At 54.7% G+C, this 57,771-nt stretch overlaps 2 protein-coding genes across 3 annotated transcripts; both read right to left on the bottom strand.

Moving 5' to 3' along the window:
• Window positions 1-20,199: 20,199 nt before the first annotated feature.
• On the bottom strand, window positions 20,200-23,454 carry XXYLT1 (xyloside xylosyltransferase 1). The gene is made up of 4 exons (XM_079978190.1): window positions 22,981-23,454; window positions 22,264-22,411; window positions 21,543-21,675; window positions 20,200-21,068 (listed from the first exon to the last, which is right to left on the bottom strand). Exons 1-4 carry the CDS (start codon window positions 23,440-23,442, stop codon window positions 20,672-20,674), a joined length of 1,140 nt encoding a protein of 379 aa, XP_079834316.1. The 5' UTR covers window positions 23,443-23,454; the 3' UTR covers window positions 20,200-20,671.
• Window positions 23,455-25,580: 2,126 nt separating this feature from the next.
• Window positions 25,581-54,825, bottom strand: ACAP2 (ArfGAP with coiled-coil, ankyrin repeat and PH domains 2). Of its 2 annotated transcripts, XM_079977808.1 has the most exons (25): window positions 54,674-54,825; window positions 49,491-49,548; window positions 48,511-48,630; window positions 47,983-48,036; window positions 45,925-45,983; window positions 45,110-45,293; window positions 44,019-44,063; window positions 43,673-43,768; window positions 43,170-43,244; window positions 41,825-41,937; window positions 40,496-40,516; window positions 38,065-38,116; window positions 36,551-36,651; window positions 35,429-35,534; window positions 34,802-35,007; window positions 34,619-34,688; window positions 33,783-33,877; window positions 32,597-32,796; window positions 31,811-31,915; window positions 30,878-30,958; window positions 30,066-30,259; window positions 29,840-29,949; window positions 29,114-29,224; window positions 28,666-28,727; window positions 25,581-25,782 (listed from the first exon to the last, which is right to left on the bottom strand). In XM_079977808.1, exons 1-25 carry the CDS (start codon window positions 54,724-54,726, stop codon window positions 25,679-25,681), a joined length of 2,475 nt encoding a protein of 824 aa, XP_079833934.1. In that variant the 5' UTR covers window positions 54,727-54,825; the 3' UTR covers window positions 25,581-25,678. The 2 variants fall into 2 exon arrangements, with proteins under 2 accessions (XP_079833934.1, XP_079833935.1); XM_079977809.1 differs by lacking the exon at window positions 31,811-31,915.
• Between the last annotated feature and the right edge of the window lie 2,946 nt (window positions 54,826-57,771).

A 57,771-nucleotide genomic window follows, 5' to 3' on the forward strand; every position in this document is an offset into this window, starting at 1 on the left:
ACCCAGCAAGCTCGCCCACTCTCCCTGTCTGTTCTGCAGCAGTGGGGCTGGGGGGGCCTGGCATGCTGCTACCCCGTTCCTCCAACTTGGGCTGTGGATACACCCAGGACCTCCTTGCCCCTCTGGACTGCAGAGCCCTGTGGGCCAGGAGCCTGGATTTCCAGCACCCAGTCCTGCCCCATAGGACTATAGCCCTTGCGACCCCAGGAAAGGGCCACAGACCTTGCCATGGTCCAGGAGGAGGGGGCTTTGCTCCTTGCCTTCTCAACCCTTGGCCAGAGCCTCACCAGGATCAAAAACTGGGTGCTGGATACCTGAGAACAGGAATGGCCCAAAGCCCACCAAGGACAAGCTGTGTGGGGAGGGGGAGGTTGTTTCCCCAGGGCTGAATGCACCCCTTTCCCTCGCCCCACCTGATCCTGGCTCTGGGACCTCTCCAAAGGAACTCCAAGTTTAATCTCTTCCTCCCTATGACAGTTTCACAATAAAGAGAACGCAGAGAGTCCTGATCTGAAAGCACAACAAAGGATGTCTGGTTCTGGCCAAGGACTTTGCTGACTCAGAGTGGGAGATAGATGGTCAACAAGGAAGTGGCAGGTGGCTGCTCTGCCGTTGATTTGGGACGTATTGTTCTCTCAAACACTCTGCCTCCTGGACCCGGGTGTGAGTCGCCCAGGTGGATGCTGTCCAGGCACCCGGTCATCAGGTGAGCGCATGAGATCCCCTCTCAAGCCAAGGCCAGCCGCTTCTAGGCAAGGCAAGTAGCATCAGCTCCTGGGCTGTGCAAGAAGAGCTCCTCCAGGGAACAGGGGCTGTTAAGGCAGAGGTGGAAGAGCCCAGCAAGGGAAGGAAGGAAGGAGGCGGAAGACACAAAATAGTTTGAGCTGGAGAAAAAGTGTGACCCCTTGGGCTTGTTGCAGTGGGAGGGGGTGGAATGAAGGAAATGACCCCTCCCCTATTTAGCACAGACAGCAAGGGGAATGATGTGTGGGTGGCCAGTATAAGTCCCACACTAAGCACTGCTGTTGCATCAGGGATGCTTCATGTTCCAAGTTGGCCCCCTGGGGAGGCTGCTGCCTTCGGGTCTCTGCCTTGGGCCGTCCCGCCTTCTCCTTGTAACTCCTTCCGCCCCCCCGCCCCCCCGCTGGGCTCTGGGCCTTGCTGAATGGCGCCCAGGAGGCCACCAGGCCTGTTTGTCATGATCCTTTGTGGTCTGGAAGCCCTGGGGATGCCTGAACCCCCCAATGGCAACCACCAGGGAGCCTCATCACAGCAGATGTTGGGATGATGAATAAAGCAAGCAGAAAGCCAGTCTGCCTGGCCATTCCAGAGAGGCTGGAACAAAAAACACCCCCAGGAAACTCTGCATTCCTTTGCTCCTCTTGACACGAGCCCTTTCAGGGATGCCAACCTGGAAATGCAGGCAGCTGGCAAGCCTGTCAGTCACAGAGGACACTGCCTTGCGCTGGCCGTGCAAGAGGTCCCAGGTTCAGTCCCTGGTGAGCCTCCCTGGCAAAGGCAGCTGCATACAATCCCAACACGAAACTGTGCAACTGGGTGCACTGAAAGAGAACTCCAGGGGTTTTAAAGCAAAGGGTGGCTGGCTCTCTGCCAGGGATGCTTTAGCTGCGATTCCTGCATTGCAGGGGCTTGGATGATGGCCCTGGGACCTTTTCCAGTGCTACAGTTCTGTGATTCTATGGCAATGAAAGGAGGAAGCACACCCATCTCTCTTCACAGCAGGGGTCTCTGCTAAGGCCCACTGCCTTCGCCCACACCACCGGGAATTGGCCCAGCCTGCGTCAGAGAAGCTGCCTGCCATTCCATCCTCCTGACTCCCAGAGTGGCAGGCGCCAGGCAGATGTGGCAGGATCTGTCACAGACATCAGCCCTGAACACAGAGCTTCTCTGGCTGGGAGATGTGGTGCAGAACAGCCGGGCGGCAGCAGGTGGATGACAGCTAATCCACATCCTGCAGGCCCTGCTGGCTCCTTGTTTGGGTGCACCCCTTGGATCCTCCCATACTTGGAGTAAGAACACAAGCAGAGCCTGCAGGATCAGGCCCATGGCCCATCCCAAGGGAAACCCACAAGTGGGATTGAGCACAAAGCACTCATCCTGTGGTTTCCAGCCACAGACATTCAGAACAGGCAGAGCCATCCTGGCTCTCTGCTCCTCTATGGATTTAGCCAATCTTCTTTTAAAGCCATCCGAGTTGGTGGTCATCACTGCCTCCAGTGGGAGGGAGTTCCACAGTTCCATGGAGTTCTCTGCACTGTGGAATGGATTCCCTGGCACAGGACTGAGAAGGGCAACAGCCAGACTCCTCGCCCATGGAGGTCCTTTCACGGAAGACTTCTGCATCCTTTCTGAGCTCCCTGAGAAGCCACCGGCTGCTGTAAACATGACCCAGGAGCATAGGAGTTGGGGGGGGGGGAGATCTCCAGCGGAAAGGACTTGTAAACAGAGGCCAGCCTGCCTGGTAAGACCTTTCAAATGTCTGCTTGTCAGGTTTATTTGTACAATGAAATATCGCTTCATTGTAATGCCAATGGAAGGATCCCAGAGGAGGAAGATCAAAGGCATTTGTATCTAAACAGCTTTTGCTCTTCCTGTTGGGCAAACAGACTGAGGGGGGGGGGCTTTTCCTGGAGCATCTCCCACCTGCACCTGCCATTCCTGGGGGGCCTTGGTTCTGATCCCTGTCGAGGTCTTTTGTCTCCCAAGTGGTCCTGGTGGATCACGGCTTCCTCCCCTGTTGTGCTACTGCAAGGAGGGCGCTGTGATGCTACACCCCATCAGTCCAGGGCGATGCTGTCTCCCTCCTTCCCCAACCTCTCAAAAGGCTTCCACGCCCCTTGGATAGACAGGAACGAGCTCCTTGCACCCGCTGAGCAGGGCAGGCCAAAAAGCCTCGGCCACAACCTCGGCTTCCCTCAGCGGAACCATCAGCTGCAAAGGAAGCTGTCTTATCCTGAGCCAGACCAGTGTTGCCCACACTGGCTGGCAGCAGTGGCTCTCCAGGATTTCTGGAAGGGGGTCCCTTCGTCCTGAAAAACAGGCTCTCTGCCCCACTCAGCTGCTTTGGCCTTCACAGAGAGGAACTGAACGCCTTAAAGTCCATTTCCTGCATCTCTGCCAATACCTGAACCCCCACCCTGGGCACCTGTCCCTGCTCAGCCTTTCAGGGTCTTTGCAGCCTGAGCCTTTGGGTCGCCCTGAGGCCGTATCACCCAGGAAGGGAGCCTGAGAGCAAAACAGCCACCAGTGACCCAAACATATTTTGAAGAGCAAAAAAGAGGACAGATTTGCTGACTTCCACTGTTAGCTACAGATCGCTATAACGACTCATTTTAAATACCCCTATTTTATATATATATATATATATATATATATATATATATATATATTAATAATATTTATTAAAAATTTTCCAGAATAAAAAGGAAAGATAGCAAGAAAGAAAGAAAAAACAAATATGATTTACACTTGGTTTCAGTGGCATCTTTCCCGGACTTCCCCCCCCTCCCCCTCTTGTATTCCATTTCCCTTAAATTGATTCCACAGATTCTTACCCCAAATTTTAAAACCTTATTTGTAATTTTAAATAACCCATTTATTCCAAATTAATTTATCTTATTTATCTTAATGAACCATTTCTCCTTATATTTTATATAATTCCCTAAGATCGACCCCATTTCCCTTCCACGAATTCCCCTATTTTCAAACAACAAACATGAAAAAAGAAAAGAAAGAAATAATATATAATTTTACAGCCTTTGGATTCCAAATCTCCCCCCCCCCCATTCCCCGGTTCCAATCCCCAAAGTTCATCCATTGTCTACTGCCAGCCTGGTGTATCCACGTCTATATCTCAACTCCACTTTGCCGTCTTTTGATAGCTTTTAATTTCAGAAAGTCCAATCTCGAAAAAACTCTCAGAAAAAGTCATTGTTCTTCCATCCAGACCTCTATGTTTAAGAGTCTAACTTAAATTCTATTTCTTGGTCCTTTTAAAGTCTGGATGTTCCAAATACTCCGGCTTCAAATTTGGTCCAGCTCTTATTCCTCAGGTTGCTTTTTCCTGTTCTGCTGCAGAAACCTTCTAATTCAGAAACTTCTTGTTCTCCACAGAGGCTTTTGTTATTCAGGAACATAACTTGCGTCAAGTCCCTTCCTTTCTTCAATAGATAAATCCATTGTCTCCTTTAGTATAGAAACCTCTGTAGACAAAATAATGCTTCGTTTTTGCAGCTTTCCCAAGAGATAACAGATCCTGCTCAAATTCATAGTATTTTTCACTTGCTGCTACTGTTGCAATGTCCCAGCCTCCCTCTAGAGGGAATATGGTAACTTAATTTCTTTCAAAATCAGACCCAAAAGTCAAATAACTTGTTGCCTTTATTTCCAATAATTTATGTCCAAATTGTAACAAATCTAACCAGCAAAGCCATCGTAACAAAGTTCTCTTTTATTTTCCTGCTTTGACAGCTACTTATATATAGGCTATAGCTGTGATATATTGCTAGTAGCAATGTTCTTAACTTTCAACAACAAAATAATAATAATAATAATACCTATTGCTCCCTCACTTGCCACATGAAAGCATTTGGGCTCATGTTCACATCTTTGTGAACATCAATGTGCACAGAACAATTTATTAAACTGTTTAACCTGTACATATGGACTCTCCTTAAGGGCAGAGGGATGTTAACTCTTGCCCTCCCAGACTCCTTCTCCAAGATCTTGTAGCTGAGCCAGCATCCTTTTAGTTTAGCCACAGAGAAGGCGTTTATACAGGATGCAGCTAGTTTAAGATGCTGCTCTGTTGTGATTCTCTGCTGCAGACTAGCTTAGCCGGGTGCCATAGATCTGAGTCTAATGCACTAGAAAAAAAATATTGAGTTATTGTAAACAAAAACAAACAAACAAAACTCAGGCATTTTGTCAAATTTTAAAAATCCTGAAAAAGGTGTGTCCTCAAAAAAAGAGGAAATATGGCAACCCTATGTAATAAATGAAAATCTGCCCTTATTCCCTTATGGGGGACACAAGAGCCCTTTTAGAGTCCTTTGTAGGTTCTCCATTGGTTGGAAGAAAAAAACAGAGGCCAGCCAGAGATTATTGAGAAGCAAAGCAGCTAGGAAGCCTGATCTTTATTGAACTGTTGCAACAGGGTGCCCCTTCACACACAGGAGAAGGAGGAAGATCCAGAAGCAAGGTGTGCCCGCCCTTATATAGATATTTTAAATTGCCCACCTTGGAGTCAAAGACCACCCCCAGATACATCATACCTACATCACGGAAAGGGCGGGCTAAAGCAGAAATCTGAGTAGGTTGATTACCTCCTGTCTGACAAGTTACCTGTTAATGCTTACTGGATTGATACCCCGGGGAGCCTGGCCAGTCTTTTGTAATGATAAATAGTTCCTGAACCAGATCACAGGCTCATCCTATTCATACGCAGACATACCCTTAAGACAGCATTTGTGAAAGAAAAGACAATGGGGAGGCTTTTCCATTGACCTTGCAGAAAAAACACCTGGTCAGTTTGGGAGTCAAAATGGCTCCATGGCTTCTCTCCTGTGGAGCTTCAGACATGTGGCCTATATATCTATGTGCGTGTTTGCCTGGTACATTTATGAACCTTTATTATATACATAAGACCTTTATTTATTTCAAACCCTACAAAACGGGCACCTCTCAGCTTGCATCCACTTCACTGGACCGGGAAAACTCCTCCCACCAGATATCTGTGTTGCAGCCACTGTGGTCAGTTTCCCCCCAGGACAAGGAGCAGCAGCTATGGAAGGGGGAAACTGGGGTGGAAGCTGGCATGTGAGGAAGGCTGCCAGCCACTGCTCTTAATACTTTTCAAAACACAGAGTCCCACGCCTCCCTGGAGAGCTGCTGCCAGTCAGTGCAGGCAAGAGTGCAGGCAGTGGAGAGACGGTCTGACTCAGGTGCCCAGTTGCCCCCTGGCTCCCTCTGCTTCAGAGACCAGGCCCTCCTTCTTTGGCTCCGGGGCATTTTGGGCGCCTGGAAATGAGAGCTGCCTTTTGCTTGCTGCTGCTGACACATTTATCTCTGGACTTCCCAGTCTCCAGACTCTGCTGGAGTTCTCACGCCATTAATCCTCGCCTTTTGCCCAACTTCCTCTTGTGCAATCGCAAAGCAAAGGAGGCCTCTGGAACACAAAGACACACAGACAGGCTCCGTGGCTGTAGATAAACGGAGCCACTCCAAACAATCACTAAAAGTCTCACAACTGGGCTTGTGCGTGCAAAGGCACATCAGAGCCCAGCAGCAGACTCTCCCCCTGGCCCCCCCCCCCCGGACCTCTGAGGGTGGAGGGGTTGCCAGGAGGTCCCCCTGCCCGTCTTGCTCCCAAGGGGGCCTGTAGGGAAGGAGGCAGCCGTGGGGTATTTGGGGCCTGAGTCATTCTGGGGCAGGGGCTGTGCATGGACCTCAGTTTCTGATGCTCTTACGCAACTGCATTTGGCTTCATTGTCCATTACCTTCTTAAAGCTGTGTGGCAGTTAGTATTTGTCACTTATTATCAATTAAGAGTCTGTAATGCTGCAGAAAAACAAAGTCCCTCTGGATTCTTCCTGGTCCAGAGAGAAGCCTTCTTCTGAAAGCTTCCTGGTGGGGCTGATAATGAGTCGCCTCTCCCCCCCCCCCAGCAAAAAACCTGGCTTCAAAAATTAGCAGGATACCTGCTGGTTCTTGTCCTCTAAAAATTGAATTTCGATCTGGGTTTCTCCAGCCCAGGCAGGGGGCCAAACACAACGAGGTCAGGAAGCACCAATGAATTAATTTCTCTGCGTGGCAGAGGTGCGACTGGGCATGGGGGGCAGGAGGGGCAGTTTGCACCCATGCCCAGGACAGCGGAGGGTGGGTGTGCTTGGAGCACTGCCTGTCTGGCTGCTGTGAACTCATCCGAGCACTTCAGGAGATTTTAAGTCCTGGAAAGGGGACCCTCGCTGAGCAGCATGTCAATATTATTGGTAGCAGCTCCCCGTTCCCAATTACACTTTATATTTGGAAATGAGCTGAGAGGACGGTTCAGCACGACTCAATCTCCCCAGTCCTTGCCCCGTCAGAAACTAGGTTCACGGGTTGGGAGAGTTGCGAGGCACCTCTTTGGCTTGGCTGCCCCATAAAGCAAGCGGGATCCTGGAGCGAGGGGACCGTGTCCGGCTCTTCCAACATGGCGGCCATGAAGAAGGTGGTGCAGCAGCTGCGCCTGGAGGCCAGAGTGAGATGGACAAAGGTTTCACAAGCTGCAGCTGACTTGAAGCACTTTTGCCTGCAGAACACACATCACCATCCGCTGCGAAGAGGAGTTTCTGATGGCCTTTATGCTGGTAGGAAACCAACTCCTCACCAGCCAGCTGCTCTCCCTGTGTCTCTGGGAAAAGGCAAGTCCAGAGGGGGCTGGCCAGGGAGCCCTGCCAGGGCCCTACTGGACTATCGCTGTCATGCCAAGAATGCCCACTGCCTCCCAGCCGACTGGGAACTCCCTCCCTGGCCCTCAGACAAGCTCTGCACAGGCCTGAGCAGGGCAGGCTGGGCTCCACAGATTTCTTGCTAGACCAGCATCCTGCGCCCCCATTGCCAATGCAAGAGGGCAGCCTCCCCAGCCTTCATCCCATCAGCCAGCCGACAGGAAAGGCCTGGTCGAAAGCAGCCGGAGGAAGCAGCAAAGCCGCAGCCAGCCCCAACGGCCTGGCAGTGAGGCATTGCAAAATAAAAGTGTCACATGAAGGCTGAGAAAGCGCTTGGGGAGGCGGCAGAGGGAGAGTCAGAGTCAGAACATATTCTCCATGATGGCTTTGACTTCATTGCATCAGCAGCTCCGTCTCTCTCCTGCCCATTCTTCTCTCTGGCTGCACCTCTGACACCCACAGATCCATCTTGCACAGCAGAGCGTGCGTGCGTGTGTGTCGCCAGTGAGCACAACCAGGGAACTCTGCACACACTGCTGCCTCCTGGCGCACATCACTAAAGCAAGGGGGGGATGTGAAATGTCTGGGGGGGGGGGCAGGATGAAGCATGGGCAGGCCAGCCATTCAGCCCCTGCTGGGAGCATAAGGGGAGGGGCTGCTGCACACCATCATGCCTTAGCCAGGAAACTCCCTATGGCTGGCCAGCCTTCCCTTCTGAAGGGGCCCAGGAGCTACGGATACGGCACCTTGGCAGCCAGAGGAACAAGCCCCCCCCCCGCACCTGAGCACACTCCTCCTGCAGCCCCCCTCTCTCCCGTTGCTGCCCCCCCCCATGTCTGATGCAGTTGCTGCTAGTGGGGGGGGGCTCAGCATCCTGGGGAAGTGGCTGAGGAGGGGGAGGCCCTTCCTGCTTGGGACAGTCAGAGAGCGTCAGGGCACCAAGGTGCAGACCTTTGCTCTGTTCCCGTCACTCTCTGGCAAAGGAACCTTTTGGTATGTAGCTCCAGCAGGACTAAGACCTCGTCGCTCTCTGGACTTTCTCTCTGTTTGCAGGAAGCCCCACAGTTCATAGAACCGCAGAGCTGGAAGAGACCCCAAGGGTCACCCCCCCTGCGCGCAAGGACCAGACCCTCTAGGTGCAGGATCTGGCCCAGCCTGGTGCTAAAGGAAAACCACCAGGACAGACTCCTCTGTGGGCAGCCAGATGCTGAGGGAGGCCAAAGGAAGGCCAGGTGGCCCCTTTCCCCATCTGAGGAAGCGCCTGTTCTGCCTGACATGGGCTGGCGACAGAGGCTGCTCCCTGCCTGCTCCTGCCTCCTTCAGCCTGCCCTGCCCTGCTCTGGCTCCGGCTCTCCCTCTGGGGCCAGGCTATATTTAGCCCACTGCTTGGGCGGCTGCGCTGGTGCTGAGGAAGAGCGGGGAGGCCTCCTTGTCACGCGCCTGGCCTGGCTCTATGCACACAGGGCGCATGGCTGGTGGTGCTTCCCCTTCACCCACGCTGCCCACAAGGGCTCTCCTGGCTCACTCCAGGCTTGCAAGAGCTTTCCCCCACCCCCAATTCCATCTCTCTGCTCAGCTAGGAGGCCTTTCCAGTGTTAAAACCGGGGGGGGGGGAGTTAAACGACTCCCCAAAAAACCCAGGTCCCCACCACAGCCTCAAACTAAGACGATGACCATTGACACAGGCACCATAGATACGCAACAGCAAAGAGGCTCAGAAAAGCTGTCTATAAGTCTGTAGCAATAAGCAGGTACCAGTATCAAACTGTTTCCTCAGACTATCCAATATGGAGAACCGTAGAAACTTCACAAATAATCTCCAGAATTCAACGGTTTGACGGATTTCCTTGATTCCTTGGGAAGAGGGGAAGCCAGGTCTCCCCTGACTCCATAATCTCTTAAGCGTAAGGTCACATTCTCCTTCCCCTCCACAAGGCGGGAACTTAGCCACACAATAGGAGGCAGGAGGCAGTCAAGGGCAGTGCAAACCCATCGGGATGGTGGATTAAATCCTGATGCTTTCAGAGGAGAAGTGCAGGGGATGTGTACCGTAAATACTGCCATTGTTCTTTGGGGAAGAGGGTAGTTAAAAGGCCCCGGGAACTGGGGTGATTGACAGGGGTGTGTGACAGTTTCATGTTTCTTCATGCCAAACTCTCCTCTTCTGTGACATATCTGTGATGTATTGATGATGCTGTTGGAAATGTACTATGGGGAAAGGGGAGGAAGTCTTAAAAATTCAGGCCACCCCATTCTTGGGGTTCCTGCTCTTCTTGTGTTTGAACCTTGGTCAGGTCTACTGACTGCTGTTTTGCTTCTCTAACTTGGCTGACTGGAGGGACCCACGGGGAGTAGTGCCCCAAGGAGCTGGGCAGTGGAGTAAATTGACACCCCAGGATTCCCCCCATCAGCTGTCTCACCCCCCGCCAGAAGGAGGCAGGGGGTCTGGGCTCTGCATGGGCCAGAGAGCATGTCGTCCCCCCAGTCTGAGGAAGGGGGCTGTGGACTCAGACTCCTGGTGCCAAGACAGCCATTTCTGCACTTTCCACAGAAGCAGAAGCAGCCCTGGAAGAGCAGAGCCTCTTCTCTCCAAAGAGGAAACCCGGCTGGCTCCGTCCTTTCCTGCTGCAGCAGAAACACCCCCTTTCCCTGCAAGGAAAAACTCGTCCTCACTGCCCCCCTCACTGCCTGGCACACACTTCACCCTCTCTGACTGAACCTTGATGGAACCGCAGAGAAGGAAGGCTTTTGTGCTGTGATTCTCCACTGAAGACCCTGAGAAGCAGCCCAAGTCTCTGGCATGTTGCTCCATCTGGAGGAGAGAGAGGAGACCGCCAGTGGGGCACCCCACAGCGGGGTTTTGTTCTTGGCCAACTAACAGAAGCCCCCCGTGGTCTCAGGGCCCCTGGACACACCTTTGCTGGCCTGATGCACAGTTTTTCTCACGCCAGCCCATGAGAAAAGGGAAGTTGGGCCAATCAGACAAATATTAATGGCCTCATTAAAAGGTCATGGAGGAGAACAAGCACAGCAGGGGGCTGGTGTAAATGTGTCACTGTCCAAAGACAAATGGGCAGGTTTAGGACCAGAAGTCCCACCTGCCCCCTCCCTCTGCCCCTCTGCTGCTCCAGGCCTCTTCTCCCTGCCTGGCTGCCATTTTCTGCGGGCGTCATAGGCGAGCTCTTGCAGGGTTGGAAGGGACTGAGGGTCGTAAGGACCTAGAAAGAGCCCTCTGGATCTGGCCAGAGGGGACCCATCCAGCCCAGCATCCTCTCCTCACAGTGGCCAACTGGGTGCCTGTGGGGAACCTGAAAGCAGAGCGTGGTGAGCACAGAGCAGCCCTCTCCCCTCCTGCGGTTTCTGGCAAGCTCAGATTTGCTTTCCCTGCAAATACTGTAATCTCTGAGGATCCCTTCCTTGGTCACCTGCTCTGATTCAAGCCATGCATGTGAGGTGTTGCCAGCCGCTCTCTGTTGGATAAAAACTGATAAAAACCATGTGAAAATGTCACCTTCCTGCCTCTCTGCTGTGCTGCTGAATTCTGATTATTTGCTAGCGAGGAAGGAAGAGCCCAGGCACCTCGCCCTTTCCTCCTCCGCTGCGCCTCACTTTCCTCTTCCTTAGAAAAGGACAGTATTTCTCTCTCTCTCTCTTGTTTTGAAGCATGTTGTTGCTTACCTTTGAATGTTTGTAATATGAAAAAGAAGCATGGAATGTGGACTGAAAGAGACGTCAAATGTGGAAAGATGTCGGTCAAACAGATTTTTGAATTGCCTGCTGTGGGTTTTTGTTCTCTGCCAGAAGACATTTCTTTCCCTCGGAATCGACATTCTCACAGGTGTGGGAACCTGTAGCATTCCAGGTGCTGCTGAACTACAATTCCCAGCCTCCCTCCTGGTCATCCTTCCTGGGGGCTGGGGGGAGATTTAATTGGGCGAGACCTGAGAGCCAAAGGGTCCTGCCTCTGCAGGAGAAGGTTGTCTCCCACCTCCGCCATAGCAGCTCCATAGAAATGAATGGACCTGGCTAACCAGGCTTATTAGTTTCAGTGGGCCTACTCACAAGTAGAACTTAGTTGGCTACAACCTTGAAATTGCAGCAGAACCAACGAAGACTCTTTTTTTTATTATTTCTTTTTATTAAGTTTCATTTCACACATACACAAAAAGGAACAACATTGAACAAATAAACTCCATCAAGGAGCAAAAAAACTAAAAATAAAAGTCAAAAAAGCGAAAAAGAAAAAAAAGAAACTACTACACATGACAAAAACCAATTCGGACACACAGATTGACTTCCTTCCCTGCTGGTTTCGGGTTTCTTAATTAAAGACTTCATTTTCTGCAGCTGGTATTGTTACTGCTTTATACATCGTAAGTTTTATAACAAACCTGCTATAGTTGGTAAGTTTTTATAATTTCCTTCAATATAGACCATAAATTTATTCCAATCACCAATAAACTTTGTATTTTTTTGATTTCTAATTTTTTGCGTCATTTTTGCCAATTCAACAAATTCAAATAATTTTGTTTGCCAATCCCTCACCGTTGGTATATTTGTACTTTTCCAATTTTGTGCAATTAGTATTCTGGCCGCTGCTGTCGAATATTGAAATAGAATTTTATCTTCTTTCATAATTTCTTTTCCGATAATTCCTAATAGGAAGGCCTCTGGTTTTTTAGGGATTGTATACTTAAATATTTTTTTTAACAGAACCAATGAAGACTCTTGTGGCACCTCAAAGACGAACAAAAGTCAGTGGTTGCTTGAGACATTTTAATTGTTTTTTTATGGTTTTTGTTTTATTTTGCATGGCATGGCTTTATCCCGGAGGTGCCTGCCGCTCTTTGGGAGAAGCACAGAAGAGGCATTCAGAGCAGACGGGAAGGGAGGGAAGTGTGGAGTTGCATCCGATCCTGAAGGACTGGTCTCTGCAACAAGCAATTTGCCAGGTGGAGGCAGAAGTGTAAGCAGGGAGGGCAGGTGGAAATGAAAGGTGGAAACTAATAATTAAGTAATTAATAGTGACTATTCAGAAGATGTTGCTTGTTGATAACACAGAGATCCCAGCATTGCTCGGCCAATTAACACATTTTTTTTAGAGAGAGGGAGAGTTTTAATACTATCAGTGTTTATTTTTTTTAATAATTGTTTTCTCTTCTTTATCTGTAAGCCACCTTGAGTTCCACCAGGAAAAAAGGCAGGGTATAAATATAAATATAAATATAAATATAAATATAAATATAAATATAAATATATAAATATAAATATGCTTTAGGCCAATTCAGTCCCTAGTGAGAGCACTGAGCTTTTTGATGAATTATAATTCAGAGCTTTCCCATTCCTTCATTCCTTCATTCCTTCATTTATGATCAGACACTTTAAGGCCAGCTTTTCATTCATTTGAATTATATCACTCAAAAGCATTTATAAACTGCTTAATATTTCAAGATGGTTGGATAGAAGACGAAGATGGTGGGACAGTGTTCTTGAAGCTAGCAGCATGAGTTTGACCAAACTGCGGGAGGCAGTGGAAGACAGGAGTGCCTGGCATGCTCTGGTCCAGGGGGTCACGAAGAGGCGGACACGACTAAACGACTAAACAACAACAACATTTCAAAATTCTGTAAGCCATATCCAATCCCCAAAACCGCCCCTATATATCATTAATATGTTAAAACAAAAACACAACCTTAACCGGATGACACAAAAGCAAATCAGTTAGGAATTCAGAGTTTCAGAGTCTCTTCAGGGGCCAGAAATCTCTCACAGGCAGCAGAAATCTATCAGAAATTTGTTATCAGACAGCTGGAGGTTGGGACTTATTTCTTCCAAGGCAAACCAGAAAACAAGCAGTAACGATATTGGTGGGGATGATGAAATGAACCATTGCTTCTTCCAGTTGTTCTGCCACCCACAAAGAAAGAAAACAAGTCCAAAGGGGGGGGGAGTGAGGGCAGGAAGGAGCTCTTTCTGGGGGGGGGGGTGGAAGAGAGGGGTCCCATCAGGAGGCATGGGGGGGTTTTCCTGGGAACTAAGACCCCCTGGATTCTTTTCTGCCAAGCCAGACCTCCCCCCCCAGCCTAAATGCAGGAGTTCACATCCACCTCCTTTGACTTGCATTCGGCTTCACCAGATCTTCACCAGATCCTGACTCTCTGGTTTGTGGAGGGGGGGGCAGGGGGGGAGTGAAGTGAGCCCTGCGGCCCCTTCCTTTGTGACTTAGGTAACTGCAATAGTTCTTGCCTCATTCCATGATCCAGGGATTGTCTCTTTTAATAAACTTTATTAAAGGGGTCAGCAAGAAGCTGAACAAATGGATTTTGGAACTTATGTAAAACTCAGGAGGGCAGCCATCCCTCCCTGCTCCCCCCCCCCCGCATGCCATGCTTTGCCTGTTGACTTGTTGTTTTCCAGCCTTTCCGAAGCATCTTTGACCTCCTTTGTTCCTCTTAAATGGGCAGAAGAAGAGGGCAGTTGGGGGAGTTGGTTTGCAGAAAGTGAGGAGAGGCGAGGGGGCTCCTTTCTCCCCCTGCGAGGTTCTGGTGTGCCCTGAATTGACTGAGCAGCAACTCTAGTTGCCTTTGGCTGAGATATGTGCGTTTCATAGATTGTCCACCTCCTGAGGGGGCTGGACTCTCCTTCCCTGGAGGCCTTTAAACAGAGGTCAGGTGGCCATCCATCAGGGAGTCTTCAGCTCTGGCTCCTGCCTTGCAGGGGTTGGACTAGATGGCCCTTGGGGGTCCGAACTCTACAATCCTGTGATTCCATGACAGCCCCACCCCCTAAAAAGAGCGCCTTCTCTGAAGGAGCCTATTGCCAGGCTTGGCAGCAGAAAGCAAACTCATTGTCAAGCAGAGAACTCTACAAGGAACCTTTCTTAAAAATAAACCTGCCCCTTGGGTGAGATTTGGAGGCTGCAGTTGAGACGGGAACATAGCAATCTAGCTGCGCGCACCCCCCCCCCCCCCCGCCTCTCAGGAGCAGCAGCTACAGGCTGAGCAGTGAGCCATCGAGGTCGCAGAGAAGGACTATTGTCCTCCTGGAAAGAGCAGAGTGCCATGGCTTTCTCTCAGGCAGCTGCACTTGGGATTGGGCTCTAGCGGGGAGCGGGAGGGTGGGGGGAGTCTCCTCCCAGGCCCCTTTGGCCATCCCCCATCTCCAAGTCTCACACACCCACCCCATATCAGGACTGCATTAATCTGGGCTCCTTTGCAGGCATGAGTAGGATATAAACGGAATAAATTATAACAATCTGCATTTCTGCCTGATGTTTCGTCTGTGATGATTTTGGGTGCTTTTTCTTGTTTTCAATCTTCTGTTTATTTTGTATTGCATTTTTCCCCCCTGCAGGTCATGTCAAGACTATCTGCAGATTTCCTTTGAAAAATATAATGGTGTGAAAATGTGTGTTAAGAGCAGCCGAGGGACAGTGACAGGGATTGTTGCATTGCAGGGGGTTGGTCTGGATGGCCCTTGGGGGTCCCCTTCCAACTCTACAATTCTAGGATTGCATGACTGGCAGCCTTTCTTCAGGGCTTCAGACTCAGGAGTCTCTTCCGGCTGTTCCTGGAGATTTGTCAGGGATCGAACCTGGGACCTTCTGCATGCCAAGCAGGTGTTCTGGCCCTGAGCTCTTTTGCTCACCCTCCCAGGCATGCCACGGGCAGCTGGAAGCACCAGGGAGCCCTCCTGGACCAGGAGGAGCCGAGCCTGTGGAACTCAGGAGAGTCAGCAGGTGCCTTCTGTGTCCACTGGCTGAAAATAATCTCTCTTCTGCTAGGCCTGTGCAGAAGACGAAGACTGCATCCTTCCTGGTGGCTAACTGATGTCTGCTTTCAGTTCTTTTGCTTTTAACTTGTTTTTAGCTTTTCCTGATTTTAGTGTATAGTTTTATGTTTTGATATTGTGTCTATTTCTATGGCACAGCGGCATATAGTTTTGTAAATAAATAAAACAAGTAAGTACCATGGACAGCGTCCCGAGCTCAGCGGCTGCCTGCCGAATGGGGGTCTCCCTGACCAGGAGGAGAAAATAAGGGGGCAGAGCTCCGTTTCAGAGAGCCCTCGGACCTCAACACGCAGCAGGGTCAGGATCCTGCTCTGCCGCAAGCCCGCGCGCCCCTTCGCTTCTGAGTTTCCCTATAGAGTCGATTCCTGCCCTTTGCCACCTGAAGCGCGTTTGGTGGGAAGGCGGCGAGGTGCCCATTTCACAGATCAACCTACGAAACAAGCGTCCTCTGAGTGGCGTCTGTTCTCGCGGCCTGGAAAGGGGGCGCAGCCCACGATGCCCCCCTGGAAATGGGCAGGCAGGCAGGCGAGGAAAGCGAAGCTGGCCGACCCGCGCGCGCAGGCCTGAGCTTGCCGCTGCTGCTCCCTTTCGTTCCTCTCCGGGGGTCGCGGGGACTTGCAAAGGCGGCCACGGGGAAGCGGAGCAGGCTTTGCAACCCTCCAGACCAGAGCAGCCGCCTGGGGGGCGCATCACGTTCTCTAGCGGGCGGGGGGCTCGGATGCCGCCCGAGCAGGAGGCGAGCAGCAGCTGCTCCAGCAAAGCTATTTTGAGCGCAGCGGGAAATGTCAAGAGCCAGGCCCCCCGATGGCACCCTGGGGAGCCACGTCAGCGGGACTGGCGGGGAGGGGGCTCTGCCCTTTGCGGGAGGGTGGAGAGGGGAGCTGTGTCTCGCAGCAGCAACAGGCAACCGCCTCCCCCCCCCCCCGGGCTGCTGTGGGCAGCAGAGGCGGCCAGGGCTTCCTTTCCAGCCGGCAGATTTATCCTGGGCAGGATGAGGCTCACAGAGAGGGATGAAAGGGCAGAGGCAGGCCGAGAAGGGGGGGGGGGCTGGCACCAACCCCCAGCCTGGCTCAGAGGCCTCTGGGGTTCCCGGTGGAGGCTTTGGGCAAGATGCCACCCTGGTTTGTGCCCTGAAAGCAGGCAACCTGCGCGCAAGGTACAGCTGGGGAAAAACTGCCCATCTCGCGCACAGCTCCTGGCGCGACCGCAGCTAAGTTGTGCGTCCAGTTCTGGTCGCCTCGCCTCAAAAAGGATGCGGCAGGTTGGGAAACGAGAACGGCAGTCCGAGGGATGGAGGGGTCGGAGCGACTCCCTTCTGAGGAAAGGGCGCAGCCGCAGCGCTCGAGGTGAATAGCATTTCTCATGGCCCGGAGAAAGCGGACGGAGAAAAGCTTTTCTCTCGCTCCCTTGCAACACCTTAAAGACTAAGTTTGCAGCGAGACCCCTTGCTGCGACAAACGGGGGGACGAAGGGGCTTCTCATATGCCTTGAACCTGGGGGGGGGGGCTGACACTCCGCTCAGCTGCCTGGCTGGAGATTCAGGGGTGACAAGAGATTCACAGGGCGAGGCGGGCTGAGAGGCCTCCCCTCCCCACACCACCCAGCCTTGCCCCCTGCTCTCTCTCTCTCCTCCTCTCTGCCCCATACATTGTGGGGTCGACGTGGGTTCTGAAGAGCCACGGGGGCAGCGCCAGGAGCTGCACCTTGCCAAGGGAGGCCGGAACCCCACAGGGACCTGCGGATCTGCACCGGGGGGGGGAGGGGCAATTGCGCCCTCCACTTCCCCACACCCAGACCAGTTATCTCTCTCCCCATCGCGCAAGGCTTTCATGGGGCTCAGCTCCACCCCCCGCGACTTCCTGCCGATCTGGAACCTGCAGGAAGAGGAAACCAGGCAGGCGGCTCTGCGGGACCTGGCCGCTCTCCAGAAGCGCCCGGGCTAAAAATATCGCGCAAGTGCAACAAGCCGGGGGAGGGGCGGGTGACAGACAGGCGCGCCCTCCTGGGCGAGCTGTCATTGCAGGACGGGTGCCTTGGCTCCAGCAGCGCAAGAGGCGCAAGCGGGCTGTGCGTGACTCGGTCCCAGGCAGGCAGCCGCCCTGACCCCCGCTGCGCCCGAGCTGCCAGCCAAGCACCCAGGGGAAAGACCCCTCCGGATCCTGCCCAGGGCAGCCTTGGCACAGCCTCCCGCGGGCACCTGCCACTTTCCACAACAGAAGCATCTGGCTGGGAATTGGGACGTGGCGGGGCAGGGCGCTGCTCCTCCGCCGCCGGGGTGGCGCAGGGATCCTGCGTGCCACTAGCCGCTTGTTCAGTGCCAGTTCAGGGCTGGTCGTCTTCCTCCGGGGTCTTCTGCTGCTCCGTGGCAGAGAAACGGGTCAAGGGCTTCCCATGTTCTCTGCTGATAGTCCTGAAGCTGCCCTCCTTCCGGGGCCACGGCTGTCCTGGTAAAGGGCCTTGGGCTGGACTCGAACTCCCATTCTCCCCGCCCATGAGGCTAGGCTGGCAGCTGGGAGCCAGGAGGGCACCGGGGAGGGGAGGACTCAGTCCCAGGGGGTGTGGAGCTGAAACAGCCCCCCCCCCCTTCCCACCGGTGCAGAACAGCGTCCGGATCCTGCACCCCAAGAATATTTGATGTAGGAATCCATTTGCTGCTGAGGTAACCAACACACCAAGACGGTTCCCTGCAGAGGTAGCTGGGCACCAGCGCCAGCCAGCAGGACCAATGGTCAGGCCCGAAGGGCGAGACCTGGAGGGCCCTAAAGAAGCGAGGCAGGGGCTCCTGGAAGACCCGCGTCCTCAGGCAGCGCGCCTGGCGAGCCGCTCTCTCGCCGGCTTCCCAGCCTCCTCAGGATCCGGGATGGCAGGGGCTGGACTAGATGATCCTTGGCTTCCCTCCCATTCCACGACTCTGTGAGCTTCTTTCGCCGTCATTTGGTCCCTAAAGCCAGCAGAGCGGAGATGGGCGGCCTCCTGCCAGGCCCGAGGAAGACTCTCCTCGCCCCCAGCGCCCAACTCCCGCTCTGTCTTTGGCCCCAATCCCTGTCCTGCTCCACAGCCAGAGGCCGCTTGGGCGGATCCTGTTGCTAGGCTGCTGCAGCCGGCAAGGACGGAGCAGGCTCGCCCGCGCGCCCGGGTTGCTGCTTCAAGTATTCCGCGTCGAGGTGCCAATTGCTTTCCCCGACGGTGCCGAGACGCCAGCCCTGCAGAGGCGGCCAAAAAGGCGAAGTTGCCTCGCGGGTTGTGAGAACGGGAGCAGCGCCCTCTGGAGGAAGTTCTGAGTAGGGCAACGCAAAGGACCCAGGGATAGAGAGACCTAGAGGGGAGGGTCCGGGTTCAGCTTGGGGGCTTTTTAGGTTTAGAGAAAAGGAGAGGAAGAGGCAAAGGGAAAGGAGGATGTGAAATCATGCCTGGCATGTAGAAAGCGGAGGGAGAAAAGTTTTCTCCTCCTCTCTTATGACACCAAAATCCATGGACATCCAAGTGAAGTGGAAGCTGTTTTCGATTTCTTTTAATGCTGTTAACCTGCTCTGGGACCTTTGTGTGAAGGGCTAAATAAGTAAATAACAGGCGAATCCTGGAAGACCCCCAGGAAGCCCTGATCCACGGCTACCAACCTAGAAGGCTTTAAAAGAGGACCAGAAAAATTCATGGAGAGGAAGGCTATTGATGGCTCCTAGAAGGACGAAGGCTCTGCTTCTGACTCCACAGGGGGGCACCGCTGCTTCTACCAGTTGCTGGAAACCACGGAAACACTTTTCTTCACCTACTTTCTCTATGCCAGGCAACCTGTGTCGCGCTTTTATCATGTCTCCTTTTGCTCACCTTTTCTCTAAAGAGTCCCAAATTTTGCAACCTTTCCCCATGGGGGCAAAGGACGGTCACTCTGTTCCCTTGGTCATTTCTGTTGCTTTTTTCTGAACTTTTTCCTGCTCTACAATATCCTTTTTGAGGTGAGGCGACCAGAACTGGACACAGGATTCCAAATGCAGACACACCACTGATTTGTAAATAGCATGTCAGTAGTTTTGCTTTCAATTCCTTTCCTGATGATCCCTAGTGTGGAATTTGCCTTTTTCACGGCTGTCACACATGGGCCCAACATCTCTATCGCTCTCTCTCTGCTACAACCCAGAGGACCCACTCCTGGTCTTCGCCACCAGTTCAGGCCCCACAAGTGTGTACGTGAAATCAACATTTTCCGTGGGAACCTGCAATACTTTACACTCGTTTCCATTGAATTGTACTTGCCATGTTGCAGGCCCCTCACTATGCCTGGAGAGATCCTTTTGGAGCTCTTCGCAACCTCTTTTTGTTTTAACCACCCTGATCAATTTAGTGTCACCAGCAAACTTGGCCCCTCCCTGCTCTAGTCCAGTGTCTCCCAAACTTGGGTCTCCAGCTGTTTTCAGGCTACCATTCCCATAATCCCTGTCCACTGGTCCTGCAAGCTGGGGATGATGGGAGTTGTAGTCCAAAAACAGCTGGAAACCCAAGTTTGGACAAGATCCTTTATGAACAGGTTTAAGAAGCACAGGCCCCAATCCTGTTCCTTGGGGGACTTCGCTTTCTACTTCTCTCCGTTTGGACAGCTTTCCATTCCTGATCCAAGAGGCCTGGAAGCCACGTCAGGTGGCCGCTGGTCTGACTTCCAGCAAGCCATTTCGCTTCCCTGCTGCAGACCCCTCTCCTTCCACCCCGCTTTCCCCAGAGGTGAGAGACATGCTGGGCCTGTTGGAATGCATTTTATTCTGCTCCTGCAGAAGGGACAAAAGACTCCTGGCACCCTCTCCTTCTCCCCACAGGTCTCACCCCACTGCCTGATAGCAGAAGAAGAACCATACCTCCATCCCCAGGACAAGGCCTCCCAGGCCCACAGTCTCCCCTCGGCCCAAAGGGCAGCAGGGCCTTTTCCCCACAGCCCAAAAGGATGTTGGTGAGGAAGGCCAGGACAGAGGGCTGAGGGCTCTAGTGGAACTGGGGGCCAATGGACCTCTGCAGAATCCAGGCTTGGTCCGCAAGAAGCTGTTCTTGCTTCAGGGGCCACGATCCTGCTGCCTTGCTGGGCACGTGTGCTGCAGCCAAGATCGGAACGTGGATGGCCGCACTCTGCAGTCCAGGGGGAAACGTTCACAGTCCCCCAGGGAGCTGCCAGCAGGAGGTCTCAGCCCCAGAGAGGCCTTGGGCTCGCCTCCCTCTCCCTGCTGTGTCTGGGTCCCAAAACAACAATCGCTGGCCGGTGGCAGAAGGCGCTCAGCTCAGCATCCTTCCTGCAAGGCCCATGAGGATTCCTCCCAGGTAGACCCCAGTTGTGCGCAAGGGAAAGGGAGCAACCTCCTCTTGATGGAACCCCCCAAAGAGACATGGCGAGAGCCCTGCAGTGACCACAGCACAGCTGCCACCCCCAAGCTCCCCCTGGCCAGCAGAGGCTACTCCTGGGGGATGGGCGTGTTGCAGTTGCCATGGTAGATCCGGACGTGGCCGTCGCAGCGGAAGTAGTGGTCAAAGACGTCGCGGTAGCCGTGCTCACGCCACCAGGAGCAGAGCTGCCGGTTCCAGGTGCAGTCGAGGACGTAGAAGAGCTCCGGGTGAGCCATGCCCACCAGCGTGAAGAAGTCCTGGTCGCCCAGGTGGCCCCGGAAGTGGAACTGGTCCGCCAAGCGCTGGGCGGCGCCCGGCTCCAGCAGGCGGTTGTAGAGCTCCGAGTGGCGCATGGCCTCCAGGTTCAGCAGGAGGACCCCGCTGTTGAAGCCGGGGAGGCCGTCCGGCGGGGGCTCCCCCACCTTGGTCCCCGGGTGCTCCTGGCGGTACTGCCAGAAGAGGTGCCTGCACAAGAGGAAAGGCAAGTCAGAGCCCTGCAGGATTAGGCCAGGGGCCCCTCCACTCCAGCATCCTGTTCTGCTTCTATTAGAAAACTCGTAATCAGGATTCGAACCCAAGAGCAGCTCTGCCCTCCTGCCGTTTCTGGAGAGCAGCCCCACTCCCCCCCCAGGCCTGCCCCCCTTGCTACATGTGTCCCTTGTCCTACCAGGTGTTTGTAAGCAGCAAATGAAATTGACAACCGCCCCCCCCCAAAGTGAGCTCCTGTTGAGTTTCACACTGTGGGCCCCCAATCTCCACCCCAAGAGCTCACATTCCCCACAGATTTTCTGGCCAACTTCCCTTCTCAAATCTTTTGTCCTGAGTGTAGGGGGGGGGATTCTGGGAAGCCACCTCTGAGCACCCCTTGTGCCCATGTGCAGCTTCTGCTAGGATCCCAAATACGCCCCTCCCCCCGGAGCACCCACTGCTGGCACCTACCGATAGACAGGCTGCATCTCGTGGACGATGCCAATCACGGCCCCTTCTGGGAAGTTGTCAAACTCTTCAAAGAGTTCCCGGATGTTAGTCCTGTACTCCACATCAAGGTCCACCTGGATGATCCGTGAAATCTCTGTGGGGGAGGGGCAACGAGGAGCCTCTGAAGCACCTTCCCTGCCCCCTTGGTGCTCCCCAGGCACAGCTTCCACCCCCCCCTCCAGGGAGGCTTCATTCAGCCCCCACCCAGAGGAAGAGGCCAGGGACCAAGACCATACATGGAAGTCAGGCAGAGGGCAGGGGGTGGGTCATGGGGGCTCAGTAACTGTATATTGCACCTTCTCCCCTCTCCCTGCTGCACTGAGATGAAGGGGGGGCAGTCTTTGTGGTGCATTCTGGGACAGGGTTTTCTGCTGCCAATGGCAGGGGGAGGCAGCATGGAACACTTTCCTTGTTAGGTGAAAGACACACACAGAGAGAGAAGCCCCTGCCGCCCCCCCCCCCCCCGTCCCCATCCTCTGGCGGTGGCTGTGGGCACAGCCCCTTCTGCCCCAGTGGGGCACCTCGCCTACTCAGTCTGACTTTGGCCATCTCACCTGGCACTGTCACCCTGGCCGAGCCCACCCCCTGGACCCCAAGCGCCAGGCAGGAGCGCCAAGGATGCCAGGGAGACGCAGGGAGGGGGCAGGTGGACGGGGGGGGTGCTGCCCACCTGCCTGCTGACCTTTGGGCAGGACGCGGTGCATGGCCAGCGAGAGGAAGAAGAGGGCGTCGCCATAGTAGGTTCCGGCGCCGGCGCTGAAGAGCTTCTGCATGGCCTCGACCAGGGGAAGCAGCTTCTCGGCCACCACGTCCACGTCGTGGAAGACCACCTGCGGGAAGCGGGAGAAAGAGCCGTCAGGGGGAGGCGGGGACCGAAGGGGCTTGGCGCGCCTGGCCTGGGGAAGCGGCAGTGGCGTAGCCTGGGTTGTCAGACCCGGGGCAAGGCAAGGCATTTGCGCCCCCTAACCCTAAGCCCCATGGGACGCAGGTGGCGCTGTGGGTTAAAGCCTCAGCGCCTAGGACTTGCCGATCGAAAGGTTGGCGGTTCGAATCCCTGCGGCGGGGTGCACTCCCGCTCCTTGGTCCCAGCGCCTGCCAACCTAGCAGTTTGAAAGCACCTCCGGGTGCAAGTAGATAAATAGGGACCGCTTACCAGTGGGAAGGTAAACGGCGTTTCCGTGTGCGGCTCTGGCTCGCCAGAGCAGCGATGTCACGCTGGCCAGGTGACCCGGAAGTGTCTCCGGACAGCGCTGGCCCCTGGCCTCTTGAGTGAGATGGGCGCACAACCCCAGAGTCTGTCAAGACTGGCCCGTACGGGCAGGGGTACCTTTACCTTTACCTTTAACCCTAAGCCCCAGATGTTGCACCGCCCCCCCCCCCCCGCACGGCGGGAGCGCACCTTGTGCTGGAAGTGGGCGCTGCGCAGCGCGTCTCGGAGGACGGCCTTCCCGACGGGGCGGCTGGGCGCGTCGCTGAGCAGGTGCAGCACGAGGGCCTGGCGCGGGCCCAGCTTGGCGAAGCGCGCCAGCGAGCGCAGCGCCGCCTCGGCCTTGGATCGCAGCGCCGCCTGGCGCTCGGCCTTGGCCAGCAGCAGCAGCACGTGCAGCTCGGCCTCGCCCGCCGCCCCCGCCGCCGCCCCCGCCGCGGCCAGCAGCTCCTCGCCCGCCTTGGCCTTGCTCTCCCCCCCCGAGGGGGCGGCGGCGGCGGAGGAGGAGGGCGGCGGGGGCGCGCGGGGCTCGGGCGAGGCGGGCCAGCGCGCGTAGTAGAGGGCGCACAGCGCGGCCAGCGCCGCCGCCGCCGCCAGCGCGCACGGAGGGGGGGGCCGCAGCAGCCACGCCGGAGACCCGGCCAGACGCGCCATGCTCGGCGGCGGCGGCGGCGGCGGAAGAGGCGGACCCGGCAGCGCAGCAGCAGCAGGAGGAGGAGGAGGAGGAGGGGCTCCCGGCGCGGCGAGGGCTGCGGGGCACCGCCAGCATCCCGCGGAGATGAGCGGGGAAACACCCAGCGCGGACCCAAGACAGGACTTCTCCGCCAAAGGGTCCCAACGCAGATTTCACCCCCCCGGGATGCCTCTAAAAGAGGACCGGGGAAATTAAGGGAGAGAGGGCTGGAGGGCTTCCAACCTGCATTTGCGCTCGGATCCAGCTGGGCCGCCACTGCCAGAGCAGGATGCGGGGCGGGGGGCTCGGCCCGATCCAACAGACTCTCTCTCTCCTCGTTTCCCCTGGGCTGCCTCGGTCCAGCTGCAGAGCGGGAGGCCCGCCTGGGTGCTGCGCTCTTCCCTCCTGGAGAGCTCTGGCCCGGGGGCCTCTGGCGGGGCCCCTGCCAAGCGAAGAAGGGCCCCCCTGTAGCCCGAGGAGACAAGGCGGCAACGGGCAGGAGCCGGGGGGGGGTGGAGGCAGCCTGTCAGGCCCCGAGGTACTCTGCAGGGAGGGTGTGCGGGCGACAGCCCAGAGGCAAACAGGAGGTTCCCTGCCTCTCCATCACGGATACCTGAGAAGCCCACAGACGGGACCCATTGGCACAAGAGCATTCTCCTCTCCTAGCCTTGCTCTCCATGAATTTGTCCTCTTTTAAAGTCACCCAGTGGTGGCCCTCACTGCCTCCTAGGGAGGGAGTTCCAGAATTTAGCTCTATGCTGTGTGAAGGACTGTCTGTTCTCTGTCCTGAATCTTCCAATATTCAGGTTCATTGGATGTCCAAACCTCTTTCCACTTTCTCTTTAAAAACTTCCGGACACTGCAACTTCTCCATGGGGTGTTGGTTCCACCCCCCCTTGATCATTTTGGTTACTCTTTTCTGAACCTTTTCCAACTTTTTCAGGTGAGGCAACCAGAACCGTACCTGGCATCTCAAATGTGGCCACACCATAATTTGTATAACAATAGCATTATGAGATGGGCAGTTTTGAGATCCTTTCCTAATGATCCCTAGCACGGAATTTGCCTGTTTCACAGCCACTGCACACGGGGTCGGGGTCTTCATGGCGCTGTCCACTGTGGTCCTGAGGTCTCGTTCCTGGTCAGTCACTGCCAGTTCAGACTCCAAGAGCATGTATGTGATTTTTTTGTGTCCTGACATGCATCGCTTTACACTTGTTTTCACTGAATTGCACTTGCCATGTTGCAGCGCCTTCGCTACGTTTGGAGAAGTCCTTTCGGAGCTCTTCACAATCTCTTTTTCAACCACCCTGAACAATTTAGCATCACCAGCAAACTTGGCCCCCTCCCTGCTCACCCTGACTCTAGATCCTTTTAGAACCATTTAGAAACCATTTAGAAAGCACAGGTCCCAATCCCGATCCTTGGGGGCCTCCACTTTCTCCATTTGGAGAACTCCCCATATTCCTTCTCTTCTTGCAAAACCAGTTCCTGATCCATAACAGGACCTTTCCTCTTTGTAAGCTCAGCTTTGTCAAAAGCTGGGTTTTTTAAAAAATAAAATCTTTACTAATATATTCCACTAGTTTTCCTGGGGCAGGCATTTTTAAAAGTGGGTGTTAGAACATGCTGGGGGGCAGATTGAGCCCAGTGACTTGGCCAGAGTCTCCACCATTCCAATGTTGAGGTACCACGGTCAGTAGTTGCAAGCCTTAGATGGTCCCACAAGCTGCTCTTGGCTGGGAAATGCTGCCCCCGAGAGGGAGGCTACAAGGGCAGTTTGAGGACACAGATGATGGGGGGGGGAGGAGAGAAAGTTACCATCAGGGAAGATACAAGAGAAAACTGCTTTGCAGTTTCATTTCAGCCAAGTGATACATAAATCTTGTGAAGGACATAAATAAGACAAGCTCTCCCCTGCTGTCTGCAAGCAGCCCCACCCAAGGAGGGAAGGCAGCTCAAAAGGGGTGGGGTGGGGGAGATCCAGGTGGGAAGAGATTCCTGCAGATTCCCCCCCCCCCCCGCTCAGCATATCTACACCCAGCTTCCCTTCCTCCCCAGCCACTCTGATTGCATTTTCCAGGTGATACAACTGCTAACAAACTGCAAACAGCATCTATTACTCAAAGCAGCGTTTATGTATAAAAAGGAGGGATGAGCTTTCAAGGAGGAGGCAGGGCGGGGGCTAGTCTTGGTGTCCCCCCAGCCCCAGAGCCTTCAGGGCTTCTGCACATCTGACGGATGAAAGCGGTTTAGCTTCTCGGGGTTATTGGACGCCATTTGTGAGAAGTCTCGAAAGATGTCCTGGTAGGTTTCGTCTCCTGCAAGAGGAAGGGGGGGGGGGGAAATGGCATTGGAGAATTGCGCTTCAGTGAAGGGGGCGGCAGAGGAGCACAGCCATCTGCTGCCCCTCCCAAGAACAGCATCCCGGTGGCTGAGCATCCAAGGCTTCAGCTGGGTAGCATTCCCACCGTGAGCATCTCCTACTACTCCAACACCCCCCCCCCAAAAAAAACCAGCGTCCTGCTGCTTGCCTAAAACTTGCAGTGCAAACTTCACTTGCAAAGTGGTTCCCCCAAGTGGGCCCAGGCGCTGAGGCCTCCCCTGTCCCCTCCAGAGCCTCACCACTTGAAGGTGCTTTTATTTAGGACTCTGGTCCTGCCAGACCATAATACTCCAGCCCAGAAGGGCTTCCACAAGCCTTCAGAAGTCCTGCCCCTGCCCAGCTGTGACTCCCAATGTGCTCAAGGTGGGCAAAGCAATGCCTGTCCCACAAGGGAGAAAGGGGGTTCACGGGTCCCATTTCTCCATCCAGAAAAGCCGCCCTGCATCTGCTCCCAAGCCCTGGAAAAGCAACAGAAAAAGTCAGACTCTACCTGAGGAGAGAACCTCAAAGGCAGCCAGAGAGAGGAAGCTCAACGTTAGAGAAACAAAAGATGCTGGGAGGAAGGAAGGAAGGAAGGAAGGAAGGAGAAAAAAGCAGCTTCCCACAAACCCAGGCAAGAAGAGCACCCCAAAATTGACCCCAATCGCTGAGCAAGGGAATGGGGAGTGGAGGTGACAGCAGGAGCCAGGGAAGACCTGGGATTCTTGTGCGTGGGGTGGAGAAGTCTCTTCTGGCCACCTGGCTTTGGCAGGGAGGGCCCAGCCCTTTCTACTTCCTGGCCTGCCCTGAAATTGCCTTGACTTCCACTGGGGCCAGAGCAGGCTGGCAGTACATTCAAGTCGGCCTCAGGAGAGTCGGGGGGGGGGGGCAGGCACAAGCCAGAGGGGCCCAGGAGGGCCAGCAGCGGCTTCTCTGGGGACTGGGCACCCCCTTTGCCATTTCCCCCCAAGGAAAACAGGAGCTGCTGCTGCTGGGCATTTGTGCCACGTGGACTGAAGTGGGCCTGGGAAAGACCTCCCAGGGGCCCAGGCCTCATTGGCAAGACTTACCCACCAAAGGCACCCCTGGGTGCTCTTTGGTAACATTCAAGGTGCAGCGTCTCTGAGACAGACAGGGTGCTGCTGCTCCTGGATGGGTAAAGCTCAGCTGCCCAGCAGAAGCTGTTTCGGGGGACATTCTCTTTGGGTTCAAGTTTTGGCCACTCGAGAAACAGAAACTCCCGTATGAAAAGAGAGGAAACATAAAGTGCCCTTGAATTTCACACTGTGCTGCATTCGAGGATCAGTAGCCAGACACATTCAAAGGACCTGTGTGCATTAATAGTGCAAAATGATGCGCTGCTCTCCAGCCCTGACTCCCCAAACCCAACTGAAAAGGCACCAACCGGGGAGAGAAGCGGGTGCAGGAGGCTCCCAGGGGCGGAGGATGGGGGGTGCAGTGGGGGCGGACACCCCAGATGTCTTCACTAAGGGGGGGTGACATTTGGCAGTCATAGGCGGGCAGTGCGCTGAATGTCCGCCATTGGGAGCTCGCTCCGCCCCCAGCTGCAGTGTGTGCGTCACTCCGTGCACCAAAGCAGCTATCCCACACCTGGGAGGGCACCCTCTGTGCCCCCCCCCAGGGCCCCTGATCCAAGGGACTGTGGATCTGCCAGCGAGGCTGGGCCAGGAGGGGAGAGGAAGATGGGGGCACCAGCACTTGCCAGGCCGGGAAGGAGCCCCTAGGGAGGGGAGCAGGAGGACAGCTGCCAGAGCCCCCTCTTCAGGGAGGAGGGCAGAGCCAGGACTCAGCCAGGGCAGCAGGGGGCTTGGACGGCCAGGCTGGCCTCCAGCTGTGTTTCTGGGCAGGGACCCTGGACCCCCAGCCCAGCCCTGCGCTCTTGCAGTGACAATGGCCACCGAGAGAAGAGGGCCTCTGGTGGGGAACTCCATTTCTGCCCTCCTGGGCTACTTGTCATCATCTACCTTTGCAAGAGGGCCTGGCAGCTTCTTCTGCTCCTGCCGGGCCCTGGAAGGGCGGCTCTGAGCTCCCTGAGCAACTGCAGCCCTCCTCCCTTGCTTTTGATTGCCAGCTCCTCGCCCACGGGGCGACCCCAATGCCCAGGGCCAAAGGCTCCCGGCAGCCCCCGGGTAAAGGTCCCAAGCTCGAGGGATGGGGAGAGGGGCAGGGGGGTCCCCCCCACCCCAGCCAGCAGCAAAAGCAGCGCAAGGGAGGCAGAGGCAGGCGGACTTGGAGGCAGAATTAGGCAGGGACGGAATTTGACCTTTCTTGGCCCAGGTTCCTGGAACGCTCTGAGCTGATTCCTCCTGACAATGGGCCTGATCCTGCCCAGGCTGCTGCCATCTCTCCACCCTCCCCCAATTCTCTGAAGAGCACATACAATAGCCAATGCCCCCCCCCCATGAAATATACTGGCTGGACGGGGCTTTCACAGCCCATCCCCTCAACGCTCTGGTGCAATTATGAAGCAGGGGAAGGCTGGCTTTGCAGTGTGGCCAAACCGCCGCCCGCCCCCCCGCCTTTCTCTGAACAGGGCTGTGCCAAAAGGGGCTTTGTGGGCCTTGGCGCCCCGTGGGGGAGGGAAGCGGAAAAGCGGCTGGAGCAGGAGGCGGCTGCCCACTCAGGATCTCTCCTGGGAAGAGAGGCAGGGGCCGTTCCTGGCTCTGCTCTGAGTGCAGCAGAGTGCCGGGGGGGCGGGCAGGCAGCCCCTCCCACCAGACCAGCAAGGGCTCCGTTCAGGCCTCATCCAGCTGCAGGCTAATGAACTCCTGGATGCACTTCCGGTATTGCATCTCAGTGGGGTTACTGGAAGGTTGACCTGGCTGGCCGTAGAGTCCCTCGGATTCCCGCATCTCCTCGTTCATCCTGGCTAAGCGCAGCCTGCGAGGAGGAGAGGGCACAGGGTGAGGTGGGGCGGAACCTGAAGTGGGTGGCCTTGCAGCACCCACCACCCGCCCGGGAGGCAGCCCCTCTGAGCTCTTCCATCCCCAGCAAGGATGGGAAAGCGGGGGCCTCCATGTGTCCCTGGGCTGACCAAGGCCCAGCTGAGTGGACGGCATCACGCCTTGGGAAGAGGTCATATCTTGATTGCCAGCTGCTTTTCTCCGTCTCCAAGGCTGGCAAAAGAGAAAGTGGCCTGGAGGCCCTGGGCAAAGAGAACCCAGCCCCCCGGCCACTGTGCCCCACTCTGAGCTGACAGGCTCTGTGGTCTGACAGGGCAGCTCTGCCCCTGGGGTGCCAACTGGGGGGGGGGCAGCCTTACTCACAGCGTCACTATATCCGCGTTGGCAGCTTCAATGGCCACACTCAGGGGGTCCTTCCCTTCCTCGTCCGTGGCGTGTTGATTGGCGCCTCGTTTCAGGAACAAACACACCTGCCTGCAAAGAAGAGGAGGAGGAGGAGTTTGGATTTGATATCTCACTTTATCACTCCCCTTCAGGAGTCTCAAAGCAGCTCACAACCTCCTTTCCCTTCCTCCCCACAAAGAGGAGGGGAAACACTCTGTGAGGTGAGTGGGGCTGAGAGACTTCAGAGAAGTGTGACTGGCCCAAGGTCACCCAGCAGCTGCATGCCTGCCATCTCTTCTCCCACAAAGAAGGACCCCCCCTTGCTCTCCTCCAGGCCTGGCCCTTCCCCCTTACTCTGCTAATTCATTAATTGTCATTGTTCATTAAATTTCTATGCTGCCCTTCATCCAAGGATCACTGGGCGGTTTACAATATAAAGACACAGTAACAAACAAACAAAAAATAAGGCCTCGCCCTCAGTTTAAAATGCAGATTGTTTAATTAGCCAAAGGCTTGGGAGAAAAAAAAGTTTTTACCTAAAGAGATGCAGCGAAGACGCCTGGGGAGCCTCCCTGGGGAGAGCATCCCACAAACAGATGAGGAGCCACCACAGAAAAGGCCCCTTCAAAATAAGCACCATGCAGAGGCTTCTCAAGGCCCTTCCTCCCCACCCCCACCAAGAAGGGCAACGAGAAGCGCACCTACCCAGTGTGCCCCAAGACGGTGGCATGGTGGAGGGGGCCCCTGCCCTTGGTGTCCCGGAGGTTCACGTTGGCCCCGTTCTGGAGCAGGAATTCACAAGTGACCAAGGAGCCCTACGGAGAAGACCACAGCTGAGCTGGGAGCCCAAAGAAGGCCTCAGACCCACCTCCTGGCTCTCCACCTCTGCCAGCTGCCTGGCACCATGGGGCCGGAAGAAAGCAAGGCTCACCCCCAGGACGGCCTGGATCAGCGGTGTGGACCTGCCCTCTGCTGCATTGACCCAGTTGACGTCCGCTCCATGCGCCAGCGCCTCGGCCATGCCAGGAAGGCTCTTCTGGAAGGAGGCCAAGTACAGCTGCAGCCCTGGAACATCTGGACGGGCGCCTCGGGAAGCGGAAGCAGCAGCCTCAGGCCTTTCAGCCTCTGGAAAGGGGGGGGGAGAGAAGGAGGCGTGACTCCCCAAACACCCTTCACAGAGAGAGGAGATCCGGTGGACTTTCAAAAGGCTTTGGACAAAGCACCTCACCCCAGACTCCCGAGGAAGCTTAGCAGAGGAGGAAGAAGAGGAGAGGCCCTCTCGTGGCTTCAGTTTCAGGAAGCAGAGAGCAGGAATCCACAGACAGTTCTCCAAAGGGAGAAAGCAGAGTCCACCCAGGATCGGGACTGGGACCTGGGCTTATTCTAAATTGTTCCTAAAGGATCTAGAGTCAGGGGAGAGCAGGCAGGGGGCCAAGTTTGTTGGTGACGCTAAATTGTTCAGGGCGGTTAAAACGGAGAGATTGTGACAAGCTCCAAAAGGGCAAACAGAAGGGCACAAAATAGGCAAATAACGTCAGTTCCCCATGCTCCTTTGATCCTGGCATCGCAGGGGGCTGGACTGGGTGACCCTCATGGTGGCAACTCTACACTTCTAGGATTGTACACCCCTGGGGTCCAGACTGGAGGTGGTGGACAAGACCTTTGGGACACAGCGGGGAGGGGAGAGGCAATGGTTTGGCCATGCCAGGCTGCCTCGACTGGCGTTCCGCCCACAAAACCCACCTGGCTCATACAAGGTGCTGGCTGAGACGGCGGAGGCCAGCTGCTCCCTGCTGTGCTGGAAGCCGCTGTCGTTGCTGCGCACTGTGGGAAGAAGCAGCATGGCCATGAGACGCCCTCACAGCAGCGTGGCACAAGCACCCGAGCGGGCTCTCGCCTCCCAAACCCCGGGTGGAAAAACAAGCACTGTCATGGAAGCCCCACGGCTCTCAGACTCCGTCTCCCCTTCAGAAAGGGGCAGCCAAAACAAGGAAGGGGGTGGCAGGACTCCCCTGTGAAGAACGGTTGCAGCACTTTCCAGTTTAGAGAAAGGGCGAGTAAGGGGGGAAATGATGGAAGTTTGTAGAATTATGCATTGCATGAGAGAGAATGGAGAAAAAAATTCCTTCCTCTCTCATAACAGAGATTGTGGGCAATCAATGAGAAGAAGAATCTTGGAAGATTCAGGATAGAGAAAAGTAAGCCCTTTTCCACCCAGAACATAGTGGAACTGTGGAACTCCCTCCTGCAGGAGGTAGTAACCCATCTAGATGGCTTTAAAAGAGGAGGGCTAGCAAAGGTTCCTAGCCAGGGGGCTCAGCTCTGCTTCCACAGCTGGAGGCAGCGATGCTTCTGGATTCTGCGGGGGGGGGGGCCTGCTTTTGGACTCAGATCCGCTTGCTGGTTTCCCACAGACTGCTGGTCGGCCCCTGTGAGAAGAGGATGCTGGACCGAGGGGCCACTGGCCTGATCCTGCAGGCTCATCTATGTTCTCAGGTTCCCTTCCAAGGTGTACACAACAAGCAGGTGAAGGACAGGCAAAGGGAAGCGCCAAGCAGGACACTGGGTAGGTGAGAAAGAGGCACAAGGACAGCTCAGAGGGAGGGAAGGAGAGAGAGAGAGAAAGAGAGAGAGAGAGAGAGAGAGAGAGAGAGAGAGAGAGAGGGAGGTACTTACTACTCCGCAGCTTTGAGGCAGTATCAAAGTAGGAGAAGAGTGAATCTAGCTCATCGGGGCAGAACAGGGATTCCCGCCTCACCTCGTCGCTACTGACACCAACCCCTGGGGGCATGCAAGTTAGCAAAGCAGAGCCCAGCAGGCAGGAGGAAGGAAAGAAGGAAGGAAGGAAAGGAGGAGGAAGAGGAGGAGGAGGAGGAGGAGGAGGAGGAGAGGGAGGAGAAGCAGCCAGTTAGTACAGGGTGGGCAGCAGAGGCACAACAGCCCTCCCAGAACGGCTCCCAGGGAGATTCTGCAGGAAACAGGACCTCTCTGCGCTTCATCCAGCCTTGCGCAAACCTAGGAGAATTCCTGACTGCCCCTTGTCCATCTCTCCCCACATTCGCCCCACTGGCCCTTTCCGCGGCAGTGCCAGAGCCCACCTGAAACCCCTTGGCCACCACACTTTGCCATGATGCACCCACCTGGGTCTTCACAAGGCTCTCCCCCCCCCCCCATTGCTAGGAGCCCCAGTGCTCCCCTTCCACCCCCAGAGCGAGGCCTGCCCCCCAGCAAGGCTTCCCACTGCCTCCCTCTCAAGCTGCCTGGGCAGTGCCAGCCTCCCTCGGGAGGCAGCTCAAGAGCAAACGCTCCCTTTCCTTGCGAAGGCAGAACGTCCACATGATCCGGACTCTGTTTCTTATTTCCTTGAGGGATGGAAGTCAGAAGAGGGGGCAGAGGAAGGAGGAGAGTTCTGGCTCTTCCCCACCGAGCCTCTCGCGGCACATCGGTGGAAGGGACCCCTACCTCTCAGAGCTGCCGCTGCCGCCATTTGCTCCTTGGCTGTTGGGGGGGCCTCCTCTTCCTCGGCTCTCCCCTCCGGGCTGCCGCTGTGCCTTTGAGGCCCCTGGCTCCGAGGGCGAGGTTTCCCTCCGGAGGCAGCAGGACACCTCTCCACAAACCTCTTCTCCACGTACTTGGCGCGGATGTACTCCTCCCTCTCCTGCCTGCGCAAGGGGAAGAGGCCAGGTGAGCAGACAGGGCTGTGTGTCTGGGGGGGGGGGGCGGTCTGCGGCACATGCTGGCCTGCCTTGCAGGGGTGCAGGGAGGAGGCTGCAGGACACTGCTCCTTGCAAAAACCCAAACAAATCAATCTTGCACCTCTCAGAATAAGAGAGGTGTCAGAATGCATTTCCTCCCTCAGATTTTGCACTGCACTGAATTTTGCACTGCACCAAATACTTGGGCCCCCAAAAGATAACAAAACATGTTTTAAAATGCATATTTACAACAAAGGGGATTTATTATTATTATTATTATTATTATTATTATTATTATTATTATTATTATTATTATTATCAGCTGAATTTATATGCCACCCTATACCTGGAAGTATTTAGGAATGTGTGTGTTGTTGTTTTTGAAAAACATGTTAAAAATCCACATCTAAATTTGCATTGTGGTTGCTGTTTTTCAGGAGCTGCAGATTAATGCAGAATATTTAAAGCAGGAGGTGGAGAACCTGCTGCCCAAGAACTGATTTCATATTGGGGAGGGGGCAGAGAGAAGCCATAAACTGCTGAGTCAGTTGGGGGGAGGAGAAGCGCCCCCCCACTCTACAGGCACCCAGTTCTGCCCTCTCTCTTCCCTGGCAGCTTCCTGAGTAAGAAAGGGGAAGGGGGTGATGGCCTCGCCCACTGGACCTCCCATTTCTTGCCCACCCCCCGGAACAAGGCCCTTGAGAGGCAAATGGGCTCCCCACCCCCCACCCTGCTGCCCCCCCCCAAAGGAGCCCTGAGAGCAAAGGCACAGAGCTGACTTCAAGGCTGAGCTCTGGGGCAAGAAAGCCAAAGCTCTGGGGCAGCTCAGTTGGCAGAGCATGAGACTCTTAATCTGAGGGTTGTGGGTTCCAGCCCCACGTTGGGCAAGGGGTTGGACTGGATGCCCCTCGTGGTCCCTTCCAACTCTACCATCCTACGATCCCACCGCCTACCTCTGGCTTCCAGGCTGAGGCTTCTTGACACCCATCTTCTCCACGTTTGCTTCATATACCCTGTTGATGATCTCATTTCCCAATTCACACATCAGCTGCAAGCGAAATGAAGGGAGAGTTGAAAGGAAGGACAGCACCTGCTCAGGGTCACCTTTGCCCTTAAATGGCACCTCATTGGTCAAAGGCAGAAACCGTCCCGGGTTCGGGGGGGGGGGTAGCACCCATCAGCCGCCGTGGGCACAGCCTGCCTCCTTCCCATCGGCTGGATAGAGAAGACCAGACACAGGAGGGAGGGGGGCTCACTGAAACCGGAAGCCCCTTTGTGCCTTCAAGGCCACTGACCGCAATGGGCACAGGCAATTCTGTACCAGAAAGGCCTGGTCTGCCTTACAGGTGTTATAAAGTCTTCTGTGCCACCCCCAAAATGGCAGTGGCTTCATGCCAACACCAAGGATTCCACTCTGAGGATTTTTTCCTGCAATCAAGCAGTGAATTTTTACGAAATAAATTGTTCAACCAATTCCTAAGTATTTAAAGAAAAAAGACCCATTGCATTTCATGTCAACAGCACAATTTCAACTCTGAATTATGCAAATGTTACCCTGCCTGGTAGAATTTTTTACAGGTGAATATTATGTTCCCTGCCACCCGTAGGACCCTGCGCAGGATGGTGGCCCCCCTGCCCCTGGAGACAGCCCCTGAACCCTTGAAGGAGGGCCTTCTCTTCCCTTCCCAGGCCCATGTGGCCCCAGGGGCTGCCCCCAGGTCCCAAAGTGCAGGAGGAGGAGGAGGGCTTCCTCGCAGCTCTCTTCTGCCCCAACCTGCTGGGCAAATACCTTGAGCAGCTCTGGCTCCCAGGAGTCAAGCGTCAAGGAGCGGACTTTGGAGAAATGGACACCCAGGCTCCTAAGCAGAAGAGAAAAGGGAGAATGAGCCTGAAATCAGCCAGGGTGGGCACTGTGCCCTCCCTCCCTCCCTGGTGTGGGGCTTGAGCTGCCCAGCCTGGCCAGCCTGCCCACCTGTGGATGCCAGAGCACTCAATGCACAGCGTGATGCCCAGGTTGATGCTGGCCCACCGGGGGTCTGCCAGGCCGCAGTCGCAGCAGACAGCGTTGCCAGGAATGCTCTGCACCCTCTGGAGAGAGCTCTCTCCTTTCAGCAGCTTCTCTTTGGGTTCCGCGCCCGTTTCCGGGCTCCCCCTGGAAGGGGACGGCTTCCCCTCCACCTGGAGAAGAGGAGAAAGAGGGACTCGTGTGACAGCCGCCAATCTGCAAAGCCGAGACATCAAGGGCTGCCTCCTCCTCCTCCTCCTGCAGCCTGGCTTCCCTGGGCAGCTCTCTGGGTGCCTGTGCCTGCAGCCCAGACTGCAGAAGGCAAAAGGCAAAGCCCTCCACTATCTGCCCCACACAGGCAGCAGCCACTGAAGGCCTTCCTCCCCCCTAGCTCCTCTTCTGCAGCTGCAGGGAGGGACCTTCCTCTGGGCCCCGAAGGGAATCCACTAAAAGGAGCTTTAAGCCCTCGTGTGCTTCACTGCAGGGAGAGCAGGAGGCTGTGCCACCTAGAGAGCCGTCTGCCGGCGGTGATGCTCTTCGCAAGGCTGCCCTGCCCCTTGCGCTGGTGGAGAAAGGGCTCCCTCTCCCACTTGCCTCTGCGCTGTCCCCTTTCTCCCTGTAGGCCGTGGCAATGCTGGCCTGCACCGCCTTAATCCACGCTTGCCGCAGCTTCTCCGAGTCTGCCTGAAGGATGCAGCTCCTGCGAGAGACAGACAGAGACGAGAGAGAGGGAGAGAGAAAGAGAAAGAAAGAAAGAGAAAGAAAAAGAAAGAGAGAAAGAGAGAAAGAAAGAAAGCCAGGTGGGTGGGTGGGTGCTGAGCACACCTAGAGCCAGTTTGCCTTGCACCAACTGTGCCTGCAAGCCCCCAACCACCCATCAAGCGCCCTGGATGGGCAGCCAGGACCCTCATGCATGGACAGCCACGTGGGTCTATGTCCGTGAGGGCCCCAAGAAGCTGCTCCAGAGGCCCCAAGCAAGGACTGGTGAAGGAGCCTCCAGATGGCCGGGCAAGTCCACACACCCCAACACCCCTCCTGCCCACCTCCACCGCCCGAGACTCTGCCAAGGCCCCCTGGCACAGCCAGCCCAGAGCTGAGCCTCAGGAACAAGGAGAGGCAGCTCAGGGGACCTCAGTCCAGCCTGGGGACTGAGCTCCTCCAAGCAAGGCTGATGCTCTGCCCCTGAGCTGCCACCTTCCCCCTTGCTCCCAGCTTGGGGGCAGCAGGAAGCTGGACCAGGTGAGGCGAGATAGGCCTCCAAATTCCCCCAAGAAAGCAAAACCGCCTGCCAAGTGACAAGAGGAGGAGGAGGAGGAGGAAAGGCAGCTTCTGCCCCTTTGCCCATATTTGGGTGTGTGTCAAATAGTTATAATAAACCAAATTTGGGCCCAATTTCTATTTTAAACACGTTGAAACAAAAAAAACTGATATGGCATCTTACTTTAATATGAGTTATCAGCTAACTTTTAGAATATATTTTATTTCATTACTTTGGCAACTATTCACTGAACCTTCCCATCAAAAGTTAGAAGAGTGATAATGATGAGCCTAGATGACGACCGTTGACTTATCTGTCCTCTCTCCCCCTTGCTTCTCCCCCCACATTGGCCCTTCTGCCCCCCAGAGCCACCCCACCCTCGGCTATTCTCTGCCTCTCTGGCTTCATCATCCGAAGGGGCCACCCGTCTCTCCCATCGCCTTCCAAGGGCCCCTTACTTGGTTGGGGAGACGACCTCAAAGCAGAAGCGCCTCTCAATGTCTTCGCAGTGCTTGACTGTGCAGAGCCGAAGGTCTTCCACGACCACCGTGGGGTTATCCTAGGGAGAAAGGAAGAAGACGTGGGCCTCCAGCCAAGCCTGAGGGAAGCTCACCCAGGAACACCTCTGGCCAGCTCCATGGGGCAGAGCCCCCGCCTGCCACGCAGAAGGGCCCACACTCAATCCCCAGTGGGGCTTCAAGAAACTCCCTGCCAGAAAGCCCGGAGAGACGCTGCTGCCAGTCAGTGTGGGCAGGCTCAGCCAGATACACTGAGTCCGGCCACTGGCCTAAGGCAGCTTCCTCTGCTCCTGTGATGGGAGAAGGAGGATGGCAGAGCCCAGAGGGCACCCCACGGATGAAGGCTGCCTGAGAGTCTCTTAAGACTTAAGGCATCCCAGCTCTCCTTGGGTGCGCCCCCAAAGAAATCAGTCCCCAAGGCATGGGGGTCAGAACCCCTCCGTTGGTGCCTCTCCTGCCTGCTGAGCCCAAAGGATCTCCAGCCACATAGAATAGAATCCTAGAATCACAGAGTTGGAAGAGACCACAAGGGCCATCGAGTCCAACCCACTGCCAAGCAGGAAACACCATCAGAGCACTCCTGACATATGGTTGTCAAGCCTCTGCTTAAAGACCTCCAAAGAAGGAGACTCCACCACACTCCTTGGCAGCAAATTCCACTGTCGAACAGCTCTTACTGTCAGGAAGTTCTTCCTAATGTTTAGGTGGAATCTTTTTTCTTGTAGTTTGGATCCATTGCTCCGTGTCCGCTTCTCTGGAGCAGCAGAAAACAACCTTTCTCCCTCCTCTATGTGACATCCTTTTATATATTTGAACATGGCTATCATATCACCCCTTAACCTCCTCTTCTCCAGGCTAAACATGCCCAGCTCCCTTAGCCCTTCCTCATAAGGCATCGTTTCCAGGCCTTTGACCATTTTGGTTGCCCTCCTCTGGACACATTCCAGTTTGTCAGTGTCCTTCTTGAACTGTGGTGCCCAGAACTGGACACAGTACTCCAGGTGAGGTCTGACCAGAGCAGAATACAGTGGCACTATTACTTCCCTTGATCTAGATGCTATACTCCTATTGATGCAGCCCAGAATTGCATTGGCTTTTTTAGCTGCCGCGTCACACTGTTGGCTCATGCCAAGTTTGTGGTCAACCAAGACTCCTAGATCCATACCTCACACCCAAGCAGCCCAGGGAGAAGCATCTCTCCTGGGCCATCAAAGCCCCAGGCATCTCTGTCCCCCACTTTGTTCCCCTGGGCTTCATGCTAGCAGCCCCACTGCCTGCCCCTCGCCCTGGGGAGGAGAGGAAAAGGCAGTTGTAGGCGAGGCAGGCCCCCCCCCATGGCTGTGTCCCTGAGTAAGCGCCATACTCCATCCCAGTGGTCCACCTGTCCCAACTTCCTGCCTCCCCAGCCCTTGGAGCCCCCCCCCCGCCCGCCGGCATGCTTCCCCAGGACTCACCTTAAATTTCTTCTGGTAGACCAGCTGATTGTTCTGGATGGAGAACCAGCGCCTGCACAAGTGAAGGGAGCAAAATCAACAGCCCTCTCCTGGCAGCAGGAACCGGGGAGCCAGGAAGAGAGAGGACCTGGGCACACAGCAGCTGCAACCCTCCATGGCAGCAGCACCCCAGTCCACAAACACAGAGAGCACGAAGCCTGGCTCTGGGGGGGGGGTGTCTCAGGAGGTCAAGCGGGGGGGGGGGCTTCAGCAAATCACCACTAGCCTTAGCAGAGCCTTCTGCCTACGGTGGCTGGTGTGACAAATGCCACAGGAGCTGTCAGAGTGTTTTGCGCCTTGAAAGTGCATTACCTGCCCTTCATAGGCACAGGGAAGGAGGGAGGGACTGCCCAGCTCCGACCAGGGCTCTGGGGCTCTGGACATGGCCGCCATGGGGCAGAGGCAAAGCCAGGTGAAAGAGAAGCTCCTGGGGGGATTTGGAGGAGAAGGAGGCCTGTCTATGGCACCTTGAGCTCCATGGAGGAAAGGGAGGGATAGAAATGCAGTAAATAAAAGGAAAAACGGGAAAAAGACCAAGATGACTCCCTAAGCCTGCCCCCCACCTAGCCTCTGAAGCACCAGAGCAGAAAGGGCCTCTAGGTCTGCCCTACAGAGATGGCAGGCGACCCCTACAGCATTGCTTCCTGAAGCTGGGGAGATCCTTGCACTGTCTGGCAAATAATAATGGTGGGAGTTGCAGGCTTTGAGTCTGGAAGTTCTGGTCAATGCTCCACAATCCAGAGGTGGCTCTCGCCTAAACAAGATCGAGCCCTGACAACGCCCCAAGGAGAGAGCAAGCGAAGGCCGCGTGGCCCCTGGAGGCTCAGCACGAGACTCTCTGCCACGTTCCACTTTGTCTTAACACACTTCATTATTCCAAAGAAAGTGCAACACTCCAGACATTAGGCCTACACAAGGTTAATCATCAGCCCAGATTTAAGACGACTGCGTTTCAAAACACACCAAGACGTTTGCTGTTTGGAGGAGAAAGTAGTAAGATCAAGCATCTAGTCCAGACAGACAGAAAAGAAGAAGGCAGGTCCTCCATGCCTAGGGGTGAAGGCAAGGGGGCGGGGGACAATGTGCAATGGGGCAAAACGCAGAACAGCTGCCAGGAAAGACAGGGGGGCAGGCCTACAGGCTTCCTTTCTTGTGGGGCCAGTCAGGAGAGGGACCCTCCAGCCAAGAGGGGATGGGACTCTAGCTTGGTTTGTAGCAGAACTCCCTGCCCCCCTTGTTTTGCTGGGAAGTCACCAGACCCTGGTCAGCCTTGAAGATAAAGAGAGAGAGAGAGAGAGAGAGAGAGAGAGATAGAGAGATAGAGAGATAGAGAGATAGAGAGAGAGAGAGAGAGAGAGAGAGTATGCATCTGTTGGCGAATGAGCATCGCATGATGCTGCTGCGCTACAAAGATGGCCGTGACCGCTCTTCATCCAGTGCTGGGACCCACATCCAAATAGCTAGTCCACAGCTGTCCATGCATGGGGAGCCTCATGGCTGGATTGCTGCCATGTGCTAGAGGTGGGGCTCCCCTTGGGGTTGGTCCAGAGGCTGCAGCTGGCACAGAACATGGAGGCCCAACTAACTCCATGTCTGGGTTGCCCCTCAAATGGGTGTCTACCTCCACCCCTCCACTGTGGCCAGGAGAGCTGGGTCAGCAGCTGCAAGGACTGGGGCCGGGGGGGGGGGGAGGGAGAGGGGAAAGGAGGTGCAGCAGGAGCTGCAGCTGGGAGACCTTGAGACATCACTGCAGCCTCCCCCTCCCCAGACCCCCCATTACATTGCCATTGGCCAGAAGCTCACTCAGCCTCAGAGGGAAACCTTTCTTCTGGGAAGAGCAAGCAGGAAGTGAGCCCCTCGTGGCAACCCAGAGATCCCGGAGCTCCACTCTAACCCCAGGGCTGTGCCTCTTGGATCTGAGCAGTGAGAAGGAAGTGGGAAAGTCATTCTGCACTGCTGGGCATGGGGGGCAGCAGCAGCCAAGATGGAAAAGGGCACAACAACACCGGCTGTGGAGCTGGCAAATACTTCAGGGTCCCTGGAGATCCCAGCCAGCTTTCTGCTGGTTCCAGAGAAGCCCCTCCTCAGAGGCGGAGCCTACAGCACTCTGACCCACTGCAGCTACCAAATGCCAGCCCCCTCTTGTATCGTAGAAAAGGACAGCCCTCATACATAGGGAGGGAGGAATCCTCAACCACCAAACCTGCTTCAGCCATGGAGCAGCAGCAGGAGGAGGGGCCGTTACTCCCAAGGGGGACGGAGACACGTGGTTTGCCATCCATTGCAAATTGTTGGAGTGAAAAGGGTTAAGGGTTAGATTCAGAGCTTGCATGCTGGGCCAAAGAGGAAGAGGAAGGAGGGGAGGGAGAGGATGCCGGAATCTGGCTGGTACCTGATGCCATCGGGCTTTTTCCTGTCAGGTGGAGAAAATGGGGAGGGTTAGGTGGGGGAAAGGAGGTGAAGAAATGAACATGTTAAAAAGAAACAAAGCCCCCCGCAAACAAATAAGCAGAGAGCAGAGCAGAAGAGGAAGCAAGGCACCCCCATTTCAGCTGACCTAGGGAGGGAGGGCTAAGCCACAGGGCCTCTCTCTCCCTTCCTGTTGCCATCTTATGGCAGCCAAGGAACCCCAGGGAGCGGCTAGACACACACAGGAAAGAAAATGCGGGAATTCTCTGCAACTAAAGAAACCTCTAGACACCCCCTCCTCTTCAACAGGAATCCCAGGGGCAGCGTATGTAAAAGGAAAACACAATTAAAACAGAGCTAAACACAAAGCAGAACAATCATAAACAGTCTTAGAAAGAAAGGAAGATCTGATGTGCCAGATGATGCCAGACCAAGCAGACTTGGGATTTTGTCTCAGCTGCTCTTTGGCTGGCACCGGGAGGACAAGGCAGGTGCCAGGCGGGCATCTCTGGAGAGAGCCTTCCATCCTCAAGGCAGCCTTCTCCCCGGTAGACCCTGCTGCCCCCAAGAGCAAAGCCACCACGCACACCTCAAAGAGCTCAGACACCCATGCTCCCCGAAGGTGCAGATATTCCTGGAACCTCGTGGCAAAGGGCAGGTTGGAAATCTTGCAAAGGATGCAATGGGCAAGAGCCACTCCTTCACCACGGAGAGCCCTCCACTTGCCAGACCAGAGCTCAGAAACAGCCCCTGCTTGACCCTTTGAAGGGACACACCAAGCACAGAACAAGGCCCAAGCCTGGCTTCTTTCCCAACAAGGCCTGATCTGGACTTTTAAGCTCACTGCCAGCCTGGCAAAGGGTTGACCCAGACCCCAATAGGGAAAAGAGTTCAATTCATTCCTTTACTAAAACCCCCCAAGTGCTATCAGCTCACCAGGCAAGGAGCTGAGCAGACACTCCCCTGCTGCTTGCATGGCAAGGAAGGAGACATGACCCAGGGGCAGGACTGTACGCTGGTCAACAGGGGATTTGGGCAGAAAAATGCATGATGATCAAAAAAGCCCAGCAGAGAGAAGCTCACTGACAGCAAAACTAGGGGTGCAAATTTGTGACCCCCTCCATGTGCTGTTAAAGGGATTAGTCCTGTGGAGAGGGGAGGCGACAGAAGGTGATGCATCTGCCTCAGAGGCCAGAGAGCCACAAGTGGGAGGGGGAAGAAAGCAGCCCGTGTTGGGGGGGGGGGGGAGCACACAGCAAAGCCCAGCCCAGGCCACAGACAGTGGTAGCAGCAGGAAGAGGAAGCCGGGTACCTGTTCCAGGTCTTGAAGGCATTGCTGGCTCGCTTGAAGAGGTAGCCTTCCATGACAACGCCACTGGCGGCATCCACATTGTACTCTAGCATAGGGTCATCGCTGGCAAAGTCCTGGCAGAAAAGAGGCACCTTGTTCAACAAGGGCAGCAAGATGGGGCACATCTCCCAGGCCAGTCCCCCTCACCCCAAAATAAGACACTCTGCCAGGTGGAAAGTGAGTGGCAGCATATGGGGCACCAGTCTCCCTTCTGGAGATGGCAGGTACAGCGGAGACTCTTCACGCCTGAAGGCTTCATTCACAAAGAAATGGACTCTTCCTATCTTGCTTGCCCTTCTAGGGCAAGCTGTTAGGGTTCCCCTTGCAAGCTGACATGGGAGGGCAGCTGTGGGGGAGATGGTGGGGCAGCTGAGCCCCACAACTCAAGAAATCCTGCACAGCCCTGCCTTGGGCAGGGAAGGAGAATTGGGGGTCTCAACAAGTTGCTTCTGAACCCAACTGGAGTGGCAGCTCCTGGGTCAGGTTGGTGGAAAGAGGCAGGCGGCCACCTGAGTCAGATGACAAGAGTTTGTCCCTTTGGGGTCCTCCAGAAGCAGCTCTCAGCAGCACAGTCCCAGGGATCTGCAACTCCATCAGGCGGGAAAGCAGAACCCTGCCTGTGCCCTGAGAAAGCTGAGAGGCAGAAGACACCTCCGACTTCTGCCCAAAACACAGCAGCCACTAGGACAGAAAGTCCTTTGCTTCTCCTTCTCTCTCTTTTAAAATACTGTTTTTATTTATTTTCATGGTATAGAAGATAAATTTTGACTACTTTGGTTCTCTTTTGCCTTGGGTCTTCCCAAGACCAGCTTCAGAATGGGCTGCTTACTTACATTTTCAAGGGCCGAGACTCAAAAGCAATAATAATAGGGGTGTTTTCAAATCTCTCTGTGACTGTTTCTGGGGAGGGGGGGTTGTACTGTTTTTAAAACTATTTTTAGCTATGTTTGCTAAATTTAAAAATAAACAGCACCCAGTCCAGCTTAACACATGTGACAACCTTCTAAGAGCCTAACTGTTTCTACAGAGACAGCTTCCGTTGGCGGCTGGAGAAACTCTGGTCCCACCGAGTGGCAGGCGTCCACCTTGGCCTCACTGGAGGGCCAGAGTGGGCGTCCACAGAGGACCTGGGCAGCCCTGGCTTCTCCCTCCCCATAGTGTCCCCTGGGCAGCTGGCACTGGGGGGCTGGGAGAGTGCCCTGGAAGCCCTGCTGTCAGCGGGAGCACACTGGGAAACTTTTTCGATGCAGCCAGAAGAGAGAGACCAAGCGGGTGGACTGGCTGCCTCCTGCGTCCCCTGCAGTACCTTTTGCTGAATGGTGGAGTGTTTGTTCTCCATCTCCTTCTTCTCCCTCACAGCATCTACAGCCAGCCTCTCAAGCTGCAAGAAAGGAAGAGAGTTGGCAGTGCAGGCTCCTGTACCTCCAGGGCCAGAGAGGTGGGGCGCCTTGCTCGGTGTGCCAGGATGCCCCCCTGCCCAGGCGAGCTCCCCTCCCCTGGCAGCCTACCTGCCAGATCCCGACCTGAGGCTGGGCAAGGCCTGCCCGCTTCCTGCCGCTGCTCCACGGAGTTGGCTTCCCAGAACAGCCAAGGTGCCAGGGACCTGCGGTGGGGCTGGTGCAGCGCAAGGGCCGGCTGGAGAAAAGGATGACTCATGCCGCCTGAGCCGCTCCAGAGCCAGCTGCCCGGCCAGCCCTTCTCACGGCAGGAGCAGCAGCAGAGGAGGAGGAGGAGGAGGAGGAGAGAGCCCTGCTCCACAGCCAGCTCCGTCCCCGGGAGAGAGACCCAGTCACCCACTGCAGTTGTTACCTGAGCTCCAAGGTCTTTCATGTAGGGTCCAAGTTCACTGAAAAGGTCGTAGCCTTGATGGAAAAAGGCCAGGTGGGCATACATGAAGGACAGCATCTGGCAGGGAGGAAGAGGCAAGGTCTCAGGGGGCTTCCAGCACCCCTCACGCTCTGCCCTCGATGCCAAGCTCTCATCACCCTCCCTCTGCCCTCCTACACCTGGCCAAACTGGCCCCACGCAAACAGCTGCTCACTTTCAGCAACTCCCACAGGGCGAGGCCTGGCACCAGACCCAGGTCCCTCAGGGACACATTCGCCCATCATTTCCAACCCTGCAGTATTTCCTGGCAGGGTCATGAGAAGCTTACCGATTTTAGGATCTCTGATCTCCTCTTTGACTGAAGAACATTAATCTAGGGGGCAAAATGAATCGTGTCAATATGCCGGCAACAGAGCATGGGAAGGAAGAGCTAGAAACTTCTGTAGGAGCAGTGCAAGGCAGGAGTCACAAAACAAACAGAAGGATGGGGAACTCAAGACCAGCTCAAGCCAACGTTGCACCTGGGACGCTTCTTGTTTGCAAGGCACCTGCTGGGCCTTCAGCCCCAGAGCACCGGAGTTCCAGAAAAGGCGGGTGGCTCATTGGCCTCCCAAGAGGACTGGTCTGACTTGTCTCCAAGCCAGAGCTCTCTCCAGCTAAGCCAGAGAGGATTCCCCACTTTTGTCTCCTTTCTGCTGCTTTGAAGTGACCCTTCCCTTTCCCATGGTTCCATCTCCAAAGCCCTTTGTTCAGCCACCAGACACGCTCCAGCTTCCTCTTCCTGCACCAGTCAAGGTGAGGCTGCTAGAAGGGCAGCTAACTTTGGGAAGGACAGTCAAAGCTACTTTTTAAACAAGCACATTTCTCTTTCTGGACATCAGGAGCAAAGAAATCCGTAAAACCAGGGCAACCAAATAAGGCAGAACCCCCCTCCCAAGGCTCTCATCACCCTGCAGCTGTCCTTCCACCTATCCTGGCTTCCTGAAGGGGTTCGGTGGGCTACTTCACCTGGAGGTGTTGCTCACAGCCCAGAACCCAAGGAGCAGCCAACTTCAGAGAAAGTGGAGGAGGCCTCTCCACCAGCAGCACCAGCTCTGGCCCCTGGCGAGCCTTCTACAAAGACCCCTCCCCACGCCAATTCCGGCAGTGGGGGGCTTCATGGAGAATACCCAAGTCACTAGAGGTAACTGCTGAGCTTCTCCTGACTTGCTCAGAGCCTTCACCCGCCCACAGCCAAGGCCTGACTGCCAGCCCTCTCTCTCCCTGGCTCTCCCTGGGCTTTGCCTCCGCCTGCCTCCGGGTCTCCTGCTAAGCCAAGCAAGACCTCTGCTCTGCCTGATGCAGCCCCATCCCCAGAGTCCCCCAGAAGCAGCAACACATTTCCTTGGCTCTTTCCCAAAGCCCCCGAGGGCGGCCCACCTGCAGGACGTAGTCGAGAGCGATGTGGCGGAAGCACTTCCTGGTGGCCGTCAGGATGTTGGTGGCCTCTTCCACCTCATGCTGCTTGGTCCGTGGGACCTGGGCGTTCTTGGCCAGGGCATTCTCCTTCTCTTCGCTGACTTTCTCAAACTGCTTCTTGGCATCTTTGAACTTTCTGATATCTCTAGAGTGCAAAGGAAACACAGGGCTCCCCTCCATCAGCTGCCCTTCGCAGCACAGCAGCGCCCAGGCGGCTTCACAGGGGAACTGGGGCTGAATGCAGAGACGGCTTCATGGACGGGGAGGGCACAACAGACAGAGAGAGCGGGCACAGGAGTGCCTACCTGGGGGCAAGGGAGGGGGCTCAGCAGAATGAGGCCTGGCACTTCCATCGTGGCTCAGGAGCAGCAGAGGAACAAACAGGAAGCCAAACCCAGGCTGGGAGACCCAGGCTGGGCTTTGGCTTCCATTGCAGGAAAGCCTTTGCTTCTTCCTGCAATGGATCCCCAAACTCAGCCCTCCAGATGTTATCAGACTACAATTCCCATCATCCCTGACCACGGGTCCTGTTAGCTAGGGATGATGGGAGTTGTAGTCACCAAACATCTGGAGGGCCGAGTTTGGGGATGCCTCTTCTCCAGCGTCAGAAGTCTTGAGAAAACTCCATGGTAAGGCAAGATCTTGCACCATCTGCATGTCCAAGGAAACCTTGAAGATATGCAGCCTCTACTCAAGAGTCCAGCTGGCCCACAGCCCCTCCTGGAAGCCTGACCCCCCCCCACCCCCAAGACTCTCTAAGCACAAGTCTTACTTACTCTTTAATGAACGTCTGAAGCTGCGCTTTAATTGATCTTTGTGTTTGGTCAAACAGGATCTGAAATAGAGGAAATGCTTGGAGAGTGGCTCAAAGGCACTCCAGACACCATCAGCGCTAGCCTCCTCTTCCTCCCGGTTCTCTAAGGGTCCCAGGCAACAGATCCCAGAGAATGAGCTCCTGCAATTTGCCACCTTTCCCTTTTCTTTTTTAAACTCAAAGGATATTTCAGATTATACGGCAAGCTCACCATGGAGCCAGAGAAGGTACAAACAACAGAGGCTGCCTACCCTCTGCCATGCATGAACTGTTGGCATCCAGGTTAGGCTACTGCCATGGGCTGCCTATGGAGCAGCCTTGAAGACAGCTCCAGCACCGACTGGTCCAGAATACAGCTGCCCAGTTGGTGACTAAGCCAAAGGGAATCTCACTCGGCAGCTCCTGAACAACTTCACTGGCTGCGGAACTATTTTTCAGCACACAGTATCAATGTTCACCTTCCCGGCTGGCTCCATGAGCCTTGGAGGGCTTTAGGCAGTCGGCTTTAGCTCCGGACTGTGACCCCCACCCCTCCCCCCACTGCCTCGTTTTCTTTAGCATCCTTTGATGCTCTCTCTTTGGCATTTGCTACTGTAGGATTATAATGCCATAAGGCACCTTGGGGGCCCCTTTCAGTGACCAAAAGACAGGACAGGAATAGTTTTGTGACTCAACAGACCAGCCAGAGAAAGGCCTCTCCCCACCAACGACAACCGGTTCTGATGCAGCAGCCCAGTGAACCCCCAACCCAGACCCACCCTGCCAGTACTGCCTCCCCCCCCCCATGCCCAACGCTCTGCAAGCTGCTCAAGTGGAGGAGCCCCACATTCGAGGCTTCCCGAGGCCTCTCCTCACTCCTCCCATGGCTGCCAGGCACTTTCCTGCTTCCAATGGAGCCCCTTCAGCTGGACCCATATCTTTCAGCTGACTGAATGGCAAAAAAAGAGAAAAGAACAGAAACGGAAGGCAGGCGCAACAGGAGTGAGGCTGCAAGGGGGGGGGGGCGCAAAGCACCTGCCGGAGGAGCAGCTGCAGCCCTGCGCTGAACCCCAGGGCCCACCTGGCTCCCTCCCTTGGCCTCTGCCTCAAAGGCCACACACTGCACACCCCTCCACTTGGCTTAGCAAGAAGGGCCCCAACCCACAGCCTCCTAAACAGGCCCAGAAGGAAAGTCATTGTGCCTGGGGCCAAGAAGGCTCCCCTCGGACCATAGCTTGCGTGCAGGACGCCCCAGGCAGGAACCCCCCACCGCATGCCCTCTCAGCCTTGGAGAAGAGCTGCCAGGACTCGCTGGATGCCTCTTGCTCCAAGGCACCTTCCAACGTCCAGCCAGTCTCCCCACTGAAGTTCTTCCTGCCTTTCCCCACTAGTGCTGCCCTGTGCCTTCCACAAGGGGGCACTGAGAGATGGAAACTTGGGGTTTCTAGGCTCCAGAGTCCTGCTCTGGGACTGCACAAACAAGCCGCAAAAATGTCAACGGGAGGGAGAAGAGCCCCTCACTTCTTTCCATCTCTCTTCTTTCCCCCCATGCCAGGAAGATGCATGGCGGACGCTTCCTTCTTTCGCTGCAGCTGAAAGAAAGAGCCACACCATTCGGCAGGCTGCCACGAGGCTGCAGGAGTCATCTCTGACAAAGCCTCTGTGTTAAGGAGGCTAGAAATTAAGATGTGCAAGGCCCCGCACAGACTCCGGCTGCAGATTCACCCCCATGCCTGACAGAGGGAGGGAGGCAGAGTTTCCAGATGGCCAGCCAAGGCAACCAGGAGAGAGTGCCAAGAGCTGCGATGTTCCAGGAAGCTGGAACAACCGAGTCATACACGCTCCATCAGGACTTCAAAACACACATTTTTTTAATAAAGAGAGAGAGATTTTAAATCTATTAAGGAGGCATTTCATTTCTAAGTGTCTTGGAGTGTCCTCGAAACACAGGGAAGAAAAACTTTCACATCTTTATCAAACAGCTTTCTAAATCCATAGAGGAGAAAAGCCCACCACAAGTGGAGCTACTTCTGAAACTTACAGTGTGGTAATTGATCATCTCTTGGAGGCTGTCGGAGAACTTCGTCAAGCTGGTCTGCAAAGGGGGGGGGGGCAGGGAGAGGAAGCAACAAGGCCAGCCAGATTATTCCTGCCCAGGGAACAGCAGGGAAGCCCCTCTCCCAAACGGATCAGCAGAGACAGCAGAGACAGGGGGCCGGGAGGGGAGGGCGGGATTCTGCTCTTGAAAACATTCCTCTTCTACAACTTCTCTCAAGGGGTCAGCATGAACTAACAGATATATTTACCATTTAAAGGCTGAAGAGCCAAGTATGCTTAGTTTAAGGAGATGAAAGCAACAGGTATTTAATGGGGAGCCCATTTAAGTTCCTACACTCTCTTAGAACAGCTCCTCCCTGGATGGGCTGTAGATTCCACACACACCGCCGCCCCCTCCCACACTCAGGCGCCCAGGCGGGCAGCCCCCTCCCCCCCGGTTCCCCAGGCGAGGGGAAGCTCTAGACCCCAGAATATGGAACTCTTCTGAGCCCACTTGGCAGGGGGCACTTACCTCCACGAGGGCATCCTTGCTGGAATACTGAGCCAGGTCCTGAATGCCATGGATGAACTGCTTGTTTGCCAGGCAGAAGGCCTTCCCTGTGTCGATCATCGCAATGCAAAGCTTCACTAACTGAAAGAGAAGCAGCAGAGTCTTCCTATCTCATGGCCGCGGTCGTCTCTCAACATATCTACTCTGCAGCAAAGAACAGCAAATGCCCTTTTCCTCCAACATCTGGCTGACCACCTTGGCAGATGAAAATGCTGGATGGGACAGACCCTGCTGCCCTGTTGCTGGATCCGGCCAAAGGGACTCCATCTAGTCCAGTCTCCTGCTCTCACAGGGGCCATTCAGATGCTCCCCCCCATGAGAAGCACACCAGCAGGACCTGAGCACAACGGCAGCCACTCTGCCCACCTGCGATTTCCAGAAACTACAGTGGTGCCCCGCAAGACGAATGCCTTGCAAGACGAAAAAACCCGCTAGACGAAAGGGTTTTCCGTTTTTCGAGGTGCTTCGCAAGACGAATTTCCCTATGGGCTTGCTTTGCAAGACAAAAACGTCTTGCGAGTCTTGCAAGTTTTTTCCCTTCCCCCCCCCTTTTTCTAAGCCGCTAAGCTGCTAATAGCCGCTTAGCCGCTAATAGCACTAATCCGCTAATAGGGATGCTTCGCAAGACGAAAAAATCGCTAGACGAAGAGACTCGCGGAACGGATTATTTTCGTCTTGCGAGGCACCACTGTAGTTGCGTTCCGCATGACAATGCCCACCTCAATAGTTGACTGGCAGTTAGTTGACCCCCAGGTTCCAGGAGCAGAACTGGCTTCAACTAGGAGTTGGGCCTAAAGGGTGGCATTCAATATCCCCCTTCCACTAGTGCAAGGATTTACGCTTACACAACAGAACATTGCTTCTCCCTCCCCAAACCTTCTCTTAAGGGACCCTCTGAGGAGCAAGATGGGGGTGGAACTGCCCAGGTGATGTTTGCTCACCTTGTCCAGCTTCTGCTCTAGCTCTGTTACATCTCCTTCCACATCTTCCAGAGCAGCCCTGTGAGGAGAAAGAGACTGAGATGTCACACCCTCCAGACTCCCTGGGAAAGTCGTCCGTTGCTAACAGAAGACCCACCACACGCAAAGCAGCCAGTTCAACTTCAGAAAGGCTTACAGTGGATCTCTCTGGAGGGGTTTGAGGGATGCGGGTGCTCCATCCTGGCACAACCAAGAGGCACAGGGTGGAGGGGGACTGTGTAGCAGAGGGAGACACCCTGCACTCGGGCCCAGATCTCCAGGCACTCCTGGAAGTCCCTGGGGTTTCAGTGGCACTGGCTTCCCCATTTAGGTCTGGCCAGATTCCCACTGTTTGCACACCAACTCTGAGAAGGAGAAGGCTTCAGTGTCAACAACTGCAGCCAAGCACTCAGGGCTGCTTGCAAAATGAGTCGCCTCTCAGAGGATGCCATCCACAGCGCGGAGTCAACAGCAACTGCCAATGCCAGGTGGGACCTCAATTTGCCACCGGGTGCCACAGAAATACTCTCCCCATTCCAGGCATGACGCTGCCAAACCCATTTGTGGAAAAGGGCTCTCCTGCCATTTAGGAGGGAGGATGACTACCTTTTTTAAAAAATGCGGACTTGACTATGCTACCACTCAGTGGATTTGTAACTGGCTGACTGACCGAACCCAAAGGGTGCTCATCAATGGTTCCTCTTCATCCTGGAGAAGAGTGACTAGTGGGGTGCCACAGGGTTCTGTCTTGGGCCCGGTCTTATTCAACATCTTTATCAACGACTTGGATGATGGACTCAAGGGCATCCTGATCAAATTTGCAGATGACACCAAACTGGGAGGGGTGGCTAACACCCCAGAGGACAGGATCACACTTCAAAACGACCTTGACAGATTAGAGAACTGGGCCAAAACAAACAAGATGAATTTTAACAGGGAGAAATGTAAAGTATTGCACTTGGGCAAAAAAAATGAGAGGCACAAATACAAGATGGGTGACACCTGGCTTGAGAGCAGTACATGTGAAAAGGATCTAGGAGTCTTGGTTGACCACAAACTTGACATGAGCCAACAGTGACGCGGCAGCTAAAACAGCCAATGCAATTCTGGGCTGCATCAATAGGAGTATAGCATCTAGATCAAGGGAAGTAATAGTGCCACTGTATTCTGCTCTGGTCAGACCTCACCTGGAGTACTGTGTCCAGTTCTGGGCACCACAGTTCAAGAAGGACACTGACAAACTGGAACGTGTCCAGAGGAGGGCAACCAAAATGGTCAAAGGCCTGGAAACGAAGCCTTATGAGGAACGGCTAAGGGAGCTGGGCATGTTTAGCCTGGAGAAGAGGAGGTTAAGGGGTGATATGATAGCCATGTTCAAATATATAAAAGGATGTCACATAGAGGAGGGAGAAAGGTTGTTTTCTGCTGCTCCAGAGAAGCGGACACGGAGCAATGGATCCAAACTACAAGAAAGAAGATTCCACCTAAACATTAGGAAGAACCTCCTGACAGTAAGAGCTATTTGACAGTGGAATTTGCTGCCAAGGAGTGTGGTGGAGTCTCCTTCTTTGGAGGTCTTTAAGCAGAGGCTTGACAACCATATGTCAGGAGTGCTCTGATGGTGTTTCCTGCTTGGCAGGGGGTTGGACTCGATGGCCCTTGTGGTCTCTTCCAACTCTATGATTCCATGATTCTATGTACCCTCCTTAGTTTTCAAATATGGGACTTACCTGATGCCTCTAAAAAATTTTTGTACTGTTTGTATTTGTTAATTTCTTTCTTTGAAAACAGTAAAACACATTTACCAAAAGAAAAAAAAAAGGGTCTATCTTTGGGAGTAAAGGCTTGGATCCCAAGGGAAGTTAACTTAAGTATTTCTTGGCAGAAAACACTTCTGCTTCCGCCTACCGCACCTCCCAGAAAAGTCTCCCCTGAGAGCCCCTCTTGAAGGCAGTGGTGGGCACCAACTGGGAAGGCTTTAAAAGAGGGCAAGACAAATGCAGGGAGAAGAGCACTACCCAAAGCTGCAGGGATTCACAGAATGGATTTTGCTGCAAGTTAAAATAGCTTATGCTTCTGAAAATGCCTATTAAGATTGTCTTTGCAGTCTGTTGGGCTAGCACAGGGACAGGAAACTTTTTTCCCTCCAGATGTTGTCGAGGAAACAACTCCCCTCACTGCCATCGGCCATCCTGAGGGTCACTATTTGGAGGGTCACAGCCCCCCCCCGCCGAACTAGAGCACAAAAAGCAAGTGACACATGACAAAGCATCCCCACCCTCTGCCTTACAGCTGTGGCAGATTAAATACTGCTTTCCAGTGCTTTGAAGAAGCATTTTCCTCCTCCTTACAATCCAAACAAAAGTTTGCTGACGCGTTGCTCTGTAGCAACACTGGTTAGGGTTTGATGCTTGGAGCCCCTCCCTGAAACAACTTCTGCATTTGACATCCGTCATTTGCACAACTGGGTCAACTCGAGGCCTGTTCTCTTGTCTAGTTTCACTGGTCACTGTCAGAAGGAAACTGAGGTTATGCCCCGCGAAGCCTGGAAGGAGACTGCCAAATTCCTAGCTGCCTGAATCCAGTTTTGTGGTGCCTGAGATTTCTCCAGCCTCATCAACAGACAAAGAGGGCTGTATCCAGATAGGAGAGACTATGGTTTACTAAGATGAGAAGAAGGCTGAGTAAGCCTTGGACTCACACAAGACCCCCCCCCTCCTCTTCCAGCACCACCACAAGGAGCTTGAACTTCCAATTTCTGATTAAACACAGCTTGCAACATCATCTAGATCTGACAAATGGTAGTTTATCTTAACTATGGTTTCCTTCAAACAAGCCAACTTCAAGCACAGGCTACAAAGCAGACTTGTTTCAAAAAACTGTAGTCTGTCAGGTTCAGATGCCATGCGAAAGTGGTTCATTGAAGCCTGAAGCCAGATTGGGAGAAGGTACAGGAATGAATGTGCCTGGGGCTGGCTTCTGTCACAATAAACCAGAGTTTATCATGGCATAGCAACACAGCATCTCTACTATGCCTGCCTTATTCTGCAAATCTCAAGCACTGGCAAAAATAACCCTCTCGGCCCTTTTTTCTTCCTCCATTTCAGCTACACATCCAAGGAGTCTTAAAACTTGGAGACCATTTTCCCTGTCAGTTACCCATCTGAACCGTTTCTCTGGTAACTTTACACAAAGAATCACACCTGCAGAGCAGGAGCCCTGAGAAGCCTGCCCTGTGAACGGCTTTGTATCTTTGCTTCTCTGTATTCAGGTAAAATGACAGCAACACAGAAATCTCTATTCATTTGGCAAACGCGAGCAGCAAAAGGAACCATATTAAAGGACAGCTAAACTTGATCAGCTCCAGATTCCAAGAATTACATACTGAAGTGGGTAGAAGTCTGGCAGGAAACCACCCGCCGGTTTGCAGAATAAGCCAGCCTCTTGCATGGGTGTTTCCTTCTAGCTTTCCTTTCAAGCTCCAGGCTGCAACCCATCTGAGACAACCTCCATGACCAGAAGAGCCACTGTGGTCCAGTCTGGCAAGGGAGGGACCAAACATCTCATAAGCACACAGCAGTACAGGAAGGGTGGGTACACCCTGCAAGTTAAGGGTAGAAGTGTCTCCATAACAGCCAACGCATCAGCTCTGTGAAGGCACCCTGCTACTTAGGGGGCACTGGAGTCTAACTAAGGCATCGCCTGCATCAGTATATCCAAGCAGCCGACATAAATCCCTGCGCTGGGGGCCACGGTCCCTTACTCACATCTGGGGGTGGCTTCTGCTGCACAGGTCTCCCTCCAGCCACTGTGGCTACTTCCTATCCTGCTTTCCTTGTCGTGATAGTCACTGACTGAAAAGCCACATGTTGAAAAGTGGATTCAATGACATTGCAATGGAAGAACGTCTTTCATACATGAGCCCTGGAGAAGCCAGCATTACAAATTCCATTGTGTAGATGGGAAACACTGAAGGTGAGGAAAGAGTGGCAGGGATGCCTGAGGCAACTAGAGAAAAGAAACCATCAAGATGCCTAAATAAATGATGGAATCACCATGGCGGGATGCATCTGAGGCCACTAGCCAAGCAGGCAGTAGGAGACTGAAGGGACAACATTCTTGTTGCCTTCCAGCATTTGGATATAGGGCTGCTAACAGTTGTTCTTTCCCCTATATTTCAAAGCTTCTGAAGAGGCTAAAGAGGCTAACCACAAACTGAGGACACACCAGGTGCTTTTACCAGAGGCTCAAAAATAGACGAAACCAAAATCAGGTAGAGTTGGCTGGTTGGTGTGCGAGACCCCCACACCGCTTACTGTGGGTTGGCTGAGATGGGTAACACAGATTTGTGTCTGTTCCAGTCTATTTCTTGTGTGCATTCCAGAGCAGCTGAGCTCAAGATGAATGCGGCTTGTGGAAGTCAAAACACACAAACAAACCATCCACAGAAACATCCACTGTAACTTAGCAAATACAGTCTAACATGTATGAAAGAGTCACATGTCCATCAGAACATTTGAGCATTAGGAGAAGTCAATGATTCCTACTTATTTTGATGTTTCTCATTTGTACCCTGATGTTGAATGCCCTCCAGGGCTCGCAAGACAAAGTCTTGAGCACAGGACCACAAAAAGCCCCCAGGCCTTTCTTGGGACTCAGCCTGTCCCTGCCTGGATCCAAGTGAGCACTGATGCCCCGCAAGGATCCAGTGTCAGCTAGCAAGGTCCTCCTGAGCCCCAAAGCCCAGCTGGCATTTGCTTCAAGGCCTCTTCTCCCCTCACGGAGCCCCTGGCCGGGGACAATCTCCACTCCACTCCCTAAAGGTCTGCCTCAGAGGGGAAGCCGGAGGAGGAGGAGGAGGAGGAGGGCGCCCCCTCTGTCCCCCACCACGCTGGCTCCCCCCAGCTCGGCCCTCCAGGTGTTTGGGGACTACTACTCCCATGATCCCTAGCTAGCAGGCCCAGGGGTCAGGGATGCTGGGAGCTGCAGTCCCCAAACCCCGGGAGGGCCGAGCTGGGGGGAGCCTGCTGAAGAGGAAGGGCGGACTCAGAGAAGGCGGCGGGCTCGCCTTCCTTCCGCCGCGACTCCTGCCCCGCCGCCCCCGGGGGGCTGGACCAGCTGGCCCCGGCGGCCTCCCCCCTCCCCCCGGACTCCGCCCTCCGGACCTGAAGCGGGGCGAGTCCTTGAGGCACTCCTCGAAGTCCACGGCCACCCTCATGGCTGCCTCCCCGCCGCCGCCGCCGCCGCTCCTTCCTTCTCTCCCTCAGAGACTCGACTCGGCTCTGCCGGGGGGGGGGCGAGGCGAGAGGGAGGGAGGGAGGGCGGAGAGGGAGGGCGGAGCCCAGCCCAGCGCCCCACCCGCCGACCAATCGGCACAGGCGGCGCTACGCACGAGCCAATGGACGCCGGCGGCAGGCGTCTCTTCCGCAGGCCGCCTCCGAAGGGGCAGCTCCCCGAGCCAATGGGGAGGGAGAGTGCGGGCCGCTCGCGCCTATCCCGGCCTGCCAAAGCCCTTTCCTAGGCTTCCTTCACCCGCCCCCCCATTCTGGATAAGGGGCATCCCGGAGAGCCAATAGCGCTCGTCCATAATGCGCGCCTCCGTCGCGTCCTGCGTAGCCAATCGGGAGCAGGCAGAGCCGCGTTGAGAGGGGGACGGCCCCGTTGCTTAGCAGTTGAGCGGAACGCCTCTCCAGGAGTGACGTAGGCAGAAGCAGGAGCCCCGCCCCCCTTCAAGAGCGGCTGCTGAGAAGGGGCGGAGGGAGGCCCTTCCAGGTCCAGCTGTCCTTTGTCCACAACCAATGGCTGCTGCTTTTTGTGTAGGAGAGATGCTAGATGGTCATTGATGGACCTCACAGGGCATCTGAAGGCAGCCCTGCGCAGGGAAGTTTTTAATCTGTGATATTTTAGTGTATTTTTGGTTTCTATGGAAGCCGCCCAGAGTGGCTGGGGAAACCCAGCCAGATGGGCGGGGTACAAATAATAAATTATTATTATTATTATTATTATTATTATTATTATTATTATCTAAGAACCTTTCAAGGAGGGTGAAAGAGGAGAGCGCAAAATATGGTCTGAAGCTCAACATCAAAAAAACCAAGATCATGGCCACTGGGCCCATCATCTCCTGGCAAATAGAAGGGGAAGAAATGGAGGCAGTGAGAGATTTTACTTTCTTGGGCTCCATGATCACTGCAGATGGTGACAGCAGCCACAAAATTAAAAGACACCTGCTTCTTGGGAGAAAAGCAATGACAAACCTAGACAGCATCTTAAAAAGCAGAGACATCACCTTGCCAACAAAGGGCCGTATAGTTAAAGCCATGGTTTTTCCAGTAGTGTGGTATGGAAGTGAGAGCTGGACCATAAAGAAGGCTGATCGCCGAAGAATGGATGCTTTTGAGTTATGGTGCTGGAGGAGACTCTTGAGAGTCCCATGGACTGCAAGAAGATCAAACCTCTCCATTCTGAAGGAAATCAGCCCTGAGTGCTCACTGGAAGGACAGATCCTGAAGCTGAGGCTCCAGTACCTTGGCCACCTCATGAGAAGAGAAGACTCCCTGGAGAAGACCCTGATGTTGGGAAAGATTGAGGGCGCAAGGAGAAGGGGGCGACAGAGGACGAGATGGTGGGACAGTGTTCTTGAAGCTATGAACATGAGTTTGTCCAAACTGCGGGAGGCAGTGGAAGACAGGAGTGCCTGGCGTTCTCTGGTCCAGGGGGTCACGAAGAGTCGGACACAAGTCAATGACTAAACAACAACAAATTGATGGACCTACAGTAATAGGTCTCTAAAGCCATTTGGACATGTTGCCAGACAACCAGTCCATGCAGAATGTAGGCACCCTATATATAGAAAGGAGCAAAGCAGTCACATTTTTGGGAGCAGGCTAGCAGGCAGGGCCCATGACTTACATCCTAGGAGCCGACACAACACAAAACACTGTTGCTGGATGTTGGGGGGGGGCAAGAGCGTGGGGCCCTAAGCTATAGCTTGGCACGAATTCCCGCCGGGCTCCCTAGGCTTGCGGATAGCTGCCTGCATCCTGAAGCCTGGGGCGTACTGAGCAGCCCCAGCCCCGCGCCTGGGGGAGAAATAATATTTTTTTTCTTTATTCCCCCCCCCCCAAACTAGGTGCGCCCTGTGGGGCAAAAAATACGGTAAATCCAGCACTGGGAATCAGCATCATTAAATCCATCATGCCTCCATTCTGCTGGGCGGCTGAGCAACACAAGTAATGCAAAATGAAACCACCAAACACATCAGGTCTAAAGACAAGCCCCCCTTCCCCCCACCCATTAATCCAGATTACAACAGGACGTGGGGTTTGGCTTCCCACCTCGCCAGCCTTGAACAAATCGTGCTCACCCAGCCCCTTCCTCTGCTACAAAACGGAGTCCTTCCAGACACAGCACAACTGAACTGCGGAACTCCCTCCCACAGGAGGCTGCCAAGGCCACCGACCTCAATGGCTTGAAAAGATGAAGCTTAGACCATTTTACCCAGAGAGAGGGCTATGGGTGGGTCTTAGGCACAGCGGCTCTGCTCTTCCTTTGCAGCTTGAGGCCAGCAGTGCTTCTGAATGTCAGTTTCTGGAAAGCACAGCAGATCCTGCTGGCTGGTTTCCTATTAAGGGCTGCTGTGAGAACAGGGTGCTGGGCTTGATGGGCCACTGGCCAGCAGTCTCACGCTCTCATGTATCCCTTCCCCTGCCTTTCCAACACCAAATCACCAGTCATGGTTGAACTCCCAACTGCCCCAGACAGCAAGACTGATGGTCAGGGATTTGGGGAGCTGTAGTGTAACGTTAAAGAGCAAGCCCCCCCCAACCCTCCTTGCCCTCAAAGACCCAAATATTCACCACCAGCGGACTCAATAAGCTTTGGGGAAAGCATTTTGTTTGTTTCAGACCAGGATTTATATACAGTAGTACCTTGGTTTACGAACGTAATCCGTTCTGGAAGTCAGTTCTTAAACCAAAGTGTTCTTAAACCAAGGCATGCTTTCCCATAGCAGCGGGGAAATTTACAAAAGGAACACACTCAATAGGAAGCGGAACATGTTCTGCTTCCAAGGCAAAGTTCACAAACCAAAACACCTACTTCCGGGTTTGCAGCGTTCTGAATCCAAGTTGTTCATAAACTAAGCTGTTCTTAAACAAAGGTACCGCTGTATAGTTAAACTGCAACTTACACACATTTTATTTGTGCATATTCAGCTTTACGCACTTGGCAATTGAAAGAAAGAAAGAAAGAAAGAAAAGGG

This window comes from Podarcis cretensis (genome assembly GCF_951804945.1).
Source record: "Podarcis cretensis genome assembly, chromosome: 5".
NCBI lineage: Eukaryota > Metazoa > Chordata > Lepidosauria > Squamata > Lacertidae > Podarcis > Podarcis cretensis.

Excerpts from the sequence above, each read along its gene's own strand:
- XXYLT1 (XM_079978190.1), bottom strand. The coding sequence starts at position 23,442 with ATGGCGCGTCTGGCCGGGTCTCCGGCGTGGCTGCTGCGGCCCCCCCCT. Across the intron at positions 22,412-22,980 it reads GCGCCCACTTCCAGCACAAG|GTGGTCTTCCACGACGTGGA; the intron begins GTGCGCTCCCGC and ends CGCTTCCCGCAG. Across the intron at positions 21,676-22,263 it reads GCACCGCGTCCTGCCCAAAG|AGATTTCACGGATCATCCAG; the intron begins GTCAGCAGGCAG and ends CCTCCCCCACAG.
- ACAP2 (XM_079977808.1), bottom strand. The coding sequence starts at position 54,726 with ATGAGGGTGGCCGTGGACTTCGAGGAGTGCCTCAAGGACTCGCCCCGC. Across the intron at positions 43,769-44,018 it reads GATCAGAGATCCTAAAATCG|ATGCTGTCCTTCATGTATGC; the intron begins GTAAGCTTCTCA and ends CCTCCCTGCCAG. Across the intron at positions 36,652-38,064 it reads TCTACCAGAAGAAATTTAAG|GATAACCCCACGGTGGTCGT; the intron begins GTGAGTCCTGGG and ends CTTTCTCCCTAG.